Source organism: Entelurus aequoreus, linkage group LG17 (assembly GCF_033978785.1).
Source record: "Entelurus aequoreus isolate RoL-2023_Sb linkage group LG17, RoL_Eaeq_v1.1, whole genome shotgun sequence".
In the NCBI taxonomy this organism is placed as follows: domain Eukaryota; kingdom Metazoa; phylum Chordata; class Actinopteri; order Syngnathiformes; family Syngnathidae; genus Entelurus; species Entelurus aequoreus.
The window spans coordinates 25,181,752-25,253,840 of record NC_084747.1 but is presented as its reverse complement, the minus strand read 5'-3'; the positions used below and the strand labels follow the sequence as shown (position 1 = coordinate 25,253,840).

Genomic DNA, 72,089 nt, shown 5'->3' with positions numbered 1-72,089 from the left:
CGATGGCCCAAGGGGTGAAAACTCTCCGGAGATTAACCAAAGGGCTGAGGAATGAGATGGACTTTGTGACAATAGACCCTAGTACCACCACAACTGAGCAAATGGACGAGGTGGTGCGTAAATGGGACATTAAGCGGCAATATCAAGAAAAGAGGTGAGCTGAGGGGGCCCAGCGTCAAGCGGGGCCCCAAGGAGCAGAAAAAGTAACGCCAGTGACAATGAGACCTCCAGCGGTAGCCGGGACCGGAGAGGAGCGCAATTACAGCCAGCAGAGGGGGCCACCTCGTTTGGAACACCCCCAACGCCCCGTAAGCCATCCGCCTCCTGGAGACAGACCCCGCCTGACCAAGCCAAAGCACCACAGAAGAAACGACAGTACCTGCCACCTGAGGAATACAACAAGTTGACCGCCGAGCAGAAAAGTGCCCTCCGTGAAGCAAGAAAGATTGCTAGCGGAGGGTTGGAGAACTGATGGCCACAAAGGCACGGGTCACCCTGGAGAAGGTGGAGGACAAAATCTTCACCAACATTGATGGAGTCCTCTACCTAGTAGACACCGGGGCAGAGGTGTCCATGACCCATAAAAGCCTTTTACCAGCAGAACACCTCACAGTTCAACTGGCTGATGGGTCTATTACCAATGTCCCCTATGGTATCTGGAAAGGGATCATATGGATCTTAGGTCCTAATGATCTGATTTCGGTGGTAGACCTAGAGACTTTACATCAGAAGAAAAACAAAAGAGTTCGATGGGAGAAGTGACAGTCAATCCTGCAAGCACGGATGTGTCGACTACCAGTGGCACCAGGGGAAAGAACCTGGTAAAAGGCGGTCGACATCCCGGCCGTGATGGAAAAGATGCTTGCTGACAGCGATGCATCACCAGCTGGGAAAGAGAGACTGAGACAGATCATTTCCCAAGCCAGAGTTGCAAAGTTCAAGAATGGCTGTGGGTATTTGGGGGGAAAATATGTCCACACCATAGTGGGGGGCATGCACCCAGCAGTACGACAATATCCCGTCAACCCTGATACAGTGAAAGAAATGGATGTGATCGTCAAAGAACTATTGGTGCTGGGAGTGTTGAGAGAAGAACCGAACCCCCAGACCAATAGTCCGATCCAGGCGGTAAAGAAACCTGAGGCGACGGGTGGCGGTTGGAGACCAGTTATCAACTTCAAGGCCCTCAACCGTAGAACCCTCGCCCACAAAGCCAGCAAGGTATCACGATTGTCACTCAAGCCCAGGTGTACCGGTTCCTCAGTAAAGCTACAGTCGAGAGCACCAGAGCGACGGACGCTAGTTGGGAAAACATCCTGCTGGACCCTGACCTCGACATCGGACCAGCGTCATCGGGCCCACCCGCAAAATTTCACCCGAATGGCCCAAAGTACCATTATGATTGGACCCTTATCACTGATGGATCAAAGAAAGGCTCAGACGACAGAGTATACTGGGGATACATTCTTGAGAGTAACGGTAAAGAAGTCATCCGGTAGAAAGGCAAGGTGCTAGGGAGCGCTCAAGCCGGGGAAGTTACAGCTGTGCTGGAAGGACTGATAGAGTTGGAGAGAAGAAAAGTGAACAAAGTAAGGAATATGTGTATTATCCTAGTATGATAAAAGGAAAGTACGTAGGACTGAAAGGAGGGAAAGAAAAGACATAGCCGATGTATGACCTTCTGCAGGCGTACGTGATCAGGGTCCCCACTCGGGTTCCCTGAAATCAGTCCCGTGCCTGCGAAGCCGGTGGCTCCATTGGGGTCTCCTTCGGTTTCCTCGCCTCCTGACGCTGAGCTATCCGCACTCATTTCTGACTTCAGGGAGTTTGTAGACCATACTAGGCCACCCCTGGTGATTGCCGATGTTTCCCCTCCTACATCTCCTTGTGGCCACATTGTCATTGGCGCTGACGACGCGGGTGTGCCTATTGCATATCTTGATGCCTCTCCGGTCTCTCCGGGGCCCATTTCCCCCATTTCCCCTGCTGTCCCAGAGCTCCCCTTGGGTACTACTCTCCCTGGGGACGGTGGTGATGCTATCTTCTGACCACCCTACCGAGGGTTTCAAGAAGGGGGTGTTGAGTTTAGTGGAAACCCTCCCGTCCTAACACCTATAAGCACGAAACAACCAAAGGGCCCAGATATAATCAGTTATATACTCCAGAGTGTAATCAATGATTGTAATCACAACATAGTTAATCGCGTATGGCAGTGGTTCTCAAATAGGGGTACGCGTACCCCTGGGGGTACTTGAAGGTATGCCAAGGGGTACGTGAGATTTTTTTTTAATATTCTAAAAATAGCAACAATTCAAAAATCCTTTATAAATATATTTATTGAATAATACTTCAACAAAATAAATGTTTAGAATTAAGTTCATGAATCCAGATGGATTCAGATGGATTTCCATGAAAAATAAAAGCAAAGGACCCAGATTTCGCAGGTCACCGGGGCCCCCCTCTGGAGCCAGGCCCGGAGGTGGGGCACGATGGCGAGCGCCTGGTGGCCGGGCCTGTCCCCATGGGGCCCGGCCGGGCACAGCCCGAAGAGGCAACGTGGGTCCCCCCTCCAATGGGCTCACCACCCATAGCAGGGGTCATAGAGATCGGGTGCGATGTGAGCTGGGCGGTAGCCGAGGGCAGGGCACTTGGCGATCCGATCCTTGGCTACAGAAGCTAGCTCTTGGGACGTGGAACGTCACCTCGCTGGGGGGGAAGGAGCCTGAGCTACTGCGCAAGGTGGAGAAGTTCCGGCTAGATATAGTCGGACTCACTTCGACGCACAGCAAGGGCTCTGGAACCAGTTCTCTCGAGAGGGGCTGGACTCTCTTCCACTCTGGCGTTGCCGGCAGTGAGAGGCGACGGGAAGGGGTGGCAATTCTTGTTGCCCCCCGGCTCAGAGCCTGCACGTTGGAGTTCAACCCGGTGGACGAGAGGGTAGCTTCCCTCCGCCTTCGGGTGGGGGAACGGGTCCTGACTGTGGTTTGCGCTTACGCGCCAGACCGCAGCTCAGAGTACCCACCCTTTTTGGATTCACTTGAGGGAGTACTTGAGAGTGCTCCCCCAGGTGATTCCCTCGTTCTACTGGGGGACTTCAATGCTCATGTTGGCAGCGACAGTGAAACCTGAAGAGGTGTGATTGGGAAGAATGGCCGCCCGGATCTGAACCCGAGCGGTGTTTTGTTATTGGACTTTTGTGCCCGTCACAAATTGTCCATAACGAACACCATGTTCAAACATAAGGGTGTCCATATGTGCACTTGGCACCAGGACACCCTAGGCCACAGTTCCATGATCGACTTTGTAGTTGTGTCATCGGATTTGCGGTCTCATGTTTTGGACACTCGGGTGAAGAGAGGGACGGAGCTTTCTACCGATCACCACGTGGTGGTGAGTTGGCTGCGATGGTGGGGGAGGATGCCGGACAGGCCCAAACGCATTGTGAGGGTTTGCTGGGAACGTCTGGCAGAGTCTCCTGTCAGAGAGAGTTTCAATTCCCACCTCCGGAAGAACTTTGAACATGTCACGAGGGAGGTGCTGGACATTGAGTCAGAATGGACCATGTTCCGCGCCTCTATTGTCGAGGCGGCTGATTGGAGCTGTGGCCGCAAGGTAGTTGGTGCCTGTCGTGGCGGTAATCCTAGAACCCGTTGGTGGACACCGGCGGATGCCGTCAAGCTGAAGAAGGAGTCCTATCGGGTTCTTTTGGCTCATAGGACTCCTGAGGCAACGGACAGGTACCGACAGGCCAAGCTGTGTGCGGCTTCAGCGGTCGCAGAGGCAAAAACTCGGACATGGGAGGAGTTCGGGGAAGCCATGGAAAACGACTTCCGGACGGCTTTGAAGCGATTCTGGACCACCATCCGCCGCCTCAGGAAGGGGAAGCAGTGCACTATCAACACCGTGTATGGTGAGGATGGTGTTCTGCTGACCTCGACTGCGGATGTTGTGGATCGGAGGAGGGAATGCTTCGAAGACCTCCTCAATCCCACCAACACGTCTTCCTATGAGGAAGCAGTTCCTGGGGAATCTGTGGTGGGCTCTCCTATTTCTGGGGCGGAGGTTGCTGAGGTAGTTAAAAAGCTCCTCGGTGGCAAGGCCCCGGGGGTGGATGAGACCCGCCCGGAGTTCCTTAAGGCTCTGGATGCTGTGGGGCTGTCTTGGTTGACAAGACTCTGCAGCATCGCGTGGACATCTGGGGCGGTACCTCTGGATTGGCAGACCAGGGTGGTGGTTCCTCTCTTAAAAAGAAGGGGAACCGGAGGGTGTGTTTTAACTATTGTGGGATCACACTCCTCAGCCTTCCCGGTAAGGTCTATTCAGGTGTACTGGAGAGGAGGCTACACCGGATAGTTGAACCTCGGATTCAGGAGGAACAGTGTGGTTTTCGTCCTGGTCGTGGAACTGTGGACCCGCTCTATACTCTCGGCAGGGTCCTTGAGGGTGCATGGGAGTTTGCCCAACCAGTCTACATGTGTTTTGTGGACTTGGAGAAGGCCTTCGACCGTGTCCCTCGGGAAGTCCTGTGGGGGGTGCTCAGAGAGTATGGGGTATCGGACTGTCTGATTGTGGCGGTCCGCTCCCTGTATGATCAGTGCCAGAGCTTGGTCCGCATTGCCGGCAGTAAGTCGGACACGTTTCCAGTGAGAGTTGGACTCCGCCAAGGCTGCCCTTTGTCCCCGATTCTGTTCATAACTTTTATGGACGGAATTTCTAGGCGCAGTCAAGGCATTGAGGGGATCTGGTTTGGTTGCTGCAGGATTAGGTCTCTGCTTTTTGCAGATAATGTGGTCCTGATGGCTTCATCTGGCCAGGATCTTCAGCTCTCACTGGATCGGTTTGCAGCTGAGTGTGAAGCGACTGGGATGGGAATCAGCACCTCCAAGTCCGAGTCCATGGTTCTCGTCCGGAAAAGAGTGGAGTACCATCTCCGGGTTGCGGAGGAGACCCTGCCCCAAGTGGAGGAGTTCAAGTACCTCGGAGTCTTGTTCACGAGTGAGGGAAGAGTGGATCGTGAGATCGACAGGCGGATCGGTGCGGCGTCTTCAGTAATGCGGACGCTGTATCGATCCGTTGTGGTGAAGAAGGAGCTGAGCCGAAAGGCAAAGCTCTCAATTTACCGGTCGATCTACGTTCCCATCCTCATCTATGGTCATGAGCTTTGGGTTATGACCGAAAGAACAAGATCACGGGTACAAGCGGCCGAAATGAGTTTCCTCCGCCGGGTGGCGGGGCTCTCCCTTAGAGATAGGGTGAGAAGCTCTGCCATTCGGGGGGAGCTCAAAGTTAAGCCGCTGCTCCTCCACATCGAGAGGAGCCAGATGAGGTGGTTCGGGCATCTGGTCAGGATGCCACCCGAACGCCTCCCTAGGGAGGTGTTTAGGGCACGTCCGACCGGTAGGAGGCCACGGGGAAGACCCAGGACACGTTGGGAAGACTATGTCTTCCGGCTGGCCTGGGAACGCCTCGGGATCCCCCGGGAGGAGCTGGACGAAGTGGCTGGGGAGAGGGAAGTCTGGGCTTCCCTGCTTAGGCTGCTGCCCCCGCAACCCGACCTCGGATAAGCGGAAGAAGATGGATGGATGGAATCCAGATGGATCTCTATTACAATCCCCAAAGAGGACACTTTAAGTTGATGATTACTTCTATGTGTAGAAATATTTATTCATAATTGAATCACTTGTTTATTTTTCAACAAGTTTTTAGTTATTCTTATATATATTTTTCCAAATAGTTCAAGAAAGACCACTACAAATGAGCAATATTTTGCACTGTTATACAATTTAATAAATAAGAAACTAATGACATAGTGCTGTATTTTACTTCTCTATCTCTTTTTTTCAACCAAAAAAGCTTTGCTCTGATTAGGGGGTACTTGAATTTAAAAAAAATTTCACAGGGGGTACATCACTGATAAAAGGTTGAGAACCACTGGCGTATGGTAATCATGTTAATCAAGTGTTAAAACAGGTTAATCAAGTAAGGAATATGTGTATTATCATAGTATGATAAAAGGAAAGTACATAGGACTAAAAGGAGGGAAAGAAAAGACATAGCTGATGTAAGACCTTCTGCAGGCGTACGTGACTAAAAGAAAGTTGTTGTTGCCAAAGAAAGAGCTGATGTAAGGGGAAACTGATCAGAAACAGATGTTGAGAGAAAAAAAGGAAGTTAAGCAAGACTTTGGAAAGTACCAGAATCTCCTAATGAATAAATAATGGCATGTATACTGTGTCCAATGAAATGATAGTACAATGTGACAAACTGAACCCATATCCAATGAAATGTTGAGTACAATGTATTTACAATACAATGTATTACAATATACAATGTATATTGTAACCCAAGACCACGGAGGGATCTGTTTGGCTTAGCAAGGTACCAACCCAGAACGAAGGGTATATATGGATGCAGAATTAGCTATTACACAGGATTTCGTGCTTCGACAGCCATCGGATGGAATAGAAAGAGGACTCTTGACCTGCTTGGACTAAAGAACTTTTCCAACTCTCCAAGCATGCACTCGGCGGATTTTGTTTTCATTTGTCACAACGCCCACTGTGGACCCTTTAAGGGCAGTTTAAGGTCCTACAACCTGGCGATAAGAGCATAGTCTTGGACATTGGGGGCAAACCTGAAACTGTTTTCACTTCCACTTACGCTCTACAGCAGGGGTGTCAAACATACGGCCCGCGGGCCGGAACCGGCCCCCAAGGAGGTTCGATCAGGCCCGCAGGATAATTTGAAAGTGGAAAAAATGCATAAAAGACATGGAATTAATATTTTAAATTCGCTGCAATTCATGGATTATCCGCTAAGGGGCGCACTCTTTCCATCAGAGTAGAAGACAAGCCGCATCACTGAGACAGACTGAAAACAGCAGACCGTATCAATGCGCCATCTGCTGCTTGTTACGACGTTGTTAATACCTTGGTCTCTACCTCTCCGCTACACCCTCATTAGCCAAAATGTCGTTATCCAAACGGAGAAAAGTAGATAAGGAGTGTAGAATTTTCAAAGAAAAATGGACCACGTCCTATTTATTTACGGAGATGCACGGAAAACCTTCGTGCTTGGTGTGTTTGCAACAAGTTTCGGTATTGAAGGAATATAATATTCGACGCCACTACGAGACTCATCACAGCGAAAAATATGACGGCTTGCAAGGACAACTGAGAAGAGATAAGATTAACGAATTGCTGGCGGGTCTGAGGAAACAGCAGTCAACTTTCATCCAGAGCCGAGAAGTCAGTGAAGCAGCGGTAAAAGCCAGCTACCTAATTGCTAGCGAAATAGCATTAGCATCGAAGCCGTATTCCGACGGTGACTTTGTTAAACGATGCATGATGAAGGCGGCTGAACTTGTATGTCCCGAGAAGCGACAAGCTTTTGCCAATATTAGCCTGACGAGGAATACTATAGCAGAGAGGATTTCGGAACTATCGGCAGATTTAGACAGTCAATTGAAACAGAGAGTTAAGTCATTTATTGCATTTTCCGTGGCAATTGACGAGAGCACTGACATCACAGACGTGGCCCAACTGGCCATATTTATTCGAGGAGTTGATGAGACATTGACTGTTACTGAAGAGTTTCTTGAGTTGGTGCCAATGATGGACACCACAACAGCCGAGGACATTTTTGGCTCTGTCGTTGCTGCAAATTCCTTTCTTTAAAAGTCTCATTTAATCTTAAAGTGCATTACTATATTTTTCAGTACCAATTAAAGTTTTGTGCCTTTGTACAATCAGTGGGATCAGTTGCAATGCATATTTGTGAATGATAAAAGTAAATTGCACATTTGTCTAAGGAAATATGAGGTGTTTCATGAAATGCTTTGTAAAAGGATAGTTCATTAAATTTCAATATTTTCCTAATGTTCTTGTGCTTCTTTACACCAAAACAAAGGAAAGACATGATATTTTGGTTATTTATAGCAGAGTATGGTATAATTTTAATGGTCCGGCCCACTTGACATCTCCCTAGGCCGTATGTGGCCCACGATGCGAAATGAGTTTGACACCCCTGCTCTACAGTCTACAATACCTTATTGTGCAATACTCAGTTTTTCAAATAAAACAGTATGGCGCCACAAATCGCTTGCGATCTTAAATGTGACCATTAGTCTAATAAATACAATTTATTTATGTTTTTATTTTAAACCTGCAAGCTGCAAACAGTGAGTATGGTGGTCATTTGTAACTACCATTTATAAACGGCACCAATTATTGCGTATTTACTTACATTTACATTTGTGGGAAAATTGTAGGGGTAACATAAAAAATGTGTTTTGAAAAAAATAGTATTATAAATAGGGCTGTGAATCTTTGGGTGTCCCACGATTCGATTCAATATCGATTCTTGGGGTCACGATTCGATTCAAAAACGATTTATTTATTTTTTTAATTCAACACGATTCTCGATTCAAAAACGATTTTTTCCCGATTCAACACGATTCTCTATTCATTCAATACATAGGATTTCAGCAGGATCTACCCCAGTCTGCTGACATGCAAGCAGAGTAGTAGATTTTTGTAAAAAGCTTTTATAATTGTAAAGGACATTGTTTTATCAACTGATTGCAATAATGTAAATTTGTTTTAACTATTAAATGAACCAAAAATATGACTTATTTTATCTCTGTGAAAATATTGGACACAGTGTGTTGTCAAGCTTATGAGATGCGATGCAAGTGTAAGCCACTGTGACACTATTGTTGTTTTTTTTCTTTTTTTATAAATGTCTAATGATAATGTCAATGAGGGATTTTTAATCACTGCTATGTTGAAATTGTAACTAATATTGATACTGTTGTTGATAATATTCATTTTTGTTTCACTACTTTTGGTTTGTTCTGTGTCGTATTTGTGTCTCCTCTCAATTGCTCTGTTTATTGCAGTTCTGAGTGTTGCTGGGTCAGGTTTGGTTTTGGAATTGGATTGCATTGTTACGGTATTGCTGTGTATTGTTTCGTTGGATTGATTAATTAAAAAAAAATAATAATAAAAATAAAAATAAATAAATTAAAAAAAATGTAAAATCGATTTTTTAAAAATGAGTATTGATTCTGAATCGCACAACGTGAGAATCGCGATTCGAATTCGAATCGATTTTTTCCCACACCCCTAATAATAAACCAATTATGTCACATGTACTCTTTCATCCCCTTTAAAAGCAAACAGCAGTGTTGGGTAAAAGTTTCCAGTAGAAGAACGCCTTTACGTGGCTGTATGGAAGAACTACAGACAATACACATTCAGCTTTGTGCAAGATGTATCGTGTTTGTGTTTACTATGTATCTATAAAAAATGATAGAAAATCGTACCATCGCACAAATACAATATTTATCAAAGGTCTGGGAACGCTTGTGTAGACATATTACGCATGAAATCGGAAATACTGAAACCAGACCCGGCCTTAACACAACCAATCGCAAGCCTTCTTATTCTTCTCCTTTGTATTGATTGGCTGGAGGCATCCCAGGACTTCGTACAGCCATTGGCTAACTAAAAAAAAAAAGAAAAATAACTAGTAGCGCCGATGGTAACTGGAAATGCTTTTTGTTTTTTTAAATAACATTTTTACGTAAGGTCTGTGCTGACAAAGTACATTTTTACATCTCAAGAGACATGACACGTTTTATATTGTGTTCATTTTGGAGGAGATTTACATAACTGTCATATATGCTTGTAATGTTCGATGAACTGGTTCATATTTGCCCGGAGTTTAATGTTCAGTAAAATAACGTACCGACATGGTTGGGTAAAAAAGTACACTTTTCACCACACAATTTACATTTTAACTAGTTTTTTTCTCAAGTCTAAGCTCTTTAATGTATTTGGCTGCACTTTCCGTTTCAAATTATTTAAAAGCATGCATTTGCATTTAAATAGGTGTTTTTTTCTAAAACATGTACCTTGAACTGCTGCAAATGTAAAAGTGACAGCCACTCCTCAAACAGAAGACTAACACATTTGTAAACAAAAGGTTGAACTTTTTCAGGGGTTGTCTAAACTTGGTAAACAAAGCTTAATAAAGTTGAGTCAAGATACCAATATTGTGCATAAAAAGAATCAAAGCACACAGTTAACCCTTGACTGCCATTACCACAAAAATGACATTTTTTGCATTGCAATATTTCTCTTCATCAAATAAGTACAATTTAAACGTTTAGACGGCTAAAATTTGAGCAGTTTTAGACAAGTTTTAAATGGCATCATGGCACTTTGAGGGTTATTCCAAATAGATTGTTACTGTGGCTATACAGTAATTACTTCTTAAGTAGTCCACCTGACAACTTATTTTAGGAAATATCACATATTTTATGGTTTTCTCATAATACATGTTTTTATGGTTTTGTCATTTACTACATGTTTAAAACGAAGAAAAAAAAATACACTTAAAAACATCTATGGATCGGTCTGTAGCTCTGGAAAAATTTAAAGTGTTGAAAGTTGAAAAAGTGAAAAAAAATAACACTTTGCGCACACCCCATTTTCCGGCCAAGCGGCAGGGGGAGTTTAAAGAAAAAGTGTTTCCAAAAATATACTATTAAAATCCTTGTTATGAATTATTGACCTAACAAAAGGCTGCAGTTAAGTCTGTGGTGGAATTTCTGACCTTTGAGCTATATTTCGTGTGTGTCAAGAATGTCTGCTCGTTTCATTTATTTTCTATTCTAAACCATTGAAGGATCAGATGTAGGCCAAAGTTGAATATGGAGTCGCTCTGACCATTCCACAAAATGTTTTGATTGTCTAAGTATGACTAAGGGATTCAGGATGTTGCAGAACAAACAAGTCGAAAACATCAGGACCTTGACGCATGAAGAAAACAGATACAATGGCCAAGTGACAAGGGCTGAGGGAAGATTGCTTGATTCTTGTGTCCTCCGGAGAACGTTTGTCTGTCCGCACGGGCAACTCAATCCAACTTTGTACTTTTTGACTATGGGTAAATAAACCTTTTGTACTAAACTCACTTTGGTTGCTGTTTAAGCTTCGGACAATCCACTACACAAAATTGGCGTTACGAACAGGATGGTCCAGAACGCTGCAGGTCAACACCCCCGCTAATCTGTAAAAGTTGGGAAATTGTCCAAAATGTGTGTGGTTATGAGAAGATAGACAAAGTTTATGTACAGAAATCATATGAGTGAATGATCCATCCATCTAATTATCTTCTTCCGCTTATCGGAGGTCGGATCGAGGAGGCAGCAGCCTAAGCAGGGAAGCCCGGACTTCCCTCTCCCGAGCCATTTTGTTTAGCTCAAAGTGAATGATAAATGTTGTTTATTACTATTAAGGTTCTGATATAATACAGCTGTGCTTCTGGATGAGAAAAATAGTTGACTGTTGAGGTTGTTTTTTAACTGTGCTGGTGATTGTGACTGTGCGATATTATAATTTGTAAGAAGGGCCTGAGATTTTGATTACGGAAAAAAAGGCTCTCGCTCTGCGTGTGAGGCAGTAAGAAAAAAACAAAAAAAGCAGGCTCTGCTGGGAGACATTTTGAGATAAGAAATGCGTCGTTGTGACGAGGTGTGTGTGACGTGCTGCACGTTGGACATGGGCCGGAGAGATGTGTCACTGTTAGCGTAGCATTGAGCTAGGTTAGCATAGGATTAATTTATCATTTAGCTTGGCATTAAAACATATGAGTGGACAGCTGTACTCAATCTGAAGAGAGTGCTGACAGGTTGGTTTTGATAATAAGTAAAATAAAAGATATATGAATAGATAAACATTTAAATATCAATAAATACTGTAGCGTTGAACGGGTTTGACAAATGTCTTTGCTTGAAGATGTCAAGAAATGCTGACCTAATGAACGATCGGTTCAACTTTTAATGATCAAGCCAATTTTTAAACACACACACAAGTGAAAGCACAGCATACTTAGTCAACAGCCACACATGTCACAGTGAGGGTGGCCGTATAAAAACAACATTAACACAGTTACAAACATGCACCACACTGTGAACACACACCAAACAAGTAGACAAACACATTTTGGGAGAACATCCACACCGCAACACAACATAAACACAACAGAACAGATACCCAGAATCCTTTGCAACACTAACTCTTCCGGGACGCTACACAGCCCCCACCTAGCTGGGTTCGTTGTCCCCAACAGCCCATGCGTTCATCACAAAGTCCCGCAAGTGCTGAGGCAACCGGCGTCGTCGACGCCCCTCTGATGGCGGCTGGCTGCTACCACTGTCTGCAGGTAGGTCGGAAGGGGGTATTACCTCAGCATCCTCATTGCTCCCTGGGGGTATCTCCCTCTCTGGCAGAGTGGTTGACTCCAAGTGCCCCCGGCTCTGGTCCAATGGCTGGTATGGGGCCAAGCGGTCTCGGTGCAGCACCACCAGCCGGTTCCGAGGTGCCAGTCGTATCCGATAGACCACGTCGGACAACTTCTGGAGGACCTTGCAGGGTCCCACCCAGTGGCTAGTGAGCTTTGGGGAGAGTCCTTTCTTTCTCACCGGGTTGTAGACCCAGACATGCGCGCCTGGTTCAAAGTCCTGGCCTCGACTGCGGAGGTCATATGCCCGCTTCTGTTGGGCCCCAGCCTCCGTCAGGCTGGTGCGGGCAAAATCGTGGGCCTCCCGCAGCCGCTCCACAAGGTTGTAGTAGTAGTCCAGGCCCGGCGCTCCTCTCACTTCTGGTTCTGGGGCTGGGCCAAAAACCAAATCAACAGGCGTGCGTAGTTCGTGACCAAACATCAATGATGCAGGGGTGCAGCGTGTTGACTCCTGCACCGCTGTCCTGTAGGCCCAAAGAATGAGTGGGAGGTGTAAATCCCAGTCTCTCTGCCGCTTGTCGGTGAGAATGGCAAGTTGTGTGGCCAAGGTTCTATTAAAACGCTCCACCAACCCGTCGCTCTGAGGATGCAGCGGCGTGGTGCGAGTCTTTTTCACACCCAGGCGACGGCACACCTCCTGGAATACCTGGGACTCGAAGTTCCGTCCCTGGTCGCTGTGCAACTCCTCTGGAGCTCCGAATCGGCAGAACATCTCCGAAACCAATCTCTCTGCCGTTGTTGCAGCGCTCTGGTCGGGTACCGCATACGCTTCTGGCCACTTCGTGAAGTAATCCATGGCCACCAAGATGTAACGGTTTCCACTATCAGTGACCGGAAATGGGCCTAGAATGTCCACACCCACTCGTTCCATGGGGGCCCCCACCTGGAACTGCTGTAGGGGAGCATGGGAGCGGCGTGTGGGGCCTTTCTTTGCTGTGCATGCATCACAGCGGTGGACGTGCATCTCCACGTCACGGCGACAGCCCGGCCAGTAAAAACGCTGCCTCAGTCGGAGCAAGGTCTTGGTCACTCCAAAATGGCCAGTCCCTGGGAAGCCATGCATCACTTCGAGGACCTGAGGCCGCAGCACACGGGGCACCACGAGTTGGAGGGCAGCATGTTGTCCTGTCGGAGCTTCCCAGCGACGATACAGCAGGTCGCGAGACAACAGGAGGCTGTCCCACTGGGAGTACAGTGCTTTGGTCTCAGTATCCAAGTGCACCACTGTGGTCCATTCCGGCCGCTGCTGTGCCCCCACCCAGCTGCGAGCTCTCTCAAGCACTGGGTCTTGTCTTTGATGGTCGATCAATTGTTGGGGGGTGAAGCTGTCCAGGTCGACTGTGATGTCATGTTGCCTGACTGCAGCTACTGATGGGTCTGGCATGCACCGCTCTTCCGCCCGCTGGCAGAAACGACACGCCTCCTCACAGGGCCGTCTGGACAGTGCATCAGCGTTGCCGTGCAGGCGGCCTGGTCGATGAGAAATCGTGAAGTCATATTCCTGCAAGATCTCGACCCACCTGGCCAGCTGCCCCTCGGGTTCCTTGAAGTTCAGCAACCAGGTGAGGGAGGCGTGATCTGTCCGCAACACAAACCGTTGACCATAAAGGTAGGGTCGGAAATGACGAAGGCCCAGGACAATGGCCAACAATTCCCGACGGGTGACGCAGTAGTTCCGCTCTGGCTTGCTCAGCCCCCGACTGTAAAAGGCCACGACCTGCTCGCCGTGATTCCCTTCCTGTGACAGCACAACCCCCACACCGACATCACTGGCATCTGTATCGACCACGAAAGGTCGGCTGGGGTCTGGGTAGGCCAACACTGGGGCTCGGACCAAGGCCTCTCGCAGCTGTGCAAAAGCCTCATTGCAGCTGTCAGTCCATTCATATAACTGTCCCTTGTGTGTGAGCTGGTGCAAGGGGCCAGCAATCGTTGCAAAGTCCTTGATAAATCTCCGGTAATAGGATGCCAGTCCCAGGAAACTCCGCAACTCTTTAACATCTCTTGGCGCTGGCCAGTCACGGACAGTGGCAACTTTGGCTGGATCAGTAGCAACACCTTGCCCACTGACGACATGCCCCAGGAAGGAAACTTCACGCCGAAGCAAATGGCACTTTTTGGGGTTCAATCGCAGCCCAGCCTGACGAATGGCCTGGAACACATGCTGGAGGTTCTGTAGAGCCCCTTTAAATCCTGCAGCATGCACCAGGAGGTCATCCAGGTACACCACACAGCGATCACGGGGGATGGATGCCAGCACTCTCTCCATCAACCGTTCAAACGTGGCAGGTGCGTTGCAAAGCCCGAACGGCATCACCTTGAACTGCCAGAGTCCTTGACCTATTGTGAACGCTGTCTTTGGTCGAGCTTCGGCGGCCAACTCCACCTGCCAATAGCCACTTCGGAGATCCAGGGAGCTGAACCAGGAGGAGCCAGTGATGTAGTCCAGCGCATCATCTATGCGCGGCAACGGGTAGGAGTCCTTGCGGGTTACATCGTTGAGCCGTCTGTAGTCGACGCAGAACCGCCACGAGCCGTCCTTCTTTTTGACCAGAACTGCGGGTGCTGCCCATGGACTGCTGGAGGGCTCGATGACGCCCGCCTGGCGCATCTCCTCGATTTTCTCCTGGGCAGCCACTCGTTTGGCAAGGGGCAGACGGCGTGGGTGTAGCCGGATTGGTCGTGCGTCTCCTGTGTCAATGTCGTGGAGTACGAGACTGGTGTGCATGCAGTCTTCATCTTTCGCTGCAAAAATGTCTTGGAAGGCATTCAGTAAGCTTTTCAGTCGCTCCTGCTGGGTGGTATCCAGGCCTTGACTGCTTCGCTCTAACAGTTCTGCAATAGCCTGCTGGGTCTCTATAGTAGGCAGTCTATTAGTAGAAGGGTTAGGTTGAGACTTCTCCTGGTCCACCATGAAGGCCGTAGCCCGGGATGGCTCTGTGGGGGCTGTCACTCTGCAGGCGCCTGGCTCATCAGTACCCTGGAGGGCAACTGTTTTCTCACCAAGATGAAGCGTGGCCCTAGGCACATCGACCACAGCTCCCCACATCTCCAACAGGTCAAGCCCAACAATGCAGGGGTCTTGAATGTCAGCCAGCCAGAATGGGTGTCGTCTCTCTTGGTCCGCCACCTTAATGCACACTGTCCCTTGGCCCAGCATGGCAGCCTTGCTACCGGTGACGGTTGTAATTCGGGCGTTGGTGATTGTCCAGCCTGATGGCAAGCTGCGCTGCAAGTGGGGAAGGACACCCGGCCGGATGATGGAGATAGTGGACCCCGTGTCAACCAGGGCTCTGCAGACTGTTCCATCAAGCTCGCATTCCAGGTATAGCCCCCGGGCCCTGCCCAGGCGGCCCAAGCGCTGTGCGTCACATTCGGGTACAATGGAAACCATCCCGGGTGTCAGTTCCCCGACACTGACACCCCTCTCTAGTTTGACGACACCTCAGCGGCAACGTCAATGGGGGCAGGGGCTGGACAGTGTCTTGCAATGTGGCCAGGGACACCGCAGCGGTAACAGTTCACTTCGGTCTGCCTTCTCTGGGAGAAGCGTGGCCGGGGCCTTGCAGTCACTTGGTCGGTTCCCTCTCGTTCGGTCTCGTCCCATCCAGCCTGGCGGACTCGCGGAACATCACGGCGGCCATCTGGAAACAGGACGTGCTCCACACGTTCGGCTTCAGTCAATGCGGCAGAGAGAGAGTGTTTAGCAAACAGTCTGAGATGTTCCCGAAGTCGTTCAGGCTGTAGACCACGGACAAAGGCTTGTACGGTGAGCTCTTCCTGTAATACTTCTGGGAACGCTGGGTGACCCCTTCGCACCAGATGGCGAAGGTCCGCAGCATAAGCTCCGAGACTTTCTCCCAAAAGGCGTCGCCGCTTATACAGCTGCTCTTGTGCTTCGTCTGCATGGATTGGTCGCCCGTAACGTCGTTGAAGAGCCTCGCGCATGGCCCCCCAATCAGCCAATTCCTCCTCTTGTAAATCGACCAAACACTGTAAGGCTGGGCCTTCCAGGGACAGCGCCACATGCCCTGCGGTTGCCACATCAGACCAGCCATTCAAACGTGCTGCTAGCTGGACCTGGAGGAGGAAGGATTCAATAGAGCCTTCTCCACTATAGTGAGGAAGCTTTGGAGTGGCGATGCTTGGCCTGTAGTCATCTCGCAGGGAATTTGTGTCCACCATCACCGCAGGAGAGGCACTTCTTCGCCAGGCACTCCTTCCAACACGAGGCGCACTTCTTCCATCTGGTTGAGCTTCCAATCTTGTCCCATCATATTGAGCTTCCATTCTTCCTCCAAGTGGATGGGCCTCCCGTCCACTAGGGCGGCGCAGGTTCCTCTCATTTACTTGGTGGTGAGGTAGTTGAGCCTCCAATCCACCAGGGCGGCGCTTGTTCCTTTCCTCTTCCTGGTGACGAGGTAGTCGGTCTTCATCCGGAAGTGCATTCTCCCAGCACTTGATGAGATCCTCAAGCTTCTTTGAGAAAGCCATCCCACTTCTGACACCAATGTAGCGTTGAACGGGTTTGACAAATGTCTTTGCTTGAAGATGTCAAGAAATGCTGACCCAATGAACGATCGGTTCAACTTTTAATGATCAAGCCAATTTTTAAACACACACACACAAGTGAAAGCACAGCATACTTAGTCAACAGCCACACATGTCACAGTCAGGGTGGCCGTATAAAAACAACATTAACACAGTTACAAACATGCACCACACTGTGAACACACACCAAACAAGTAGACAAACACATTTTGGGAGAACATCCACACCGCAACACAACATAAACACAACAGAACAGATACCCAGAATCCTTTGCAACACTAACTCTTCCGGGACGCTACAATACATTTGGATTGTGGGACATTGAAGCATTGTTTGATTCATTATTCATTATTTTTATGTGTTAAGTATACTGTTTTGTACAGCCTTGATGCTCTGCAGTTCCATACAATTCCTGTGTGGGAGTTAAAGGCCTACTGAAACCCACTACTACCGACCACGCAGTCTGATAGTTTATATATCAATGATGAAATCTTAACATTGCAACACATGCTAATACGGCCGGGTTAACTTCCATCCATCCATCCATTTTCTACCGCTTATTCCCTTTGGGGTCGCGGGGGGTGCTGGAGCCTATCTCAGCTACAATCGGGCGGGAGGCGGGGTACACCCTGGACAAGTCGCCACCTTATCGCAGGGCCAACACAGATAGACAGACAACATTCACACTCACATTCACACACTAGGGCCAATTTAGTGTTGCCAATCAACCTATCCCCAGGTGCATGTCTTTGGAGGTGGGAGGAAGCCGGAGTACCCGGAGGGAACCCACGCAGTCACGGGGAGAACATGCAAACTCCACACAGAAAGATCCCGAGCCTGGGATTGAACCCAAGACTACTCAGGACCTTTATAAAGTGCAATTTTAAATTTCCCGCGAAACTTCCGGTTGAAAACGTCTATGTATGATGACTTATGCGCATGACGTCAATGGTTGAAACGGAAGTATTCGGACACATTGTATCACAATACAAACAGCTCTGTTTTCATCGCAAAATTCCACAGTATTCTGGACATCTGTGTTGGTGAATCTTTTGCAATTTGTTTAATGAACAATGAAGACTGCAAAGAAGAAAGCTGTAGGTGGGATTGGTGTATTAGCGGCTGGCTGCAGCAACACAACCAGGAGGACTTTGAGTTGGATAGCAGACGCGCTATCTGACGCTAGCCGCTGACCGCATCGATGATCGGGTGAAGTCCTTCGTCGCGCCGTCGATCGCTGGAACGCAGGTGAGCACGGGTGTTGATGAGCAGATGAGGGCTGGCGTAGGTGGAGCACTAATGTTTTTATCATAGCTCTGACGAGGTCCCGTAGCTAAGTTAGCTTCAATGGCGTCGTTAGCAACAGCATTGCTAGGCTTCAACAGGCGGCACAGCATTAACCGTTGTTAGGTCTTGGCGTAAATGAGGACTCAGATGCAGAGGAGTGACAATTGACTCAGACCTTTATTTAGATAATTCCTTGCTATCTCTAGGACAGAGTGATTAAAGAAAGTGGCTACAAAATCTATCTATGATATATTCAAGCACCTATAGGGTATTAGCATAGGACATAAGGCAATAAAGAGAAAATCACTCCATAAGGAGGAACAGGCAATAGCCAAAAAGTTCTATGAGTCGAATACACAAAAAAACCAACAATCTATAATAATCTACAAAAAGGAAATTCACTCATGCTAAAAAGTCGAGACGCTATAAACAGAAAGTATGTATAAAGTATTTGAGAAGCCTGAAAACTAAAAGCGCTCCAGAAGGAGGGAAAAAAGGAAGACAAGGCACTATGAAAATTGATACAAAAAGACTTGACCAAAAAAACTTAGCAAAAGAAAATCACTCTCTCAGAGGGAACAAAGGAATCAATAAACAAAGCGAGACAATACTTATCAAACTTGGTTGATGGCTGTGAACAAGGCTGTGGACAAGGCTGGAGGTACGTAGCGAGACGATATACTCTGGCAACAAGACAGGGGAAGACGAGGACTATATACACATGAGGGAGGGTGACACAGGTGGGCACAAACAGGCAATCAGGAGAGACATCAGACCAGTGACACAGGAAGAAGGGCAAGTGGCCTGAAACGAGAGGAGGATTAGAATTTTCAAAATAAAACAGGAAGTGTGCCAGACAACCCCAAAACAGGACTTCCCTCACCACGGTGTGACAGTACCCCCCCCCCCCCCTCTATGGCCGACTCCGGACGGCCCAGACTGTTCGGGGTGGTCTCTGTAGAAGTCCCTGATGAGAGTGGGGTCGACAATGTGGCGGGAAGGAACCCACTGTCTCTCTTCAGGTCCGTATCCTTCCCAATCCACCAGGAATTGTCTGCCCCGACCCCGGTTGCGCACTGCCAACAAGCGTTTAACTTTGTATACTGGTCCACCTTCAATTACTTCGGGTGGTGGAGGGGACGTGGTGGCTGGGACCATGGTGCTTTCTTTGGCTGGTTTGACCTGACTGACGTGGAAGGTGGGATGGACGCAGAGGGATCGGGGCAGACGAAGCCGAACCGCTGCAGGTCCGACGAGCTTGGTAATTGGGAATGGACCTACAAAGCGTGGTGCCAGTTTCCTTGATGTGACCTTGAGATGTAAGTTCTTGGCTGAAAGCCAGACTCTCTGACCGGGTTCGTACGCAGGCGCAGGTCGTCTCTTGCGGTCTGCCGCTCTCTTCATCCGATCTTGTTGTCTGGTCAATACTTGACGGGCGGCTGCCCAAATGCAGCGACAACGTCGGACCATGGCATGGGCGGAGGGGACCGACACTTCTGACTCATTCTCTGGAAAGAGAGGGGGCTGGTACCCTAAGGCACAATGAAAGGGAGAGAGGCCGGTGGCTGATGTAGGCAGCGAATTGTGCGCATACTCTACCCAGACCAGGTGTTTGCTCCATGTGGAGGGGTTCTGGCAGACCAAGCACCGGAGGCCGGTTTCCAGCTGCTGGTTAAGTCGTTCGGTCTGGCCGTTGGCTTCTGGATGATATCCTGATGTCAGGCTGGCCTTGGCTCCAATGAGTCGGCAGAACTCCCCCCAGAACCGTGATACAAACTGTGGTCCCCGGTCTGAAACAATGTCTTTGGGAAATCCATGAACTCGGAATACATTAGTCATCATAGTCTCTGCCGTCTCTTTGGCGGATGGTAATTTAGGCATAGCAATGAATCTGACCATTTTGGAGAATCTGTCGACCACGGTGAGGACGGTGGTGTTACCTTGTGAGACCGGGAGGCCTGTAACGAAGTCCATCGAGATGTCTGACCACGGTCTGGAGGGAATGGGGAGCGGCTGGAGAAGTCCCATGCGAGACCTGGAAGACATCTTGTTCCTGGCACAGACCGAACAGGGCTCTACGTACTCCCGGACCTCCGTCTCCATGGCTGGCCACCAGAACCGCCGGGAGATCACAAACATGGTTCTTTTAACTCCCGGATGGCAAGAAAGCCGCGAGGTGTGAGCCCAATGAATCACCCGGGGACGCAGCTCAGTGGGGACAAACAATCGATTAACAGCTAATCCCCTAGGTGGCGGGGCCACACCGTTAGCTTGCTTTACCTCTGTTTCTATTGGCCAAGTTACCGCTCCTACCACACAGTTCAGTGGAAGGATAGTCTCAGGTTGCTTGGCCTCAAGCTCGGGGTCGAATAATCGTGACAAGGCGTCTGGCTTGACGTTGCGGGACCCCGGCCTGTAGGAGAGCGAGAAGGAAAAGCGATTAAAAAAAAGCGCCCACCTGGCCTGGCGAGAGTTGAGTCTCTTAGCCTTCTTTATGTATTACAGGTTCTTGTGATCTGTCCAGACGATGAACGGGTGTTCGGCCCCCTCGAGCCAATGCCTCCATTCCTCCAAGGCGAGCTTCACCGCCAGCAACTCACGATTGCCGACATCATAGTTTCTTTCAGCTTTGGACAGCCGCCGCGACAGAAAGGCACATGGATGCATCATGCCGTCCTGTTGAGAACGTTGAGACAGGACCGCTCCCACTCCTTCATTAGAAGCGTCCACCTCCACGACGAACTGGCGCTGCGGGTCCGGAATGGTGAGGATGGGCGCTGAGGTGAAGCGGAGTTTGAGTGTCTGGAAGGCCCTCTCTGCTTCCGGAGACCAGTGGAACCGCACCTGGGGAGAGGAAAGAGTATGGAGAGGAGCAGCTATTGCGCTGAAGCTTCTGACAAACCGCCTGTAAAAGTTAGCAAAACCCAAGAATTGCTGAACCTTCTTGCGGTTGTCAGGTGTAGGCCAATCGGCCACAGCGCTAACTTTAGCCGGATCCATCTGCACTCTTCCAGGAGCTACAATGAAGCCCAGGAAGGAGACAGTGTCGGCATGAAAAACACTCTTTTCAGCTTTAACATACAAGTCATTGTCCAAAAGTCTCTTTAAAACCTGGGTTACGTGGACTTGGTGAGTGTCACTGTCAGGAGAATAAATCAATATATCGTCAAGGTAGACATACACAAAATGGTCCAGGAAGTCTCTTAGAACTTCATTGATCATTGCTTGGAACACGGCGGGGCATTGGTGAGTCCGAAGGGCATGACCCTGTATTCATAGTGGCCGCTGGGTGTGTTGAATCCAGTCTTCCACTCGTCTCCCTCTCTAATTCGGACCAGATGGTAAGCGTTGCGTAGATCCAGTTTGGTGAATATTTTGGCCTGTTGGAGTTGGTCGAAGACAGAGAACATGAGGGGAAGAGGGTAACGGTTCTTAATAGTAATGTCATTGAGTGGGCTGTAATCAATGCAGGGTCTTAACGACCCGTCTTTCTTCTTCACAAAGAAGAACCCTGCTCCTGCTGGCGATGACGACGGGCGGATCAAGCCAGCTTTCAGTGATGCAGAGATGTATTCATTCATGGCTGCCCTTTCTGGACCAGAGACAGAGTACAGGCGCCCCTTGGGAATAGTGGCCCCGGGCAGTAAATCAATGGCACAGTCGTAGGAACGGTGGGGTGGAAGTGACAGAGCCTTAGTCTTGCTGAAAACTTGTCGTAGGTGGTGGTAACAGGAGGGAACAGAATTCAGGTCCGGAAATTCTGAGTCTGTGGCAGGATTGGCAGAAAAAAGATTAATTTCCTTGACATTTTTCTTTTGGACAGTAGAAAAACTACATTTCTGGGTACATTCCCTTCCCCATACACTGATCTTCCCTGTTTTCCAGTCAACACGAGGGTTATGCTGGTACAGCCATGGATACCCCAAAATTAGTGAATGAGAGGGAGAAATAATCAGGTATGGACAAATTTGTTCCTGATGGCCGTCTATGTTCATTTGGAAAGGTTCACTGATGTGTGTGATGGTGAAAAGCTCCTTACCATTTAGAGAACTGGCCCTAATGGGTTTAGCTAGTGGTTCTGACTTGAGTCCTAGTCTCCTAGCTAAACCCCAGTCCATCAGACTCTCATCTGCCCCAGAGTCTATTAGCGCCTCTAGAATTGTGGTCGTGTGATGGGTTATCGTGATCTTGGTAAGAATACGTGGCATCTGAGGAACAGCCGGAACGTGACTCACCGCCTGGGGTCCCTTGGTTGGACACGAAACGACAAGATGGCCACCCTCTCCACAGTAGAAACATCTTCCCTCCATCAGCCGCTTGCGTCGCTCCTCTGGGGTCAGTCGGGCTCTCCCCAGCTGCATGGGTTCCTCCTCCTGATTTGTGCGTAGGTGAGGAAGTAGCTCCGGAGGTGGGCGCCGAGTCGTCGACCAGCTAGGTGCAAAAGGACGGGTGGTTCTCCCTGCAGCTTCCGATCCTCCTCCTCGCTGTCGTTTGAGCTGGGCTAGTCGGTTGTCCGTCCTGATAGCGAGCGCGATGAGGGCATCTAGGTTATCGGGTAGGTCCAGGGGAATGAGGAGGTCCTGTATGGAAGCTCCGAGCCCCTTAAGAAAAACATCATAGAGCGCCATGTCGTCCCACCCACTTTCAGATGCCAGCGTGCGGAAGCGGATGGCGTAGTCGCACACGGAGCCGCTGCCCTGCTTTATGCTGCTTAGCTCTTGTGCCTTTTCTCTGCTGGAGGACACGGGTCAAAAGTTCTTGTTAGAGCAGCTTGAAAGTCTTTAAATGAGTGGCAGAGTGACGAGTTCCGCCCCCATTCGGCAGAAGCCCACGCCTTGGCGCTATCCGTAAGATGGGAAATCATGAAAGCAATCTTGGAGCGGTCAGTGGGAAATGCATGGGGCATCAGTTCATAATGAATAGCACAGTCAATCAAAAAGGTCTTGCACAAACCGGGAGCGCCAGCGTATGGCGCCGGAGGAGCCAGCTTGCATCCGGCTCCGGGAGGAGGTGAAGACAGGGTGGGAGCAGCGGGTGGCGTGGGGGGCTGGGACGCCGGAATCGGTCGAGCAAGCTGCTCAAGTAGTCCTTGTAGCTGGGAGGACAGGTGACCCATGTTTGCTGCCATCGCCGTCTGAAACTCCTCCTGTCGGGCGAGCCGTGATTCCTGGGTGTGCAGGATTTCCGTCAGTTGTTTAGCCTCTGCTGAGTCCATACTGGCCAGAGTATACTGTTAGGTCTTGGCGTAAATGAGGACTCAGATGCAGAGGAGTGACAATTGACTCAGACCTTTATTTAGATAATTCCTTGCTATCTCTAGGACAGAGTGATTAAAGAAAGTGGCTACAAAATCTATCTATGATATATTCAAGCACCTATAGGGTATTAGCATAGGACATAAGGCAATAAAGAGAAAATCACTCCATAAGGAGGAACAGGCAATAGCCAAAAAGTTCTATGAGTCGAATACACAAAAAAAACCAACAATCTATAATAATCTACAAAAAGGAAATTCACTCATGCTAAAAAGTCGAGACGCTATAAACAGAAAGTATGTATAAAGTATTTGAGAAGCCTGAAAACTAAAAGCGCTCCAGAAGGAGGGAAAAAAAGGAAGACAAGGCACTATGAAAATTGATACAAAAAGACTTGACCAAAAAAACTTAGCAAAAGAAAATCACTCTCTCAGAGGGAACAAAGGAATCAATAAACAAAGCGAGACAATACTTATCAAACTTGGTTGATGGCTGTGAACAAGGCTGTGGACAAGGCTGGAGGTACATAGCGAGACGATATACTCTGGCAACAAGACAGGGGAAGACGAGGACTATATACACATGAGGGAGGGTGACACAGGTGGGCACAATCAGGCAATCAGGAGAGACATCAGACCAGTGACACAGGAGGAAGGGCAAGTGGCCTGAAACAAGAGGAGGATTAGAATTTTCAAAATAAAACAGGAAGTGTGCCAGACAACCCCAAAACAGGACTTCCCTCACCACGGTGTGACAACCGTGTAGTTACGGTCCAGTGTTTGGTTCGGTGTCTCCTCATAGTAGTATTGTTGATCTTCTGTCTATCCTTCCAATCAGGGGCTTATTTATTTTGTTTCTATCTGCATTTAAGCACGATGCTATCACGTTAGCTCCGTAGCTAAAGTGCTTCACCGATGTATTGTCGTGGAGATAAAAGTCACTGTGAATGTCCATTTCGCGTTCTCGGCTCATTTTCAAGAGGATATAGTATCCGAGGTGGTTTAAAATACAAATCCGTGATCCACAATAGAAAAAGGAGAAAGTGTGGAATCCAATGATTCCTTTTACCTAAGTTACGGTCAGAGCGGAAAAAGATACGTCCTGCACTGCACTCTAGTCCTTCACTCTCACGTTCCTCATCCACAAATCTTTCATCCTCGCTCAAATTAATGGGGTAATCGTCGCTTTCTCGGTCCGAATCGCTCTCGCTGCTGGTGTAAACAATGGGGAAATGTGAGGAGCCTTTCAACCTGCGACGTCACGCTACTTCCGGTACAGGCAAGGCTTTTTTAATCAGCGACCAAAAGTTGCAAACTTTATTGTCGATGTTCTCTACTAAATCCTTTCAGCAAAAATATGGCAATATCGCGAAATGATCAAGTATGACACATAGAATGGATCCGCTATCCCCGTTTAAATTTAAAAAAATCATTTCAGTAGGCCTTTAATGAAATCCCGCATAAAAACACCTAGGTGTTTGTTATGCTAGCTCCTAGCTACTAGCTCCCGTCCATATAACCCGCCAATACAATTCAAATACCTGCACAACACACACACTCACTCAGCCCAAAGGACCGTTCACCTAACCCAAGGTTCATAAAGCTTATATATTTAACCAAAGTTACGTACGTGACGCGCACGTACGGTCAAGCGATCAAATGTTTGGAAGCCAAAGCTGCATACTCACGGTACCGCGTCTGCGTCTGTGTATCCAAATCAAATTAATCCTGGTAAGAGTCGGTGTTGTCCCAGTTCTCTACAGGCGTCTGTGTATCGAAGTCAAAGTCCTCTTGGTAAGAGTCTCTGTTGTCCGAGTTCTTCAATCTTGACTGCATCTTTCGGGAATGTAAACAATGAATGCACAATTTAGTCACAATTTAGTCACAATTTAGTCAGCAACACAACACATGGCTGTGTTGTGTTGCTGACTTCCCTCGCAAAATACTCCGCTTAGCACCGACAACTTTCTTCTTTGCTTGCTCAGCTTCTTTCTCCATAATGCAATGAACAAATTGCAACAGATTCGCCAACACAGATGTCCAGAATACTGTGGAATTTTGCGATGAAAACTGACGACTTTAAGCTGGCCGCGGTGCTGGACTAAAATGTCCTGTCTAACTCGTGACGTCACATCCGCAGCGTCATCATACCAAGAAGTTTTCAGCAGATATTTCGCGGGAAATTTAAAATTGCACTTTAGTAAACCAACCCGGCCGTATTGGCATGTGTTGCAATGTTAAGATTTCATCATTGATATATAAACTATCAGACTGCGTGGTCGGTAGTAGTGGGTTTCAGTAAGCCTTTAAGGCAAACACACACGCACGCACATCATAGATTAGAACACATTGTAGCTTTGAATCAATATTTATATAGCAAATACATTAAATAAAGTGAAAAAAACCCAAAAGTAAATTCAATAAAATGTAATTTAAATTTGATAGAGGTAAATTGATTATTTAAATATATTGACATTTGAATTATTTTAAGAATAATCACGATAAAATAACATTTAAATGTATATTCTAAAACGTTTTTAACTTTTATCTGTCCAACTGGTATTAATCATATATTGTCAACCTGTGTGAAGCATGGAGTCTGAATCGCAGGCGAGGGAGAAGTACAGATAAAAGTCGCCACACTCAGCGCTCCAGTCATAACAAAAAGTAGATTAGCGTTAAACAAATTTTAACCGAAGGACATACTAAGTTATGAGAAGTTAAGTAAACAGACAGCAAGCAAACCACAAATAATAATTGAAATAAATAACAAAAGAAAGCAAATTTCAATGTGATAAATGAAGGTGCATGTAGAATTACATGTAGAGAATAAAACTAAATGGAAATAAATGTCTGCAAGATAAGCAGTCTGTCCAGTGTTACAAGGACGAGACGTCATGAACTGTGCTCGGATTAACAATAGATAGATAGATAGATAGCACGTTATTGATTCCTTCAGGAGAGCTCCATCAGGAAAATCAAAATTCCAGCAGCAGTGTACAAAAGTGAGATCGAATTTAAGAAGTAAAAAGTAAAAAGTCAATAATGGGGGTATAAATGGAAACAAAATATATAAATAATACAATAGAATAAAAATAAAAAGCAACAATAAGAATACAAATATAACAGTAAAATAAGAATATAACAAGAGAAACTAGGCAGTAGTGACCATGTTATGAAAAACTATTGCACTGGTATTGTTTTGCATCCCCTGTCATCCTAGCCCCCCCAGAGAGGAGTTGTACAGTCTAATGACGTGTGGGACAAAGGATTTTTTATAGTCTAAATCAGTAGTTCTCAAATGGGGGCACGAGTATCCCTGGGGGTACTTGAAGGTATGCCAAGGGGTACGTGAGATTTTTTTAAATATTCTAAAAATAGCAACAATTCAAAAATCCTGTATAAATGTATTTATAGAATAATACTTCAACAAAATAAATATTTAGAATTACGTTCATGAATCCAGATGGATCTCTATTACAATCCCCAAAGAAGGTTGATGATTAATTCTATGTATAGAAATCTTTATTATAATTTAATCACTTGTTTAAATTTCAAAAAAGTTTTTAGTTATTCTTATATTTTTTTCCAAATAGTTCAAGTAAGACCACAACAAATGAGCAATATTTTGCACTGTTATACAACTTAATAAATCAGAAATTGATGACATTATGCTGTATTTTACTTCTTTATTTTTTTTTCTCAACCAAAAATGCTTTGCTCTGATTAGGGGGTACATCACTGGAAAAAAGGTTGAGAACCACTGCTCTAAATCATATCTAAATTTTAAAATTCTAAAATTCGGGTTATGAAGGAGGAATAATCATTAAGAGATAAATAAAGAGGCATGACCCTGTTGTATTTTATAAGACTGATTTATTTTGGATTATTGTGTTTGTATTGTGAAAGAGAGAGAGAGAGAGAGAGAGAGAGAGAGAGAGAGAGAGAGAGAGAGAGAGAGAGAGAGAGAGAGAGAGAGAGAGAGAGAGAGAGAGAGAGAGAGAGAGAGGAGGTGAAGGAAGATTGAGGGTGAAGAGGATGGATTGAGAAAATATGGGAAAAGGATGTTTATAACCTTACGTTACGTGAATGGCTTCTAGGAGAGGAGAACAGAAAATAGAAACATTGTGTGAAGTGTAAGGAAGAGATGGATACAGGATGTTGTTTGTAAAGGAAAACAAAAGTGAAGAAAAGATGAGAAAGGGACAAATGAAGGTATTCGTAAATGGTATGCTGTTGGTTGTGGTTCGCTGCAAGTTTGTTTATTTGTTTGTTTGGTTCTTTGAGTGAAATGGGAAAAAATCAATAATTAGATGCAAAATGGAATAAAACTATGAGTGCGATAGATAATGAATGAATAAATGAAATAAGTTTATTTTGGTCATATAATCAACCATGGACCAGTTTGTGTGACCAGTTTAACAGTACAGATTAGACATATTAACAATCATACACAGTTACACACAGAAAGAAAATAAAAGAAAAAGAGTGACCGAAAAAGGAATAGGCGGAAGCCAAAGCTTATATTTGCCTATCCTGTACATTCACTGAACATTAGATTGCCTGGAACATCAACGTTAAAAGATGAAAGTAATTGTTACCATATTTTATAATGTTCAAACATTTCACCTTTCAAGGGTTTCTTAAACCATAACAAAAAACTACATGTGTTCAGCTCATCAATGAGCTTGTTCCACCATTTAACTCCTAAAACTGAAATACATTTGTATTTTTATTTTTTTACTTGACCTATTTCAAAAATCAATACCCCCGTAAATTATAGTTTTCTCCTCATAATGTAAATAAGCTAAGAATACAAGCTGGAAGGCTGTTGTTCTTAGTCAAAACATAATTGCCATTGTTTTAAAAATAGATTATCTGAACATTTTAACACATTATAACTTATAAATAATGGATTGGTATGTTCATAGTAGCACGCTTTGTGTATTATTCTAATGAACCTTTTAAGTTTAAGTATTGGGTCTTTGTTTGTTTTATAAACATTTCCCCAAACTTCAAAACAATATGTTAAATATGGAAAAATAAAAGAATAATATAACATATGCAGACATTTCTTATTCAGCATGTGCCTTACTCTATACAGAATAGCAATGGATTTGGATATTTTTCCTTAATATATTCAATATGCGGTCTCCAACATATTTATGATCAATTATTATTCCCAAGAATTTAGTTCATATACTCTGTCAATTTCCACTTGATTCAATTTGAATTTTGTTTCACAATTTGACTTTGCACCACTAAACACCACAAATTTAGTTTTGTTATCATTTAATGATAAACCATTTTTTTAGCTGAATCAACTCAACCTCGATTTTCCTCAACGCTTTCTTCAAGTCTTCTCCTGAACAAGATACATTTGTATCATCTGCAAACATAATACATTTTAATTTATTAGATACTGAACAAATATCATTTAAATAAAGTATAAATAACACAATATGGAGACTTGTGGAATCCCACAAGTTACTCTTTTTGGCTATGATTTAGTCTTATTAATTTCCACATATTGAAATCTATTACTTAAATAACTACTTAACCACTGTTGTGAAACACCTATCCAATTTATGGGGGTATTGGAATAGGATTGAGGAATATGTCTGCTGTGGTGGAGGTGAGTTTGGAAATAAATATAACAAAAGTAAGTTTTAAGGCGTTTAACTTTAAAGTGTAGTCTAAATTTTTTTAGGTTGGAGTATTTTATTTTTATTTAGACATAGCATTACACCATGCATCTGGGTTGTTAGCTAAGATAGGATAATGGATAAAAATGAATAAAAATTACAAATGAGAGAGAGAGAGCATGTTCTAACATGCCTGAGGCTGTTCACCTTGGAGACCTGCTGCGGATATGGGTACGGCCTAGCCTAGATTAATGACTATAATAAGAGTCGATATGTGGAGTGTTGGAAGGAGGAGAAGTGTGGTTCGGCTTATCGCTTAGCACACAGCCTTGTGGGTGTGTTTGTGTCGCGCTATCAAGATAGTTGGCGCCCAGCACTGTGTGTGTGTGTGTGTGCATGTTGTGACTGGTTTGAATGAGCAGATGGAGAAATGAGAATAAAAGCATTCTTTTGTTTTGTAGAATATCACGCACGACGGGAGGTCAGAGTGCACAAGTGAAGTGTAGCATGACAGCATGCTCGAACCAACTGATAGACAAATGATAGTTTAAATTAACTTATAGATAATCTTTACTTGAATTAAAAGGTTACTTAAATACACATGAAGTAGTACGTAGAATCTTTGAATCAGGAGTATTGAGTAACGTTTAATGGGACAATTAATGCTGTAATTTTAAACGTGATATGCAAAATTGAACCAAGCAAGAGGATAACGACAAGGCTGTGACAGAGCAGCAAGGAAACAACTCCTTAAAATACAGATCGCTGAAACTAAATGTCAAAAGAACCAGGAGGTCAATAATCAGCTAGGGTGTATTCAACAGTGGGTGTACGTGTTTTGAGCTCCAAATTCTGGAGGGAAGAAACCTCAACAAATGTAAAACCAGACAGTCGGACTCGGGTGGGGGTCGCGGTTATCCTAGGTCAAGCCAGGGTGGAAACTGTTTTTCAGCCGGGTGACTGGTCATGTGACTGTGCCAACTACTCTAAACAAGACAAGCTCCAAATTTGCAGCCAGAACATCATACAGGTGTGACAGAGGACGCCCACAGCAGGACGAACAGCAGGAGATACAAACAGACCCCTGCTGGACATAAGTGTCAACGGACAATGTTATCAGCTCATGATTGACAATGGTGCCACACAATCATTGAAGCATCCCTTTGTGGTCAACCTGCACACACCTTGTAATGACCTGCTTTACGAACTGTGCCCTGACATTCAATACCGCACAGAAGGAACTTCCTGATGTTGCCTGACAGCACGACATCAGCAGACAACTACTGGGTACGCCTCCCGGGAATGAATGGAGGACGGGAACTGCTCCAACTGTCCTATCAGTGAAAGAACTGGCTGACTGAGGGGCGTCCGTGTGTGCCGCCACCCGACCCGCCAAAGTGTATGATCACCAATTAGACGACTCATAATAGGAGCCCTTTGACTCCTATATATGGTGGAGCTCAAGGTATGGCCGCTCATGTGAACTATCCTTACAACAATTAGCATGGTATAAGATGGACAATTGCTGTCCCACATTGTTCCCTTGCCCTCTGTCCCACCTACGAAACCAAAGACTTAGGTCCAATGATAAAACAGGGCATAGCTGCCGCTGAGTGAACCGATACGCAATTACCACATTTTTAATTGTTTCGGTTGTCTGTTAAAAACATAGCTATGGGCTACAATTTGGACACTCGTGCTGTAGGCAACGAGGAGCTAGCAGCTACAGTATACAACAGCTGAGCTAAAACAACACATTTAAGCATATCAATTAATTTTAGTTGCTTATTACGTACACAAAGTCGCTTGGAGACAGAAGTCTGGAGAAAGTAATCAGTAACAAATGTGTCCGCATCATTAAACTTTGTACAACAGGAACCATACTGAACAAATCCAGCAGTTACTGTCAGACTCTAATCTGTGGTACCTTTGTCTATCGGAGACATGGTTAAAACCCACAATACCTTTTATTCAAATTGATGTCCCGGGGTACAAGATTACAGAAAAAACAGATCAAGTGACAAAGGGGGGAGGAGTTATGATTTATGTAAGGGAAAACATTAAAACTGAACAAATAACCCTTCCAGTAGATCATCTTGAGTGTGTTGGAATTAAAATCACATTTTCCTCAGAAATGTATCCATCATCCATCCATCCATCCATCTTCTTCCGCTTATCCGAGGTCGGGTTGCGGGGGCAGCAGCTTAAGCAGGGAAACCCAGACTTCTCTCTCCCCAGCCACTTCGTCCAGCTCTTCCCGGGGGATCCCGAGGCGTTCCCAGGCCAGCCGGGAGACATAGTCTTCCCAACGTGTCCTGGGTCTTCCCCGTGGCCTCCTACCGGTCGGACGTGCCCTAAACACCTCCCTAGGGAGGCGTTCGGGTGGCATCCTGACCAGATGCCCGAACCACCTCAACTGGCTCCTCTCGATGTGGAGGAGCAGCGGCTTTACTTTGAGCTTCTCACCCTATCTCTAAGGGAGAGCTCCGCCACCCGGCGGAGGAAACTCATTTCGGCCGCTTGTACCCGTGATCTTGTCCTTTCGGTCATAACCCAAAGCTCATGACCATAGGTGAGGATGGGAACGTAGATCGAACGGTAAATTGAGAGCTTTGCCTTCCGGCTCAGCTCCTTCTTCACCACAACGGATCGATACAGCATCTGCATTACTGAAGACGCCGCATCGATCCGCCTGTCGATCTCACAATGCACTCTTCCCTCACTCGTGAACAAGACTCAGAGGTACTTGAACTCCTCCACTTGGGGCAGGGTCTCCTCCGCAACCCGGAGATGGCACTCCACCCTTTTGCGGGCGAGAACCATGGACTCGGACTTGGAGGTGCTGATTCTCATCCCAGTCGCTTCACACTCAGCTGCGAACCGATCCAGCGAGAGCTGAAGATCCTGGCCAGATGAAGCCATCAGGACCACATCATCTGCAAAAAGCAGAGACCTAATCCTGCAGCCACCAAACCAGATCCCCTCAACGCCTTGACTGCGCCTAGAAATTCTGTCCATAAAAGTTATGAACAGAATCGGTGACAAAGGGCAGCCTTGGCGGAGTCCAACCCTCACTGGAAACGTGTCCTACTTACTGCCGGCAATGCGGACCAAACTCTGGCACTGATCATACAGGGAGCGGACCGCCACAATCAGACAGTCCGATACCCCATACTCTCTGAGCACTCCCCACAGGACTTCCCGAGAGACACGGTCGAATGCCTTCTCCAAGTCCACAAAACACATGTAGACTGGATGGGCAAACTCCCATGCACCCTCAAGGACCCTGCCGAGAGTATAAAGCTGGTCCACAGTTCCACGACCAGGACGAAAACCACACTGTTCCTTCTGAATCCGAGGTTCGACTATCCGGCGTAGCCTCCTCTCCAGCACACCCGAATAGACCTTACCGGGAAGGCTGAGGAGTGTGATCCCACGATAGTTAGAACACACCCTCCGGTTCTCCTTCTTAAAGAGAGGAACCACCACCCCGGTCTGCCAATCCAGAGGTACCGCCCCCGATGTCCACGCGATGCTGCAGAGTCTTGTCAACCAAGACAGCCCCACAGCATCCAGAGCCTTAAGGAACTCCGGGCGGATCTCATCCACCCCCGGGGCCTTGCCACCGAGGAGCTTTTTAACTACCTCAGCAACCTCAGCCCCAGAAATAGGAGAGCCCACCACAGATTCCACAGGCACTGCTTCCTCATAGGAAGACGTGTTGGTGGGATTGAGGAGGTCTTCGAAGTATTCCCTCCACCGATCCACAACATCCGCAGTCGAGATCAGCAGAACACCATCCTCACCATACACGGTGTTGATAGTGCACTGCTTCCCCTTCCTGAGGCGGCGGATGGTGGTCCAGAATCGCTTCGAAGTCGTCCGGAAGTCGTTTTCCATGAAATGTATTTCAAGGTAATTGTAGCATACCAACCGACCACAGCTAAAGACATTTTTCTCGATTCATTTTCAGACATCCTCAAACAGCACAGTATGAAAGAATTGATCATAATGGGGGACGTTAATCTGGACTGATTAAATAAGTCGCGCAGAAAGAAACTTAAGGATATTATAAACGGCTTCTACATGACACAAATGATAAGCAGCCCTACTAGAATTACATTTGGATGACAAAAATCAAAGAGATCATCTGTAAATACACTAATACAAAACCCAGAAGAAAAGTGCTAAAATAAAAAATACCTTGGATTGATGAAACAATTTGGATTCTAATGAAAAATCGGGACTCAGCTCTCATAAGAGCAATTAAAACAGGTCTAAATACAGATCGTATGATTATTAATTAATAATTTTAATAAACATTTCATCCAGTCTGTACAAACCCTGAATAAAAAGTCCCTCAAAATCAGTGCAAATAATTGCCATTTATTCAGGATGGACTAAGTTAAGAATTAACAAATGAAATAAAGGTAAACAATATCCTCCCTGCATTATCAAACTCACGATCTAGAGATATATACGGTCTGAACAATTTCTTCCTAAAAACGTATAAGGATAGTCTTATTGCTCCTATAACAACAATTGATAAATAAATCAATAACAGAAAACACTTTCCCTACCACATTGAAAAACTGCTACTATCATTCAAATCTATAAAGAAGGAAATAAACAAGGCATCAACAAGTACAGACCAATTAGCCTTCTCCCCGTTATATCCAAAGGAATAGAAAATTTGAAGTTAAAAAGTGGCTTTGGAGCAATCAAAGCTGCTCACACGGTCACTAAGAGGGGCATTATGTTGACACATCAACTTAATGTGTATTATAGTTATCCATGAGAGCATTTTTGTTGTAAATTGAGAGGTATGGCTGTTAAAATCATGGTTGTTTTTACAAATGATGACAGATGTGAACAAGAGCATGTATTGTCTTTGGGTGATGATGTAAATAAGGTGTGGTTGTATTGTATATTAAGTATGTGTCGATGAAGGGGCATTTTATGACTTTTCTTAATTTGATTACATGCTATAGTATGATTATTTATTGATTAATTATTAATTATTATTTATATATGTATATATATATATATATATATATATATATATATATATATATATATATATATATATATATATATATATATATATATATATATATATATATATATATATATATATATATATATATATATATAAATTATTAATTATGATTAATTTGTGTCATAATTTTATTGCATGATTTTTATATCCCTTTAATTTAGAAAAGCCAGGGACTGCAGATGGAAAGTAGCTAATTAGATATAATCTGGTACAGAACATATCTGTTTCTGAACTTAATGTTTCTGTGCATAGTCCTATCTTATATAGACTAAATTAAATAAACTACTTAGTGAATTATTGTGGCCACAATAATTCACTAGGAGTTGTAAAATATCAAACTACTATTGCAAAAAGCATCCGCCATAAGGTTAGTATTTTCTAATATTGTGACAATATACATATATATAAGCATATTTGTAGCTTTCGCCATATTGAATAAGATGCATAAAATGTAGGGTCGATATCACTAAGGGTTTCCAAACCCTAATGCCACCCTCCAGTGATCCACAGAAAAAAGCAAACATTGACCTCAAACATGACCTGTCCTCCGCCTCTGCTCTTGCTGCGCTTGACTATCAGCTGCCTTTTATTTTTCTTGGATGTTTCTGAAATTACTACTACTACTACTACTACTACTACGACTAACACGGTCCCTTTTTTCAGGGACAGAGGGGGGAGGCGGGTTTGGATTGTGTCAAATTTGAGCGTGTCAAGGTTTTATTTAATTGATATAATCAATTCGGTACAAGGATAAAGGTACGTAATGATTTCGGTTGACAATTACAGTGGTTGGCGGAAGCAACCCCAACCTCAAAGGAGGATGCCAATTCGGTAATTAAATGTTTTGTCAATGATCTAATACCCTGACATGGTTTCCCCGAAAAGATTAGGTCAAACAACGGCACCCATTTTAAGAAAACAGGCTATAATCTTCAGTCACAAGGTAAGGTTGAAAGGATGAACCAGAAAATCAAAACAAATTGGCTAAAATCTGTGCACAGACCAAATTGAATTTGATTGACATGTTGCCATTAGCGTTAATGATCATTCGAATGTCCCTTAATAAAACTGTTTTTACGGCCTTTGAATTTTTCACCCTATGAACTGCATACAGATCAGCCCTTCCCAGGATGAACCAGAAATTAAGGAAACAGATAAAATGGCCAAGTGACAAGGGCTATGGGTGATTGCTTGATTCTGGTGTCCTCCGGAGGACGTTTGTCTGTCTGCACAGGCAACTCAATCCAACTTTGTACTTTTTGACTATGGGTAAATAAACCTTTTGTACTAAACTCACTTTTGTTGCTGTTTAAGCTTCGGACAATTCACTACAGACTTTCTTTACTTTTACTAATGTTACAATGAAATATATCTGTAGCTTTACATTCTATCTGTGTTGAAATATATGTGCAATACATTTTGGTAGATAATGGCCAGGTTGTTAATATGGAAATTAAAGTGCTCTAATAAATAAATGATCATAAGTCTGATCAATCCAGTATGTTTCTGATGCTCAAAAAACCTAAAATTGTTTGCCAAAAGTATCAAAAGTTAAGGTACACCTAATTTTTACATAGCCGCATCTTGGAAATATGCTAATTAGGTGTCCAGACACACCCAATCATAAAGATGATTTTTCCATCATATTTGTAATTGTCAAAAAACATGAAATAGACACCAAGTTTGGATTTGTAGCTCATCTGGTTCAAATGTAGAGGCAAAAGCGTGTTCAGGTGGTGGCCATATTGGATCAGCCGCTGTGGCAACCCCAAAGGTCTGCTGGCGCGGGCGCCCTTACCAAATCATTTAAGTATGCCCTGGGCTACACCTGTGCCAACACACCCTAAAATCTCCCTAAGGGCCCCCACTATTAAGCTGCCCACAATAAAAGGCCACTCAAACTCAACTCAACTCAACTTTGAAATGTGAAGTTTTATCACACAGCACAAGATGTCGCAAGTTTTGAGGGGTGTGCAGTCAGCATATATATATACATATATATATATATATATATATATATATATATATATATATATATATATATATATATATATATATATATATATATATATATATATATATATATATGTATGTATATCAACCAATGTGGATCCACACCCATGTATCTATGACATCCATCAACGTTTTTAGGGGAGCAGAAAATGACTCTAGAAACCACTAAAACATTACCAACATGTCCTTCAGAATGTTGAATGATGTATGTAGAACACAACTGTTTAGTACAAAAAACTAAGTTGAGACTTTACCAGAGCTGTGTCCTCTCCACCTTGCTATATGGCTCGGAGTGCTGGAGAATGATGGCGAAAGACCTCAATAAGTCTTCCATACAATGACCCTCAGAAAGATCCTTCAAACTTTCTGGCTTCGCAAAATCCCGAATGAAGAACTACTCACCCAATGTAAACAAAAGGACATGGGAACCACTGTCCTGAGAAGAAGATGGAAATGGATTGGGCATACTCTCAGAATGGATACTCTGAATATCACTCGTGTAGCTCTTCACTGGACACCTGAAAGGAGGAGAAAGTGGGGACGACCCAAGAAACACCTGGCACAGAACAGAAGAGAGAGAATTGAAGGACCTAAATCACACATGGGATAATATTCAGAAACTGGCCCAAGACCCACAGAAGTGGAGGACATTCGTTGTTGCCCTACACACACACATATATATATATATATATATATATATATATATATATATATATATATATATATATATATATATATATATATATATATATATATATATATATATACATATATATATACATATATATATACATATATATATATATATATATATATACCAATATATATATATCTAGTATCTGGACCCATGAACCGGTCTAGATACTACCAATGTGGATCCACACCCATGTGTCTATGACATCCATCAACGTTTTTAGAACGCAACTCTAGAAACCAAATTCTGTGGAATTTAATCTTTACACTTTGACACAAAAAAAACAAAAAGGTCACTCTAACCCAAGCTCAGCTGTCTTACTCCAAAGAAGGCTTTGCCACAATTTGACAGTACCCAGCTTGAGAGACATTGGTGTGACAGCCAGGCCCCGTTCTTACCTACTACAAGTACAATTTACATTTCAGTTTCTGTCACCAGCAGTTGTTAGTTTGCACAGACAATCTGTATGCTTGCTAATATGCACCCTAGTACCTACACCACGAGGGGTCATAAATCAGTCCAACGTTGAACTCGTGTTTGAATTAGCATTTTAAACATTACATAAACATGTGTCAGCAGGGAGGATATTATGTCTGTGGTTTGAGAAGGCCAGTCTGGACCCAAAAGTCCAGGGCCAAATTTTAGTTAATCCCTGGTCGCTTGTGAGTGCGCCAGTAAGACATTTGAAATGATTTCAGTCAATGATTAGGTAAGTGTTGTAGAGTTAAACACAAAAGACTTGGTAATGGCTCATCCATATTGCATAGTTGCAATAGTTATGGTGTTGTAAAGATTACAAACAAGATGCTGTAAACACCAATGATCCACATTATGATCCTGTTCTTTCATTTTCAATTTCAGTAGGAGTCAGAATTCAGTCCTGAGTGGCTTAACAATAATTTGTGTTACTGTTATTTGCTCTCATTGTGTTTATTAGTGATGTGCCATACCACTGATTTTCTTTAGGATTTGATACAGAGTAAAATTCAGGCTGGTATCAGCAATACCAATACTTTGTGCAAATATGCCTATTTCAAATAACATATCTCATAGCATAAAGAATTATGCTATATATAAGTTATTTATTTATTTTGAACTCTGAAGTATATTGAGGTAGAGTCGCGGATAACTATACAGCATGGATATCAAGTAGTGGACAGAGAGAGAGAGAGATCAGAAGACTCATGGCTGTGACCTATCAAATGATGTTTACTGAGGGTTACTTCAGTGCATGGTTTCGGTTTGCACTTGCTGACCGGGCATGTTGTATCATGCAATTGCCTTCATTTTGAATTACATTGTATGGACACTACAGAGGGAGAGAGAGAACATGCATACAGTATAAATCAGGGTTGCGTAACGTTTTGCCTTCAAGGGCCAAAGTGAAAATGTGCGAATGGCCATTTGCACCACTATATGCACCACTATATAGGCTCATACCGGTAATAATTAATCATAAGGTAGTAGAGATTGTCACAGTTGTGACTAATTCAGTTAGCATACAACTCTGCATCTTTTATGTATACCTTGAACCTCAAAACATCCAAAAAAGGTCATTTTCTGCAGATTTAAGCCATTTTTAAGTGTTGTTCTAGAACCAGTTCATCCTAGATATTTTATCCCATCGCTTTCAAACTTTACCCAGACAGATTAGACCAGGGGTGTCCAAAGTGCGGCCCGGGGGCCATTTGCGGCCTGCAGATAATTGTTTACCGGCCCGCCACACATTCTGGAAATACTATTGTAAAAATAAAAAAGAACATTAAAAAAAGTGGAATGAGGTGAAATCTAACGAGAAAAAGTTGCAATGTTGACACAAAAGCTGCAATGCAGGCTGTTTTTTTTTCTTCATTTTTCTTTTTTTGCCATTGCTCAAAAAATAATAATAATGACAAAAAATCCATGTTATATTGAATTATTTTCAGGGCTCCAATTACTTCAAATATTTCACTTTAAAATGTTTTATGTGGTAAATATTGCATATATTGTGTAGTAGCCATATAAAAACATCAAAGTTTTCTTTGACAAAAGCGCATAAAACAAACAAAATAATTGTTCCAGCATAAAATCGCCAAATATATCTGAAGTTGATCTCGTAACTTAAGAGTTGAAAGTAAAAGAAAAACCTAATAAAAATGTATCACTTTATGAGTGGGGCACCTTTTGGATCCCAAATATATTTAGTGATTTTTTATTTATCTTTTCACTGTGATTACTCAAAAATATGAAACAATTAAAATCAATGGTGTCCTGCATTATTGATCTTTTAGGGCTCTAATTACTAAATACTGCATATTTCAGTTTTACTATAAAAAAACTAAGTTGTTTTTGACAGAAAAGCCATAAAAAAAATTTTTAAATTTGTATTACTTGAAGTTGATGTAGATATTTACTGTAAGCATTGAATAATTTTAAAAAAATTATAATCTGACTTATTTTTAACATTTTAATGACTGAGACCCTTTATGGTCCCCGGGACCCCTAAAGGTAAAATAAATTAAAAATGCATATATTTTGTTATGGTTTGAAAATGAAAAATATCAAAATGGCCCCCACATGCTTTAATTTTTCCGTGTGCGGCCCTCAGTGGAAAAAGTTTGGACACCCCTCAATTAGACGTATGGAGGATGGTCAATTTCGAAGCGTTTAAGTTTTCATTATAGGATGTGGGCGGAGCATGGCGACCAAGATTATTGTATCAAATTCAAACGCAATTAGTTAGCGGGTAAAAAAAAATAAATCTATAGAATCTACGGTGGTTTTTACACAAAATTACTGCAAACTGAACAACTGTACCACTGTTGTTTATGTTAAATTCTGGTGACTGAGCTGCCAGTTTTTTACCATGAAATATATGGCCATTTTTTTTCGCTGTGTATTACTATATAATGAAAAACTGTACCACTGTTTTATTGCTGCAAAATTCTGGCGAGCTGCTATTTTTTTTAACCGTAAAATCTACATTCCCTGTTTTTACACTGCATTATGGTAAATTGGAAAATGGTACCACTGGTGATTTTAGGGGAAATTTCTGGCGACTGAGCTGCCAGGTTTTTGCAATGCAATCTACGGACTTTTTGACAGAGTAGCCTTGTGGACATGCCCATCAATAATTGTACAACTTGAAAAAAGGTCAGTATAAATGTGTATTTCATTTGGCAGCTATCCTTTGGCGGGCCAATCAAAATGACACGACCCGCGGGCCCCACTTTGGCCATCCCTGGTATAAATGACCTTATTAGCACATCCGCCAGGTAGTTATGTAATCGTTGCCATCTATCTGTTAGCAAAAAGTTACGGGGGGATTTTCATGAAACTTTCAGAAAATGTCCGAACAGAGATAAGGAACCACCGCTTATATTTTGGGGGTCATCAGGATCATTTCTATCATCTTATGCTTATGTTATATGCTTCAAATTATATGCAGAGAAAAACAAACCAGAGACTGACATGACGGTGTAGTCCGTTTATTCAATTCTGCTATAAATAACTCAAAAAGTTACAGCCATATTTTGAATAAACTTTCAGGAAATGTCAGAAATAGGATAACATTTAAAAAATAAGATATAATCCAAAATGGAACGCTGGTCACATCTCCAAATATCACTTTGGGGTCGGGTGAACATAGTAAAAATGAGTATACTGCCAGCAGTTAATTATATACTGAAAATGATGCCTGTCCTAATTAATAAAAGTTGGTTTAAGAAAATACATACAATGATATCACATTTTATATGGTGTGGAAAGAAGGCCAGATGTTCATACTTAAGGTTGTCTTGTACACAAGATAAAGGAGGACTACAATTACCAAACTTCTTACATTATTATATCTCCTTCGGTTGTGAACAAGCAAGCCACTTATTCCATTCTTCTGCAGATAAGGACTGGATCAACATAGAAAAAGATATGTTAATAAATGTGGACATTGATGTGGGGAGCTTATATTATATTTTTTTTAAAATACCTAATGAATTGAGGCAGAGCCCAATAGAAGCCACCTTTAACATCTAAAACTATGCCAGAAAATACTAGGAATCAACCCAATGACATCTGTCAATCAACCGCTTTGGTACAATCCTAATATTATCATTAACAAAAATGTGGTTAAATGGACAACATGGAAAGACAAAGGTATTACTAAACCTCATCATATTATTAATAAAAACTCTTTTAAACCGTTCAATGGTTTAGTTGATCAATATAATGTACCCAGAAATCATTTTTTACATTTTATCTCTTTAAAACACGCTGTAAATAAATGCATATCCTCTGAAAGTATGTCCTTAAATAGCCATGAACTGGAAGATGCACTTTTTAATCAAGATACAATTAAGAAATTAATTAAACTATTTTATGGAATAATAAATGAACACCACACTAGAAATGCAAATGATGCATGTGTTTGGAAATGGATGATGGACTTAAACATTTTAGATGAAAAAGACATATCATGGAATGATATTTGGAAAAATGCCAATAAGCCCTTTAGAAGCATTAAAGATAAGCTGACTCAATTTAAGATATTAAAAAGGTTGTATTTTACATCTCCTCAGCTGTTTAAAATTGGTGTAGTAGATAGCAAGTTATGTATGAAGTGTCGGGCAGCTGAAGGAACTCTTCTTCATTTATTGTGGAAAAGTCAGAGAATAAAAGAGTTATGGTTGAAAACAACAAAAGAAGCAATCACATTCCTTAATATAAACATCCCAATGACACTGCAAACTTGTATTCTTGGGGATCTCCATCAATTTAGTAATGTGTCATCAAAGAGTAAAAATGCTTTTCTCTCAATATGCATAATAACAAAAAGGGTAATATTTAAAACATGGATAGCTGTTGATAGTCCAACTCATACTGACTGGTACACACAAGCTATGGAGATGATATCAGTAGAACAAACTGCATTTAGTTTAGATAATAATGAGTCATATACTGGAATATGGGATCCATTATTTAAATTTGTTTCGACTATTAAATGAACCAGAATATGACTTATTATATCATTGTGGAGAGTGTTGGACACGGTGTGTTGTCGGGCTTGTGAGATGTGATGCAAGTGTGAGCCACTGTGACACTATTGTTCATTTGTAATTTTTTTATTATTTTTTATTCATGTTTTTGATGATGGTATCGATGAGGGTTTTTTGGTCACTGCTGTTTTGAAATTGTTGCTAATATTGATGCTGTTGTCGATAATGTTCATTTTTGTTTCACTACATTTGGATTGTTCCGTGTCATGTTTGTGTGTCGTCAATTGCTCTCAGTTGCTCTGTTTGTTGTTGTTCTTGGTGTTGCTGGGACGGCGGATTTGGTTTTGGAATTGGATTGCATTGGTGTGTATTGTTTTGTTGATTGATTTAAAAAAAAAAAAAAAAAAAAAAAAAAAAGAAATAGGATAGCATAATGTTTCTTAACTAGACCGGGGCCCACCTGTTTCACAGCGGTGGTCTGTATGGGCCCCAGCTGTGCTCGGTTGAAATAGACTTTTCCACCACTTTAACTCAGTCGTTGACTTTAAACTAGTGCACAATTTATACCTGTTCTATTATTTATTACAGACTTAATTTTACTCTTAAATATATTAATTCATATGATTAAATATTCAATAACTCCAGTTTTGAGGATAAATATGAAATAGAGGAGGTGGAACAAAGGTAAACAACATCAAACGTTCACTATTTACTTTTGTTTCATGCCTTAAAAGTAGTCGACACGACACTTGTGTAGTTAATAGCCTCAACCCGAGTGAACCAAATGCTAATGCTAACAGGCTAACGCTAAATGTGCTGTGCTCTTGTTGTCGCTGTGATATTTTCCGCTGAAACGGATCATAAGGACTTGCATGACTTTCATGAATTCATCATTAGGCACTTTTCCATCTCAGAAACCTTTTCGGGAACGTAAAAAAAAAGTACTCCGTGTGTTTCCAACAAAAACTACCCAGGTAGATGTAGTTTTCCAGGAGCTATCTTTAGTTCCTAGTAGCGAGGTGGGACTTTTGAAAGAGTTCCAGGAACTTTGGAGAGGGCGGGCTGTGCTGTCGACCGCTGATTGGTTGAACACAATTGGGGGCGTTCCTCAAAACGTTGTATTCAAAAGTGTCAGCCGCCATTAGACTAGGAGAGGACAACTTGTTTATTTAAATTCGTATGCAGTTTATTTTGTTTTACCAACTACATTTCAAAACGCGATGCTACGACAAGTAAACAGACTTTTAAACCTATTGACGTTTGACTATTGCCACAAGCTTGCATTTTTATTTAAAATTCAATACATGTGATTGATTGAATTATATTGTTTATTTTATTTACCTACACTTTAGTAACATAAATCTGACTTGTGAAATGCAATGGGAACACAAACCAGGCAAGTCTCAGGAACTTTTAGTTCCTGAACTTTTGGTGGAAATGTTCGCAGATAAATTGGATTTTATGTTCATGTGAAAAAAATCACGTCCAGTGTGTTGAAATATTTGTAGCGGTGACTTGAAATGTTGGAAACTCTCCGAAAGGGTTCAAGGAAGGTGAGGGTGACCAATGAATGGCTGAGTCAGCAGTGACAAAGAAACAGATGCTATTAAAAACTCAGTCATGAGAACTCATGGCTGTTGTGGTGTTGAGATAGAGGAAGGAAGACGCGAGATGAATGCACGAACACCACAAAAACTGAACTGCGACACAAGTGACAGGAAATAAACTAAAGAAAAACGAGAACCTTGGTGCTTTTTGAAATCCTGATGTAATACTTTGGGGACAATGTTCAGACATAACCTTAGCAGCCAACAACCCAGAACCCGTTCACTTAGTCATCAGTTATCCATCTGTACACATAGTATATACAATATACAAACTAATAACTCAACTATGACACAACTTGATCATTTTCTTTTATCATTACCAAACTGGTAACTTCTGGGTAGGATTCAGGACGGACATATTTGTGGTGTGGCCTTCTCAGGGGCACACATGTTTAAAAGATAGTTTTAAAAAAAACTTAGCAAAAACACTGAAGGGGTGTTATTGTTTGTACTTTGGCGCCATCTTTCGGACAAATTATTTCACTGCAGGTGCCGCAGCGCTGCATTGCCCTTCTGTTTGGACTGAGCTTTCAACCGGAAGTATAATTGCCGTTCTGTCTTCTTGCCGTCCATAGCATTCCTACTCGTATGGACTCTTCATTCATCACTCCAAGCAACGTTTGCAAGTTTTACAATATAACTAAAACAATTCTTACTAATTCAAGCATCCCATGTGTGATGTCTGTAGGAGTGTTTTCATGCATATTTGTACGTGCTATCGTAATCGAGCAAGCATTTTAAGCAGCTAGCTAATATGCAAATATGTTTAAGAGTGTATGTTAGTATTATTAACTTGCAATGGCATTCTTTTTGTATTTTTTCAGTTTCACTAATTCCTCAGTAAATTCGCCATATGTCACCGTGGCGTTATTGAGTCTGTTAAGCTGATGGTAGAGCTCGCTTCCGCGGCTAGTGGGTCGATGACGATGACTTGTTTTGTTTGATCATCCATTTTACTGCCGTGTTACAGACACCGTTTGGAAACAGTTAAGGTATGTAAATAAACATTGACCAAATATTCAAGTGTAAATAACTAATTTCACAATGTATATATCCGCGATTTATAGTCCGGTGCGGCAAATTTTTGGAAAAAATTGTTTTTCTCTCTAAAATTTAGTGGGTGCAGATTATGTGCCGGTGCGCTCCATTTAATTCTGTGTAATTTAGGAATGCTGAAGAATATTAAGACATTATTTCATAAAAGTACTGTAGCAGTTTATAGTACATTCTACAAAAAGAGCCCGCACAAAACCTATGGTATTTCAAAATAAAATAACAGTGTAGCCTGCATTGGGGACGTGTGTTTATTTTACCACTTCTCGTCACGGCTCCTCAAACGTTATATTGACACAATGCTTATCCATTGAGGAACCATCAGTGGTTTATGTCACTGTCACCTGTATGCTAAGGACTTGGTAATACCAGAAATAGTACATTTGAGCCACATCCTGCTAAATGCGACAAAAAAAAATCATTGCCTTATAGGTCCAATAAATTAGTAGTACAGTATAACCTCGATTTACCAACCCTTAATAGCAAATCTTTCCATTTAGGAACTTTTAGATTGAGACGAATATGCCCTAATTATGTGTCTGCATACGAACGCTTCATTCATTCATTTTGTGTCACGCCTGCAGGCAAAAAAGCGGGGTGCAGCACTTGCTGAGCAGTACACTATTAGTCACTTCTCAGCGCTTTAGCATGTGTGCTTTGTCTGTGGTTTTTAATGCCTTTTGACAAGTAATGTCCATTTTGCTAACTCAATATGAGTCCCAAAAAGACAACAGTATGTATTTGCAAGGAATACATTAATAGGGCTCTCAAGTACGGAAGAATGGGCGAAGCAGGTTTTGTACCACAGCAAGTTTTAATTGTGATGGGACCAGACATTTCTGGAAAAGGATGCCAAAGCAGACTTATTGCACAGAGGGAGAAAAGAGTTGCCTCTCAATCGACGGCGCCCTTTTCAAGCGCTCACACACAGGTGGCTCCTTACTTCCGATCCCACCCTTCTCTCCCTCTGTCCGCTCCTTTCTCGTCATCTCCTCCTTTGCCGATGTTAATGTAAGCGGGTTTTACGTTTTTAAATGTTTGTTTTCGAGGTTTCTGATCTTTGGTGAAGACACTAAAGGAACTTCTGTGAGTGTGTGGCTTGTTGTTGTTTTGTCTTGTTAAAGAGAACATTGATCCATCACTTCCTTGTTATGTTTGTTCGATATACAGTACTGTATACCACTTTATACTGTGTTCAAAGTGTACAAACCTTCACTAAAATATGCCTTTTGTCCAGGCTGGAACCCATTATTCATAGTTACATTGTTTCTTATGGAGAATTTTGCTTCATTATACAAACTTTTCTATTTACGAACCCTGTTCAAAAACCGGTCAAGTTCTTAGACGGAAGTTCCACTTCATTAAGAGAATGTGTACTGTACATTTACTGTATTGGAAGAACTGTAGATGATTCTAATGAAGTGTCCAGCACGTGTACATGTTTTATGTTCTGCAACATGTATGATCCAAAGTCGCCATTGCTGACAGTGCAACCACATTTCTGCATGCCTACCAGATGACATCCATGCCCAAGGGTCCACCCGTCCAGTTAGCGCAATCACCTTTACTCTGTAACGTTCACTCTGGACATATCGGGAAGTGGAGCGCACTTGTTGTGTGTCTCCTTTGGTGTTGCATTACTGTCACAGTCGTCATCATCCTCAAGATCACCGAAATCCTCATCATCCTCATCACTGTCCAAGGTACCCACGTCCTTCTTTCTGCACGTTGTGCCTCCGTCTTTGAGGTCTTCCTGTTCCTTTTCTTCTTGGTCCAAATGCGAGTTAACTCTGCACAAAAGACAGAAAAACATGTCCGTGGTAAATGATTGTAACATTCATCTTAGTTGTCGTTTCCTTGACCGAATTTGGATGTGTTGGGAAAAAACATTGCGAATGCTAATAGTAACTTGTCTATGGCAAATCCAACGTAAATTAGCTTGTGAAGGACATAATGTCATGGCTGTCTTGAGTTTCCAATAATTTCTACAACTCTTATTTTTTTGTGATAGAGTGATTGGAGCACATACTTGTTTGTCACAAAAAACTTTCATGAAGTTTGGTTCTTTAAAGCATTTATTATGGGTCTACTGAAAATGTGAACAAATCTGCTGTTTCAGAAGTATACATACAGCAATGTTAATATTTGGTTACATGTCCCTTGGCAAGTTTACCTGCAATAAGGCACTTTTGGTAGCCATCCACAAGCTTTTGGCAAGCTTCTTGTTGAATTTTTGACCACTCCTCTTGACAAAATTGGTGCACTTCAGCTAAATTTGTTGGTTTTCTGACATGGACTTGTTTCTTCAGCATTGTCTACATGTTCTCAATGGGGTTTTAGTCAGGACTTTGGGAAGGCCATTCTAAAACCTTAAATCTAGCCTGATTTAACCATTCCTTTACCACTTTTGACGTGTGTTTGGGGTCATTGTCCTGTTGGAACACCCAACTGCGCCCAAGACCCAACCTGCGGGCTGATGATTTTAGGTTGTCCTGAAGAATTTGGAGGTAATCCTCTTTTTTTATTGTACCATTTACTCTCTGTAAAGCACCAGTTGCATTGGCAGCAAAACAGGCCCAGAGAATAATACTACCACCACCATGCTTGACGGTAAGAATTGGTGTTCCTAGGATTAAAGGCCTCACCTTTTCTCCACCAAACATATTGCTGGGTATTGTGGCCAAACAGCTCAATTTTTGTTTCATCTGATCACAAAACTTTCCTCCAGAAGGTCTTATCTTTGTCCATGTGATCAGCAGCAAACTTTAGATGTGCCTTAAAGGCCTACTGAAACCCACTACTACCGACCACGCAGTCTGATAGTTTATATATCAATGATGAAATCTTAACATTGCAAAACATGCCAATACGGCCGGGTTAACTTATAAAGTGCAATTTTAAATTTCCCGCTAAACTTCCGGTTGAAAAACTCCTTTGGATATGACGTATGCGTGTGACGTCACGAGGGCAAGGGAAGTAGTCGGAGCCCGTATAATCCTATACAAAAAGCTCTGTTTTCATTTCATAATTCCACAGTATTCTGGACATCTGTGTTGGTGAATCTTTTGCAATTTGTTTAATGAACAATGGAGGCTGCAAAGAAGAACGTTGTTTCTATCTGCATTTGAGAACGATGCTATCACGTTAACTCAGTAGCTAAGTGTGTCACCAATGTATTGTCGTGGAGATAAAAGCCACTGTGAATGTCCATTTCGCGTGCTCGACTCTCATTTTCAAGAGGATATAGTATCCGAGGTGGTTTAAAATACAAATCCGTGATCCACAATAGAAAAAGGAGAGAGTGTGGAATCCAATGAGCCAGCTTGTACCTAAGTTACGGTCAGAGCGAAAAAAGATACGTCCTGCACTGCCTCTAGTTCTTCACTCTAACGTTCCTCATCCACAAATCTTTCATCCTCGCTCAAATTAATGGGGTAATCGTCGCTTTGTCGCTCCGAATCTGTCTCGCTCCATTGTAAACAAAGGGGAATTGTGAGGAATATTACCTCCTGTGACGTCACGCTACTTCCGGTACAGGCTTAGGCTTTTTTTATCAGCGAGCAAAAGTTGCGAACTTTATCGTCGATTTTCTCTACTAAATCCTTTCAGCAAAAATATGGCAATATCGCGAAATGATCAAGTATGACACATAGAATGGATCTGCTATTCCCGTTTAAATAAAAAAAATTCATTTCAGTAGGCCTTTAAGGTGTCCCTTTTGGAGCGAGGGCTTTCTTCTTGCATGGTAGCCTCTCAGTCCATGGCGATGCAAAACACACTTGATTGTAGACACTGACATCTGTGTTCCAACAGCTTCCAATTCATTGCAGACCTGCTTTTTGGTGGTTCTCGGTTGACTCTTTTTTTTTAAATTTTTTTTTTTAATATGAATTCATTAATCTATCAACAAAACAATACACAACAATGCAATCCAATTCCAAAACCAAACCCGTCCCAGCAACATTAAGAACAACAATAAACAGAGCAATTGAGAGCAATCCAATCCAATCCAATCCACTTTATTTATATAGCACATTTACACAACAAGAATGTTTCCAAAGTGCTGCACAGCCATGTTAAAAACAATATTAAAAACAATATTAAAAACAATTATGCTACACCAATGACTGAACAAAAACAAAGAATAAATGAATAGAAAACCAATACAGGGACAATATAAAAAATAAATATGATTAAAAACGATTTTAAAGGGTAAAACCAATTAAAACAGTAAAATAGACATCAAAATTTATTTAAAAACAAAACACACAGGACAACAGAGGACAGAAGACCACACAACTCACGTAGTGTTAAAAGCCAAAGAATAAAAGTGGGTCTTAAGACGAGACTTAAAACACTCCACTGTGGAATCAGTTCGAACATGGAGGGGCAGAGTGTTCCAGAGTTTAGGGCCGACCACAGAGAAGGCCCTGTCTCCCCTGGTTTTAAGTCTCGTCCTGGGCACCACGAGCTGGAGCTGGCTCTCGGACCTCAGAGCGCGCGCAGGAGTGTAAATTTGGACGAGGTCCGAGATATACTGAGGTGCCAGTCCATGTAAAGCTTTAAAAACAAACAGCAAGGATTTAAAATCAATTCTAAAATGAACAGGGAGCCAGAGCAAACTCCGAAGAATTGGGGTTATATGCTGGCGTTTCCTGGCCCCTGTTAAAAGTCGTGCTGCCGCGTTCTGGACTAACTGCAACCGGGAGAGAGCTTTTTGGCTAATGCCAGCATGAAGTGCATTGCAGTAGTCCAGGCGACTTGAAATAAAAGCATGCACGACTTGTTCAAAAAGGTTAAAAGATAAAAATGGTTTTACCTTTGCTAAAAGACGAAGATGATAAAAACACGATTTTAAAACGCCATTGACTTGTTTGTCAAATTTAAAATCGCTGTCTATAGTGACGCCAAGGCTGAGAGCAATTGAGGACACACAAACATGACACGGGACAATCCAAATGTAGTGAAACAAAAATTAACATAATCGACAACAGCATCAATATTAGTAACAATTTCAAAATAGCAGCGATTAAAAAACTCTCATTGATATTATCATTAAAAACATTAATAAAAAAAATAATAATACAAAAATTAGAAATGAACAATAGTGTCACAGTGGCTTACACTTGCATCACATCCCATAAGCCTGACAACACACTGTGTCCAACCTTTTCCACAAAGATATAATAAGTCATATTTTGGTTCATTTAATAGTTGAAACAAATTTAAATAATGGATCCCATATTCCAATATATGACTCATTATTGTCTAAACTAAATGCAGTTTGTTCTACTGATATCATCTCCATAGCTTGTGTGTACCAGTCAGTATGAGTTGGACTATCAACAGCTATCCATTTTTTAAATATTACCCTTTTTGTTATTATGCATATTGAAAGAAAAGCATTTTTACTCTTTTGACTCTTGATCATCCTGACCAATTTTCTCTCAGCAGCAGGTGATAGCTAGCGTTTTCTTCCTGATCGTGGCAGTGACAAAACTCTGCCATGCACTTTATACTTACGAACTATTTTCTGCACAGTTGCTCTTGGGACATTAAGCTCCTTTGAAATGGCTCCAAGTGACTTTCCTGACTTATTCAAGTCAATAATTTGTTTTTTCAGATCTGTGCTGAGTTCTTTTGACTTTCCCATTGTCACGTTTGTAACCGAGTCTAATGACTACATCACATGAGCCATATTTAAATGGGCTCTGAGAAGTAAACAGGTGTCAATCATTTCACTCATATGAAGTTAAAGGCCTACTGAAACCCACTACTACCGACCACGCAGTCTGATAGTTTATATATCAATGATGAAATCTTAACATTATAACACATGCCAATACGGCCGGGTTAACTTATAAAGTGACATTTTAAATTTGCCGCTAAACTTCCGGTTCGAAACGCCTCTGAGGATGACGTATGCGCGTGACGTAGCCCGACGAACACGGGTATGCCTTCCACATTGAAGCCGGTACGAAAAAGCTCTGTTTTCATTTCATAATTCCACAGTATTCTGGACATCTGTGTTCGTGAATCTGTTTCAATCATGTTCATTGCATTATGGAGAAGGAAGCCAAGCAAGCAAAGAAGAAAGTTGTCGGTGCGAAATGGACGTATTTTTCGAACGTAGTCAGCCACAACAGTACACAGCCGGCGCTTCTTTGTTTACATTCCCGAAAGATGCAGTCAAGATGGAAGAACTCGGATAACAGAGACTCTAACCAGGAGGACTTTTGATTTGGATACACAGACGCCTGTAGAGAACTGGGACAACACAGACTCTTACCAGGATTACTTTGATTTGGATGACAAAGACGCAGACGTGCTACTGTGAGTATGCAGCTTTGGCTTTTTTTTGCGTATGTACGTAACTTTTTTAAAATATATAAGCTTTATGAACCTTGGGTTAGGTGAACGGTCTTTTGGGCTGAGTGATTGTGTGTGTTGATCATGTGTTTGAATTGTATTGGCGTGTTCTATGGAGCTAGGAGCTAGCAGAGGAGCTAGGAGCTAGCATAACACGTACCGTACCGTAAGTGCGCGTCACGTACGTAACTTTTTAAAAATATATAAGCTTTATGAACCTTGGGTTAGGTGAACGGTCTTTTGGGCTGAGTGATTGTGTGTGTTGATCGGGTGTTTGAATTGTATTGGCGTGTTCTATGGAGCTAGGAGCTAGCAGAGGAGCTAGGAGCTAGCATAACAAACACGCAGGTGTTATTATGCAGGATTAATTTGTGGCATATTAAATATAAGCCTGGTTGTGTTGTGGCTAATAGAGTATATATATGTCTTGTGTTTATTTACTGTTGTAGTCATTCCCAGCTGAATATCAGGTACCGTGAGTATGCAGCCTTGGCTGCTAAACATTCGATAACTTGACCGTATGTGCGCGTCACGTACGTAACTTTTTAAAAATATATAAGCTTTATGAACCTTGGGTTAGGTAAACGGTCTTTTGGGCTGAGTGATTGTGTGTGTTGATCAGGTGTTTGAATTGTATTGGCGTGTTCTATGGAGCTAGGAGCTAGCAGAGGAGCTAGGAGCTAGCATAACAAACACGCAGGTGTTTTTATGCAGGATTAATTTGTGGCATATTAAATATAAGCCTGGTTGTGTTGTGGCTAATAGAGTATATATATGTCTTGTGTTTATTTACTGTTGTAGTCATTCCCAGCTGAATATCAGGTCACCCCCGGCTCTCACAGCATCTTCCCTATCTGAATAGCTTCAACTCCCCACTAGTCCTTCACTTGCACTTTACTCATCCACAAATCTTTCATCCTCGCTCAAATTAATGGGGAAATTGTCGCTTTCTCGGTCCGAATCTCTCTCACTTCATGCGGCCATCATTGTAAACAATAGGGAACTTTGCGTATATGTTCAACTGACTACGTCACGCTACTTCCGGTAGGTGCAAGCCTTTTTTTTATCAGATACCAAAAGTTGCAATCTTTATCGTCGTTGTTCTATACTAAATCCTTTCAGCAAAAATATGGCAATATCGCGAAATGATCAAGTATGACACATAGAATAGATCTGCTATCCCCGTTTAAATAAAAAAAATTCATTTCAGTAGGCCTTTAAGAGGCCATGCCATGAAGCTGATTTGATTTGATTGTAACGTTCCTACATCACCAAAATTGATAATGTATGTTGCTGTATGTATACTTTTGACCCAGCAGATTTGGTTTTTCAGTAGACCCATAAAAAATTCATAAAAGAACCAAACTTCATGAATGTTTTTTGTGACAAACAAGTATGTGCTCCAATCACACTATCACAAAAAAATAAGAGTTGTAGAAATTATTGGAAACTCAAGACAGCAATGACACTGTGTCCGTCACAAGTGTATGTAAACTTTTGACCACGACTGTAATGTATTTTATACATATATATACACCGGTACATATATATTAATACATAAGATTAAAAATTAATATAATTGAATATTAAGATTATCTGGAAGTTCGACTTCTACCTTGCTAACTTCCGTGACGACCTCCTTAAAGTTTTGTAATCAATCAGAAATATCAAGCAGCTTACATGCGCCTAAAATGGATAAGTGTGAAGAGAGTTTTTTGCGTTTTTCCCATCATGGCTTGCAATGGATTTAAATTAGAGATGTCCGATAATGTCTTTTTTACCGATATTCGGATATTATCCAACTCTTAATTACCGATACTGATATCAACCGATACGATATATACAGTCGTGGAATTAACACATTATTATGCCTAAATTTGTTCTGATGCCCCGCTGGATGTATTAAACAATGTAACAAGGTTTTCCAAAATAAATCAACTCAAGTTATGGAAAAAAATGCCAACATGGCACTGCCATATTTATTATTGAAGTCACAAAGTGCTTTTTTTTTTTTATAACATGCCTCAAAGCAATAACAGTGCAATACTTTTTCATAACATGGTCACTACTGCCTAGTTTCTCTTGTTATATTCTTATTTTACGGTTATATTTTTATTCTCATTGTTGCTTTTTATTTTTATTCTTATTGTAATATTTTTCTATTCTGTTACCATTTATACCCCTATTATTAGCTTTTTACTTTGTAAATTTGATCTCAATTCTGTACACTGCTGCTGGAATTTTAATTTTCCTGAAGGAACTCTCCTGAAGGAATCAATAAAGTACTATCTATCTATCTATCTATCTATCTATCCAAACAGCAGCTTGGAATTTGGGACATGCTCTCCCTGAGAGAGACTATGAGGAGGTGGGCGGGGTTGGGATGGGTGGGGGTAGGGGGTAGCGTCCCGGAAGAGTTAGTACTGCAAGGGATTCTGGGTATTTGTTCTGTTGTGTTTATGTTGTGTTACGGTACAGATGTTCTCCCGAAATGTGTTTGTCATTCTTGTTTGGTGTGGGTTCACAGTGTGGCGCATATTTGTAACAGTGTTAAAGTTGTTTATACGGTCACCCTCAGTGTGACCTGTATGGCTGTTGACCAAGTATGCCTTGCATTAATTTGTGATGAGAACAGCCGGTAGATATGTGACTCGGACGGCACGCACGCAAAGGAAATGCCTTTAAGGTTTATTGGCACTCTGTACCTCTCCCAACGTCCGTGTACACAGCGGCGTTTTAAAACGTCATACATTTTACTTTTAGAAACCGATACCGATAATTATGAAACTGATACCGATAATTTCCGATATTACATTTTAAAGCATTTATCGGCCAATAATATCGGCAGCCCAATATTATCGGACATCCCTAATTTAAATGGGTGTAATTCAGATTTTTTTTTATGGTGGTTGGCTGTTTTTTATACTGTCCACAAAGTTCAGTGAGCAGGTTGTGTTATGTTTGATATGTGTGACATGTTTGTTGATTTTTTGTGCTGGTTGAATTTTTTTTTCTGTGCCACAACCTAGGGAAAGTTGTTGGGATTGGGTCATAGAGGTTAATGCTGTGCATATAGTCTCGGGAAAGTACACTCCATGGTCACTGGCCTGAATCACTCACATTGTCCACAAAATGGCAACAAATAAGCACCTATCAAACCACCAGATATTTAAATATAATACTGTATGTAAATACCAGATTGCTTGTTGTACTCATGTTGTCTCGCGGACAGGCCGCAATTAACTCACGGGCCGTAGTTTGGACATCCCTGACTTAGAGGGAGTTTGGCTGAGTGCCTCCAGAATATCGGCCAGGGCCTAAATCTCAAAAACGTTTTGTATTTTTTCCTCAATGTTTACAAACGTTTTTTGGACACAGGAGGACTTTTGAGGGCAAAAACCAAATAATTTAAAAAGAGTAGTGTTTTGTTTAGTTATCGTGTACGATTAACTTTGTTTTGATCATTTGATCAATTGTTTGGAATAAAAGAGAATAAGGAACGAGTTTGAATATAGAGTTGATCTTGTTGAACTGTCGATATCACTCATTATGAATTAATTGGAAATTTAACAGTTAATACATGTGATCTGTATCGACTGATATCACTCATGGATGATCGGTATCAGAATCGGCAACCCTGATCGAAACATTCCTAATAAAAGGGAATGGTGGATGATTGGGAAATTTGGTATTCTGTGGTGTCAAAAAGAACCACAATGTACTCTAAATGATCACAAAACTGCAATAAAGTCCAAACAGTGAATTTTGTGAACCATCCCACCGTAGCGCAAAGTGTCATCCGAACTCACCGACACCTCGCCGCCATTTTGTAAAGGCTCCGGAGTCAGGAGTCCTGACGTGGGTGAAGAAGTCCAGTTATTTGCTGATGGCTACTTTTCTTCCTGTACTGGTAGATCACGTCCATGCAATGACTCATTACTGCTCCCTTTGGAGACGCTGATGGATTGTCTGCGGTAAAACATGCCGCTGGTGGTAAACTCGTCGATGACCAAATTAGTTGGCAACTATTTCAATGGATTTTAAATATTTATTTGTGGCAGCACTACACTAATTTAGTCACTCTATACATTATTAACTTGTCAGCAATTCATGCATTCTAGCTTTGTTTAAAAAAAAAATAAAAAATATATATATATATATATATATATATATATATATATATATATATATATATATATATATATATATATATATATATATATATATATATATAGGCACTTTCATTTGCAGCATATGCATTTTATGAAAGGTAAAATAAGGTGTATAACTGTATGTGGGCTTTTTTATTATGTATATTATTCTCTGTATTATGTGTTGTACTCTTCAATGTTATTTTATAATTTTTTAACATTAATAGTTTATTAACACAATTAGTTTTCTTCCATTAGGTGGTGTCAAATGAAGGTGGAGAGATGGAAATTAGCTGATAATGTGAATAATCATAATCATTGTCCTGAAACGAATAAATAAAAAAAGAAAACAGATTGCGACTCATGCCCACAAGATGGCAGCGTTATCAATGAATAAACCGATCACCAATAAAACAATTTCTGTTACAAAATGCAAGTCTTCTTTAAAAAGGGTGCAACATCTTTTTATGTTAATAGACTTTTTAAACCAGGGGTGTCTAAAGTACGGACCAGGGATAATTTTTCAACGGCCCACGACACATTCTGAAAATACTATTACAAAAAAGTGAAATGCTGCCATGCCGACTGTTTTTTCTGCAGACTGTCATTGTTGAAAAAATAATGAATCAAAATAAATGTCATGAATTATTGACCTGTTCAAGGCTTCAATCACTTCCATTATAATATTCCGCTTTGAAACATTTTGGGGGGAAATATTGCATATACACTATATTACCATAAGTATTTGGCCACCTGCCTTGACTCACATATGAACTTGAAGTACCATCCCATTCCTAACGCATAGGGTTCAATATGATGTCGGTCCACCTTTTGCAGCTATTACAGCTTCAACTCTTCTGGGAAGGCTGTCCACAAGGTTGCGGAGTGTGTTTATAGGAATTTTCCACCATTCTTCCAAAAGCGCATTGGTGAGGTCACACACCAATGTTCGTCTAGAAGGCCTGGCTCTCAGTCTCCGTTCCAATTCATCCCAAAGGTGTTCTATCGGGTTCAGGTCAGGACTCTGTGCAGGCCAGTCAAGTTCATCAACAACAGACTCTGTCATCCATGTCTTTATGGACCTTGTTTTGTGCACTGGTGCAGTCATATTGGAAGAGGAAGGGTCCAGTTTTGGACAATTCCCCATGGAATTGTCCAAAATGTTTTGGTATCCTGGAGCATTCAAAGTTCCTTTCACAGGAACTTAGGGGCCAAGCCAAACTCCTGAAAAATAACCCCACACCATAATTCCTCCTCCACCAAATTTCACACTCGGCACAATGCAGTCCGAAATGTACAGTTCTCCTGGCAACCTCCAAACCCAGACTCGTCCATCAAATTGCCAGATGGAAAAGCGTGACTCATCAGTCCAGAGAAGGCGTCTCCACTGCTCTAGAGTCCAGTGGTGACGTGCTTTACACCAGTGGTCCCCAACCTTTTTTTGTAGCTGCGGACCGGTCAACGCTTGAAAATTTGTCCCACGGACCAGGAGAAGGGGGGGGGGGTTTCATAAAGAAATACAATCATGTGTGCTTACGGACTGTATCCCTGCAGACCGTATTGATCTATATTGATATATAATGTATATATTGTGTTTTTTATGTTGATTTAATTGTAAAAAATAAAAATAAAAATATTATTTTATTTTATTTATTTCTTGTGCGGCCCAGTACCAACGCGGCCCGGTGGTTGGGGACCACTGCTTTACACCACTGCATCCGACGCTTTGCATTGGACTTGGTGAATGGCTTAGATGCAGCTGCTCAGCCATGGAAACCCATTCTATGAAGCTCTCTGCGTACTGTACGTGGGCTAATTGGAAGGTCACATGAAGTTTGGAGCTCTGTACCAACTGACTGTGCAGAAAGTCGGCGACCTCTTTGCACTATGCGCTTCAGCATCCGCTGACCCATCTCTGTCAGTTTACGTGGCCTACCACTTTGTGGCTGAGTTAATGTTGTTCCCAAACTCTTCCATTTTCTTATAATAAAGCCGACGGTTGACTTTGGAATATTTAGGAGCGAGGAAATTTCACGACTGGATTTGTTGCACAGGTGGCATCCTATGACAGTTCCACGCTGGAAGTCAACCAGCTCCTGAGCGCGGCCCATTCTTTCACAAATGTTTGTATAAACAAACAGTCTCCGTGCATAAGTGCTTGATTGTATACACCTGTGGCCGGTCCAGGTGATTAGGACACCTAATTCTGATCATTTGGATGGGTGGCCAAATACTTTTGGCAATATAGTGTATGTTCAGTGTTTGCCATGACAAAAATGTTTTTTTGTTCGTTTTAAAAAGGGCATAAAACAAACGAACAAAAAAAGACCAAATAATAATAATAATAAAACTTATAATCGACAGATCTGAAGTTGATCTAGAGATTTAAGTGTTGAAAGTAAAACAATTTTTTTTTTTAAATGTATGACTTATTTTTAATTTTTATGAGTGGGGCCCTTTTGGCTCCCTGAGAATTTTAGTGGGTTTGTTTTTTTATAAAAACTGTCATTGGTCAGAAAGTAACAAATCAAAATCATTGTTGTTTTGAGTTATTGATTTATTTAAGCTTCCACACACTTCACATCAACTCTTTCACTTTCATATTTTGTGATTACCATAAAAACAGGGTTTTCTTTAACACAAAAGGCATTAAAAAAACGTTTTAATATAAACAGAGCGAACGCTGATCTAAATAATAATTTATGACCTTTTTTTTTTTTAATGTTTATGACTGAGACCCTTGTGGGTCCTCGGGACCAAACTTGAGGGAAGCACTAAAAGTTTAAAAAATCTACAAATTGTATTGCTTTTCAAAAATTTTAAATATCAAAATGGCTCCTGCAGGTTTTAATTTTTCAGTGTGCGGCCCTCAATGGAAAAAGTTTGGACAGCAAGTAATAGCAGTACAAATATTGCATTATTTACAAAATAAATCATGATTGTGTAAAGTCAATAGACAACAATTTACCATTAGTAGAGCACTTACGGGATGACAATGTCCTCTTTCTTTCCACATTTGCAGCACATGTCAAGCTGAAGGGAACATGGCTTACAAATGATGTGATACGCATCCTTCACCGTCTTCTGACAACATTTGATACTGAAATAAGAAAACATGCACGTTAGATGGTACAAAGCAGTGATTCTCAACCTGGGCTGCGTCTATTGGGGCGCCAAAGAACCACCTACATATTCATACGCAGTGTTACTGTTCAAACTGTGTGTAATGTTACAGTGGCCCAAAATATGAAATATACTTGTTAAATAAAACTGTTTAATTACCTCATCTGTGCAGATTTAGGCTTATTTTGAAAGGTTTCGAGGCAAATATATAAACGAAATACACACAATGACAAATGTATAAGCTATGTGATTCAATAAACATACTGAAATGTAATACACAATATGTAAATATAGCTTCACACAAATATACAGTACTATCATCAAACAAATACTTCTGAGTGTTGAAACTATTTCGATGGTGGAAATACACGACTGGCAGCCATTTTGAAGTCCTCAAAACATCCATTGAAACAGTGCACAAAAATCGTTTTTCAATAAACATCTTACTATCAAATGTAACTAGAGATGTCAAAAAACGATACCGATAATTGCCGATATTACATTTTAAAGCATTTATCGTTTTTTTATTATCGGTATTGGTTGTTTTTTTCAACATAAAAAATACAAGATACACTTACAATTAGTGCACCAACCCAAAAAACCTCCCTCCCCCATTTACACTCATTCACACAAAAGGGTTGTTTCCTTCTGTTATTAATATTCTGGTTCCTACATTATACATCAATATATATCAATACAGTCTGCAAGGGATACAGTCCGTAAACACACATGATTGTGCGTGCTGCTGGTCCACTAATAGTACTAACCTTTAACAGTTAATTTTACTCATTTTCATTAATTACTAGTTTCTATGTAACTGTTTTTATATTGTTTTACTTTCTTTTTTATTCAAGAAAATGTTTTTAATGTATTTATCTTATTTTATTTTATAAATTTTTAGAAAAAGGACCTTATCTTCACCATACCTGGTTGTCCAAATTAGGCATAATAATGTGTTAATTCCACGACTGTATATATCGGTACCGGTTGATATCGGTATCTGTAATTAAAGAGTTGGACAATATCGGAATATCGGATATCGGCAAAAAGCCATTATCGGACATCCCTAAATGTAACCACTTTCCACCTTAATATTGAGTTACATAAACAAGTTAAACAGTTTACTTACAGACTTATCTTTTCCAAGGCATGTAAACTTGTCTACTTCTCAATTGTCTCATGAACTGGACTAACATCGTCAACCCGGAAGTGCCCAAACTATTGACGCGTAGTATTTTCATATCGCCACAAGGTGTCAGTAAGAGTCTACAATCAAATGGGCATAACATTGCCCATTTGGGATTCGTTCCCAGGGATTTGAATAAAGAACCAACTCTTTTTCTTTACTATAGTGGCCTCGAGAACAGGAACCGGTTCTCAAAAAGGGATTCGAGTCCATGGAATCGGTTCTTTTCTTATCGAACAACCGGGAGAATCAGTTTCGAACATCATCCCTAATAGCAACCACAAAAGAACACAAACTATTGCCATCTATTGTCTGTTTCTTACGTTTACTTCTGCTCTCAAACACTACTAATATAGTAGAGAACGTTCTGCTCAAAGTCGACATTCACTCTCGCTTGTTTTAATGCTACGCTCAAGCTGTTCGACCATCGTGTCAATTAAGCCGCCAAGAAGAAAAACGGACGTTACGTTATATGCAACCCAGCTATATGTGTATAAATTGTATCTGCCGATATAGTTGTACAAAAAAAAGAAAAAGAAAAAAAAGTCTGATACCGGGTTGATACTGATATACATCAAAACGCCAAATATTGGCGGCAATAATCGGTCGATTTCTAGTAATTTTCCATGAATATAGGAATGAATGGTCTTCAAATTGACTGCTGTGGCTGCTTTTAACAAAAGTTAGCCAAGTCTAGACCTATTTAAAAGTCTCATAAAATATTTTAAAACAAGTCTCAGTTTGTTGTTGCCCAAAATCCAACTTTGATGCAAGAATTAATGCAGTTTTGATTTCAGTCAACCCTACTGCAAATATATAATTCTGTGTGTCTGTAGCAAATCCAGGAGTCTTACTTTATATTGGAGCGTTTCTACCAACCATACTTGCTTTGTTGGTGTTGAAAATTTAACATTATTTACAGGGAGTTTGTCTGAGTCCACCCTGAATGCTGTATGACTGTTTACGTGAGGCGGTGTTTAGTCTGCGACCGGACGTGACTTCACACGCAACAAAAGTACTAAAATATGGCACTGTTTGATTTTACGTGAATCGATACCCGGGACTACTGCCGGAATTTGGTCAGTGCCTATTAGAGTACTCATCCCTAAGTAACACATTTTACTGCTGTTATGTTCAATGCATTTATTTAATTAGTCCTTACCATTTCCGGGGTTGTGTTAGAGACTTGTATTTGTTGTACTTTACTTTCCACTCGAGAACACCCTTGCAGTGTTGACAGAGTCCATCGTGGATCTTGGACTTTGCCTTCTACATTTCAGAAATACATGGAAAAAAACGTGTGAGAAACCATACAATTGCAGCGACAAGATTAGGCACACAAACTACACTGGGGGTAGGGCTGGGCGATATGGTCTTTTTTTTAATATCTCGATATTTTAGGCCATGTCACGATACACGATATATATCTCGATATTTTGCCTTAGCCTTGAATGAACACATGATGCATATAATCACACCAGTATGATGATTCTATGTGTCTACATTAAAACATTCTTGTTCATACTGCATTAATATATGCTCATTTTTTTAACTTTCATGCAGAGGGGGAAATCACAACTAAGTCAATTTACCAAAACTGTATTTATTAAACAGTTATTAAGCAGTGGCACAAACATTCATGTCATTTCAAAACAGAAAGTGCAAGATTGTCAGATATTTTAAAACAAGCAATAAGTGCACTTTTGTGAATGATGTCACCAAGATGACATATCAAAACAACACTAAATTAAAGTGTACTTTTTGTACAGAACGCCACTACAATAGTTAAAAACAAATAAAGTGCACTTTTGTGCATGATGTCACACAAGATATTTAAATAACTGTCAAATAAAAATGAGCTGCATAATAGGTTCCTGCGGACGTTATCTCCTTCTATTGTTGCCTTTTTTTTTTTCATACGGTGTTGATCTGGAAATAGCTGCTTTGGTATTTTGTTTGTGTGGTACCGGCCGGAGATGTTGACATGCAAAGTTTCAAGCACTCATTCTCTAGCGGGTGACTTTTCAAATGTTGCTACATTAGCAGTGCTGCTACTTTTTGTAGCAACGCTTTTTCCGCATAAATGTTGAACATATTCCCGCTTGAAACCAAACCACCGCCGGACGATGGATCCCGTGCTGTTTTTCTTGGGAATGAATTATTCCTCCATTTGTTACCCGATTCGCACCTTCTCTCTCTCGTATTAGCACCCGCACCTCACCGTTAGCATCACAGCTAACGTTACCATGTCGCTACCTCTCTGCTCCGCGGGAGCGTGTGGCGTTGCACACGTGATGTGTGTAAGAAGGTGCGCTTGGTTTATGTCTCTGTGAGGAGAGACATGAAAGAGTGGGAAACGCATGCAGTGTAATGCCCGCAGCTAAAAGCAACTGCGTGAGAACGTATACTCGAATATCACGATATAGTCATTTTCTATATCGCACAGAGACAAACCAGCCCTAACCCCCAGCCCTAACTGAGGGTGTCCAAACTGCGGCTCGCCAGACGTCATGAGTTAGTAAGGAATCTTGCCTGCAGGGAGATTTAATTAATTTTAAAAGTCTAACAATTTTGCCACTGATATTCTGTTGCCAACTAGTGGACAACATGAGATTTACCATTCTGGGTATCACTCCATCTTATCTATCTTGTCTTTTAACAAAGAAACAAGGAAGTCACAATCTGCGTTCAATGAATGTTCTGCAATTTGTCGTCCCCAAAGTAAGAACTGAACTGGGCAAGAAAGCATTTAGGATTTCAGCACCGAAGGCTTGGAATAACCTACAATCGAATCTTCAACTTCAAACCCTTGTTACATTAAATGAGTTTAAAGCTTCTGTAAAAGGATTGCAGTCTACCTTGTTTGTATGCACATGTGCTATGTGAGCAAGTTTTGATGTTGTAAATTTGATGTTTTATGTGTTGTTTACTGTTTTTAATATATATATATATACACACATATATATATATATATATATATATATATATATATATATATATATATATACACACATATATATATACACACATACATACATATATATACACACATACATACATATATATACACACATACATACCCATACATACATACATACATACACATACATACATACATACATACATACATACATACATACATACATACATACATACATACATACATACATACATACATACATACATACATACATACATACATACATACATACATACATACATACATACATACATACATACATACATACATACATACATACATACATACATATATATATATATATATATACACAAGGCTGTAGTAGTCGACGTCATCGGTTACGTAAATACGTCGACGCCGTTTTTGTGCGTCGACGCGTCGCATATTTACGTCACACTACCGTCATGGCGAAGCGCAAAGCAGACGATCAAAGCAGACGATGCGAGCGGTGCGAGCGGGGGGGGGGGGGAAAGCATGCCAAAAGTGGTCAAAAGTGTGGGAGTATTTCAATAAACGGCCTAATAATGTTGTTGTATGCACACTGTGTCGAGCGGAAATGGCCTGTCATAGCAGCACAACAGCTATGAACGAACATTTGAAAAGAAAACCATCAACTAGTCAATCGTCCGCGCGAGCATACGTTGTCATCATTACACAAAAACATGAATGTGTCATTTGTATCTGCTAGGGGTGTAACGGTACGTGTTTTGTATTGAACCGTTTCGGTACGGGGCTTTCGGTTCGGTACGGGGGTGTACCGAACGAGTTTCTAAGCTAAAGCTAACTTTAGCTGCTAGAGTCTTAACAAGCTGCTTCGCTCCTCTGCCTCTGTCTCAGCACGCAGCATTGTCCCACCCACACAACCATCTGATTGGTACACACGAAGCATTATCAGCCAATCAGCAGTGTGTATTCAGAGCGCATGTAGTCAGCGCTTCAGCGTGGAGCAGATAGGTGTTTAGCAGGTGAGCATCAGGCAGCGGACTCTCCCCAAATGATAATAAACACCTCCCAGTCAACTACTAGTAACATCACTATGAGCCCGTTGACCTTCTAGAAATATAAACTGCAGCTCAGCTCACTCGCAGTCCTGGCTTGAGGTGAAGGCTAATTAGCTCTCAGTTCCAGCCACATCGACCCCTTCTGAGCGCCTATTTTCAGCTGCTGGGAATATTGTAAACAGGAAAAGAACCAGAGCATGTACACATGCTAACTTTTCTTCATTACAACTGTTAGTCACTCACTGGAATGAGTAGAATTGGTTATTGTGTACTGTGTTGGACTGGATGTTTATTTTGCACATTTTAAAAGCAATACTTAATGTTTACAGTGCTCCAGAATATTTAGATTGGCACTTTTTTGTATTGGATGTTTATCTTTATTTTTGCACATTTTAGCAAATAAGCAATACTTTCACTTTTGTTGAAATGTTTACACTGTTGTTACAGAATATTTCGTTTTGCACTTTTTTGTATTGGATGTTTATCTTTATTTTTGCACATTTTAAAGCAAAATAAGCAATACTTTTACTTTTGAAATGCTTATACTATTGCAGAATATTAAGATTTGCACTGGATGTTGACTTTTATATTTGCACATTAAAAAGCAAATAAGCTACTTTTAATTTTGTTAAATGTTAAAAGTTTTAAATGTTTACATTATTACAGAATATTTAGTCATGTTGTTGTCAATGTTGACTGAGTGGCCATACTTCTTTTTTTTTGTAAATAAAAGCCATGCCTTTTGAAAAAACGGGCCTACATTTATTTTTTCATCTTCATTTTGAATAAAAAAATAATCGGTAAAAGGAAAAATAATCTATAGATTAATCGAAAAAAATAATCTATAGATTAACCGATTAATCGAAAAAAAATAATCTATAGATTAATCGATAGAAAAATAATCGTTAGCTGCAGCCTTATTACACACACATATACACACATATATATGATTAAATCGATTAAAATCGATTATTAAAAGACTTGCCGATTAATTTAGTCATCGATTCGTTGGATCTATGGTATGCGCAGAGTTTTTTATTTTTTTAAATTCTTTATTTTTGTCTTTTTAATAAGCCTTTATTTATAAACTGCAACATTTACAAACAGCTGAGAAACAATAATCAAAATAAGTATGGTGCCAGTATGCTGTTTTTTTTCCAATAAAATACTGGATAGGATAGAAATGTAGTTTGTCTCTTTTATCCGATTATTAATCGAAGTAATAATCGACAGATTAATCGATTATCAAATTAATCGTTAGTTGCAGCCCTAATATACACTACCGTTCAAAAGTTTGGGGTCACATTGAAATGTCCTTATTTTTGAAGGAAAAGCACTGCACTTTTCAATGAAGATAACTTTAAACTAGTCTTAACTTTAAAGAAACACACTCTATACATTGTTAATGTGGTAAATGACTATTCTAGCTGCAAATGTCTGGCTTTTGGTGCAATATCCACATAGGTGTATAGAGGCCCATTTCCAGCAACTATCACTCCAGTGTTCTAATGGTACAATGTGTTTGCTCATTGGCTCAAAAGGCTAATTGATGATTAGAAAACCCTTGTGCAATCATGTTCACACATCTGAAAACAGTTTAGCTCGTTTCAGAAGCTACAAAACTGACCTTCCTTTGAGCAGATTGAGTTTCTGGAGCATCACATTTGTGGGGTCAATTAAACGCTCAAAATGGCCAAAAAAAAGAGAACTTTCATCTGAAACTCGATAGTCTATTCTTGTTCTTAGAAATTAAGGCTATTCCACAAAATTGTTTGGGTGACCCCAAACTTTTGAACGGTAGTGTATATATATTTTATTTTATTGAAAAAAAAACAGCATACTGGCACCATGCTTATTTTTTTTAAATTATTATTTCTCAGCTGTTTGTACATGTTGCAGTTTATAAAAAAATTTAAAAAATTTAAAAAAATCCTCTGCGCATGCGCATAGCATATATCCAACGAATCGATGACTAAATTAATCGCCAACTATTTTTATAATCGATTTTAATCGATTAGTTGTTGCAGCCCTAATATATATATATATATATATATATATATATTTATATATATATATATATATACACAAACTCCGTTTCCATATGAGTTGGGAAATTGTGTTAGATGTAAATATAAACGGAATACAATGATTTATAAATCCTTTTTAACCCATATTCAATTGAATGCACTACAAAGACAAGATATTTGATGTTCAAACTCATAAACTTAATTTTTTTTTTGCAAATAATAATTAACTTAGAATTTCATGGCTGCAACACATGCCAAAGTAGTTTGGAAAGGGCATGTTCACCACTGTGTTACATGGCCTTTCCTTTTAACAACACTAAGTAAACGTTTGAGGAGACACATTTTTTAAGCTTCTCAGGTGGAATTCTTTCCCATTCTTGCTTGATGTACAGCTTAAGTTGTTCAACAGTCCGGGGGTCTCCGTTTTGGTATTTTAGGCTTCATAATGCGCCACATATTTTCCATGGGAGACCGGTCTGGACTACAGGCAGGCCAGTCTAGTATCCGCACTCTTTTACTATGAAGCCACGTTGATGTAACACATGGCTTGGCATTGTCTTCCGGAAAAATTGGGATGGTTGGCAAGAATGACGCAATCAAGCGCCATTCATTCAAAACTCGCGGGCCGCAATAACATTACATTTTCATATTAAGGTGCTGACCGGGGCGTATGTCTGAGACCCCTGGTTAACATAGCACAAAGCAAATTAAGCTTTGGCTGCAGTGTTTTTTCATTTTAAATTTACAAAAAAAATTTGTGGCTCCCATTGTTTTCTTTAATTTGTGAAACTTGTCAAAATGGCTCTTTGAGTGGTAAAGGTTGCCGACCCCTGGCCTATAACAATCCGGATGGTTCTTTTCCTCTTTGGTCCGGAGGACACAACGTCCACAGTTTCCAAAAACAATTTGAAATGTGGACTCGTCAGACCACAGAACACTTTTCCACTTTGTATCAGTCCATCTTAGATCAGGCCCAGCGAAGCCGACAGCGTTTCTGGGTGTTGTTGATAAACGGTTTTCGCCTTGCATAGGAGAGTTTTAACTTGCACTTACAGATGTATTGTCTAACTGTAGTTACTGACAGTGGGTTTCTGAAGTGTTCCTGAGCCCATGTGGTGATATCCTTTACACACTGATGTCACTTGTTGATGCAGTACAGCCTGAGGGATCGAAGGTCACGGGCTTAGCTGCTTACGTGCAGTGATTTCTCCAGATTCTCTGAACCCTTTGATGATATTACGGACCGTAGATGGTGAAATCCCTAAATTCCTTGCAATAGCTGGTTGAGAAAGGTTTTTCTTAAACTGTTCAACAATTTGCTCACAGATTTGTTGACAAGGTGGTGACCCTCGCCCCATCCTTGTTTGTGAATGACTGAGCATTTCATGGAATCTACTTTTATACCCAATCATGGCACCCACCTGTTCCCAATTTGCCTGTTCACCTGTGGGATGTTCCAAATAAGTGTTTGATGAGCATTCCTGAACTTTATCAGTATTTATTGCCCCTTTCCCAACTTCTTTGTCACATGTTGCTGGCATCAAATTCTAAAGTTAATGATTATTTGCCAAAAAAAAAATGTTTATCAGTTTGAACATCAAATATGTTGTCTTTGTAGCATATTCAACTGAATATGGGTTGAAAATTATTTGCAAATTATTGTATTCCGTTTATATTTACATCTAACACAATTTCCCAACTCATATGGAAACGGGGTTTGTGTGTGTGTGTATATATATATATATATATATATATATATATATATATATATATATATATATATATATATATATATATATATACACATATACATACATACACACACACGCACACATACATATACACCCACGTACATACACACACACACACACATATACATATACATATATATACACTAGAGATGCGCGGTTTGCGGACACAACCGCGGAGTCCGCGGATAATCCGCGGGTCGGGCGGATGCATGACGAAAAAAATAGATTTTAAATAGATTCGGGCGGGTGGCGCTTGAACCAATTCTCTCGAATGTCTGCTGATTTTCACCCAATCAATAATAAGGGCGTGCCGTGTTGATACTGCCTTTATCACCCTCTACAACATGTGCAGCCAGCGTGCTAGCCCAGCCGCATGTTGTAGGCTGCATCTGCTTGCACACGTAAGTGACAGCAAGGCATACTTGGTCCACAGCCATACAGGTTACACTGACGGTGGACGTATAAAACAACTTTAACACTCTTAATATGTGCCACACTGTGAACCCACACCAAACAAGAATGACAAACACATTTTGGGAGAACATCTGCACCGTGAGACAACATAAACACAACAGAACAAATACCCAGAACACCTTGCAGTCCTAACTCTTCCTGGCTGAAATATACACCCCCGCTACCACCAAACCCCGCCCACCTCAACCGACGCACGGAAGGGGGTGGGGGGTGGGGGGTGGGGGGGGGTTGATGTGTGGGGGCGCAGTGTAGGGGGGGCGGGGTTTGGTGGTAGCGGGGGGTGTATATTTCAGCCAGGAAGAGTTAGGACTGCAAGGTGTTCTTTCTAGGTATTTGTTCTGTTGTGTTTATGTTGTCTCACGGTGCGGATGTTCTCCCGAAATGTGTTTGTCATTCTTGTTTGGTGTGGGTTCACAGTGTGGCACAAATTAAGAGTGTTAAAGTTGTTTTATATGGCCACCGTCAGTGTAACCTGTATGGCTGTGGACCAGGTATGCCTTGCTGTCACTTACGTGTGCAAGCAGAAGCCGCACACAACATGTGACTGGGCTGTCACACGCTGTCTGTACATGTTGTAGACGGTGATAAAGGCAGTACCATTACAGCACGCCCTAATTATTGCTGTTAGGGTGCGACCCCTGGTCTATATTATATATAACAACGGGCGGGTGGTGGGCGGTTGTGGTTTTGATAAAATTTTAGTTCGGTTGGATGGCGGGTGGATCACGACTTTTGTGATGCGGATGCGGATGAAATAATTGCCTATCCGCGCATCTCTAATATACACACACACACACATGAATTGATTTACGTGGACCCAGACTTAAACAAGTTGAAAAACTTATTTGGGTGTTACCATTTAGTGGTCAATTGTACGGAATATGTACTGTACTGTGCAATCTAATACAAGTTTCAATCAATCAAAAACATATATACACACGTAGACACACACATCCATCCATCCATCCATTTTCTACCGCTTATTCCCTTCCGGGTCAGCTACAATCGGGCGGAAGGCGGGGTACACCCTGGACACATATACACACACGCATATGTACACACACACACACATATATATATATATATATATATATATATACCACAATAAAATCGTACCGTGGCCTTAATATCAACATAATATCGTTACATCCCTAATTGTTAGATGCCGTTTTACTCTCTTTATGTCAAAATGTAAACACTATGATGCGGGGGACTGTTTGAATCTCAAAAACAAATGAACCAACGTATTTATTGGTCCGTTCATAAATTTGCACACCTTTGTGAATGTTGCTGTTCAGCTTCTTGTAAGAGAACAGCATGTTGTGCAAAAAGTACTGAAACGGTGAACATTCAAAAGTTTAGAGAAGGTGAAATTACGTTTAATATAATATCCCCAACTGTTTGTGAGTAATGTATACTGTATATGTACTGAATGTGTTCTGAGAGCGACGACCATGCTAAAGCTACTCCGATACATGCTGGTCTCAGATGTCGTACCTTTACTTGTGTAGACGCTCCATTTCGGTCGTTCCTGTAGGCAGTGATGTTTTGGTGCTTTTGTCCTCGCGATCGAGAAACGTTACCTTTTTGTGAACTCATTGGAATTGGTAAAAAATAAAATAAAAGTTTAACTCCACGTGGAATACAACATGTTTTTCCAACAACTTGTTTAAATATGGAGAGAGCTGACCCCGGAAGTAATTACTCTTCTTCGTTTGTTTTGGTGAGCATTACCGCCATCTTCTGGAATGGAGTGTGGCTCGAGATGCTTTTAACCCTGTCTTTCCTAAATAAAATAAAAAAGTATGTATTGCTGTATGTGTATGTTTTGAATGCAATCTTAAAAATATATACTAACCATCTTGTTCTCCAACTTCTTTCAACAGTGCGATGCCAGGAGGGGAACATGTTTTTTTTTGCCTCAGTGGGAGACGAGGAAAGACCGGTGTGTTGTTTCCTTTAATGTTCATAGGCTTACAATGTTATGCAGAGGTATAGTTAACAGTTTTATAGAAAAAGTATACATTTATAGCCACACAAAATATTTTCTTCTTACAAGGGGGGGCGTAACAGAAAATAATTGAGAAATACTGGTGTAAACAAACTTGCACTACAGAGTTGACCTGAAAACAGAGGATGTTCTGGTGGAAAGAAACTTTCTTTCCTGGAAAATAGGGGCTGGATGTCCACCCAAAGGTGTGCAAACTCTTTGATTCAGAGTTTTTGCACTTGCAAGATTTTTTTTTGCTTACGACTTGTAGTTGCTGTATTAGAATTACACAGCAAATACTGAAGAAATCGAAATGGTTGAAAAGCAATATTGTTAGTTTCCTGTCATTACTGTAATGGTCATTTAAGGTATTTAGACCACAGGTGTCAAATTCAAGGCCCACAGGCCACACCTGGCCAGTGGAGATGGGGGATATGGACTATCACAATAACCTGCCATTTATGGTGTAAACCAGTGCTAATCAACTACGCAATTAAGAGGGCCGCAGTTTCATGGGGCCCAAGGGCTCGCAATGTAGATGTTTTGTCAGAAAGTGCCGACTGTGTTTACTCAATTGCAAAGTAAACACATCGGCTTTCACATTGCACTGTCAATAAATTCATTATTTTACCATTGCTACTCGTTTCCAGCGTGTGCGGGTAGTTAAGAAAAAGAAGCTCCAGTTTTTGTTGGATTGATGCTCCTTCTTTTGAATCATTTTCCTTCCTCATTTAGGTTTGTAAGACTGAAAATATAAATCATAAAATTATACCGTCCATTGTGAATTTTACATAAATTAAATAGGTTTAGTGTTGATATATTCACACAATAAGTTACAAATGTTTACACATATAGAAATTACACAACATTCACATACCGAACATTGTATGTGACTTATCACTATTAGCGTTGTCGCCCTCTACTGGTCAATCTGGCACCTATTTTTAGAAACTAAACATTTTGCATCAACATTTGTTTTGAATTGTAATATACAATAGGATGGTATTATAGGATATGTTAAGATTTGTTACTCATCAAGTTTTTTTTGTGTACTTTTGAACATGGTTTTATTTTCATGTTGTCCTACGCAGTTTATATATTTAAGCAACATTGCCATATGATATATTAGGCAACACTAGTGTTAACAATATGACATGTAATCTCTTATACAACAAGCATTTTATACTATGTTGTTCAAAGAGGACAGAGACCTCAAATTTCCTATTTCTAACAGGACACTTATTATGCCGCTGGAGTGTGTGTGTGTGTGTGTGTGTGTGTGTGTGTGTGTGTGTGTGTGTGTGTGTGTGTGTGTGTGTGTGTGTGTGTGTGTGTGTATCCACACAGGGTGTGTGTGACGCGTCTAGTGCAGTAGAAGTAGAGAGATGTCTGTAGATAGTGCATGTTGCTTTCTGCTTGCTACTCTCTGCTTACAGCTACCGCCGCCAGCTAGCCCCCTTCGGGGGGTGAAAAGAGGAGCCGAGTGTGTAAGTCTCCTCCTGCTGGTACAAAGCCTCTCCACCACCAAGACTCCTTCAGTGCCTCCTCGTGGCCACACACGGATAAGGGTCTTTGCAGACCCCGAACTAAACTGAAGGGGATCTCGGAGCAGCAGTGGGCCCCAGAGACGTGGCGTATAGGCCCACCTTTGTGTGGAACACGCCCTGACGCCCGTCAACCCTGCCCCAACTATGGGTAAATAGCCCCATTGCCTTGTGGGTCAGCTTATTTAGGCAAAGGCTAAGGGAGCACACCCTGACAGAAAAGCAATGTGCTGAAGGCACCCCACAGCCATGTGGGTAAAACCGGGAGGCAGTATGGCTACGGGAGTAAACCCCAAATGAAAAATCTGTGCTCCGGGGACACACACATGGGCAGGTTTCCAGCAGATCGGATCTCTGGCAGTCCCCTGCAACTGCACTCACCTGAAGGTCGTCTCAAGTTTTTCTCGTGCCACTGGAATATGGTGGGTGTGGCCAAGATTGTGGGGGAAGGAACTGCGCGCACCATCCCTCACACAAATACACTCTTTGCGCAGGCTTCAGCTTCTTCCGAAAAGTCCTCTGGCGACAGGATAAAGCGACGGGGGCAGGTCAAGGATGTGACTGGGAGCTCCTAGCTTGAATCCTGCACAGAGGCGGCATGGGTGTGATGGTCGTTGTGAAGATTGGGATCAGGAACATGATCTTCCTTCGGCAGCTGCCCATGTGACTGAGCAGCCCTATTTAGGGTCCGCACTGCTCACCCCAAATTGGGGAAGGGTCTGGAAAAGGTGACCCAAAAATTGTCTGTTCCTCACACCTGGGTGGCAAACCGCAGCCACCAAGGCATCCCCTACTGCGGTCGAAAACATAACAAAGGAAAGCATATGACTATACACCTGGCTACCTGGAACGTCCGCACCCTCCTCGACACGCAGGATGGGACGGAGAGACCTCATAGACGGACGGCGCTCATTGCACATGAGCTCAAGAGATACAATGTCGACATCGCAGCACTCAGTGAAACTCGGTTGTCGGGTGAAGACTCCCTGACAGAAGTCGGTGAAGGCTACACCTTCTTCTGGAAGGGTCTCCCGGAAGGCGAACGTAGGCT

General features: G+C 41.8%; 1 protein-coding gene and 1 pseudogene across 1 annotated transcript; one reads left to right on the top strand and one right to left on the bottom strand.

The window, feature by feature from the left end:
- Positions 1-472, top strand: part of LOC133631792 (cell surface hyaluronidase-like) — a 104,459-nt pseudogene extending 103,987 nt beyond the window's left edge.
- Positions 473-45,840: 45,368 nt separating this feature from the next.
- On the bottom strand, positions 45,841-69,231 carry LOC133631956 (uncharacterized protein C9orf85 homolog). Its single transcript, XM_062024166.1, has 4 exons — positions 69,002-69,231; positions 60,434-60,540; positions 57,949-58,062; positions 45,841-46,232 (listed from the first exon to the last, which is right to left on the bottom strand). Exons 1-4 carry the CDS (start codon positions 69,101-69,103, stop codon positions 46,007-46,009), a joined length of 549 nt encoding a protein of 182 aa, XP_061880150.1. The 5' UTR covers positions 69,104-69,231; the 3' UTR covers positions 45,841-46,006.
- Positions 69,232-72,089: the final 2,858 nt, after the last annotated feature.

Excerpts from the sequence above, each read along its gene's own strand:
- LOC133631956 (XM_062024166.1), bottom strand. The coding sequence starts at position 69,103 with ATGAGTTCACAAAAAGGTAACGTTTCTCGATCGCGAGGACAAAAGCAC. Across the intron at positions 60,541-69,001 it reads GAGCGTCTACACAAGTAAAG|AAGGCAAAGTCCAAGATCCA; the intron begins GTACGACATCTG and ends TCTGAAATGTAG. Across the intron at positions 58,063-60,433 it reads CTAACACAACCCCGGAAATG|TATCAAATGTTGTCAGAAGA; the intron begins GTAAGGACTAAT and ends TTCTTATTTCAG.